At 36.3% G+C, this 67,986-nt stretch overlaps 1 long non-coding RNA gene across 1 annotated transcript; it reads right to left on the bottom strand.

Annotated features, from left to right (window-relative positions):
- Positions 1 to 18,146: 18,146 nt before the first annotated feature.
- Positions 18,147 to 25,043, bottom strand: LOC126647191 (uncharacterized). The gene is made up of 3 exons (XR_007630523.1): positions 24,954 to 25,043; positions 19,243 to 19,361; positions 18,147 to 18,597 (listed from the first exon to the last, which is right to left on the bottom strand). It is a non-coding gene; the product is annotated as an uncharacterized LOC126647191 (long non-coding RNA).
- Between the last annotated feature and the right edge of the window lie 42,943 nt (positions 25,044 to 67,986).

The following is a 67,986-nucleotide window of genomic DNA, read 5'->3' as shown; positions in this document are numbered from 1 at the left end:
CTTTTTTCTCCTTGGCTAACTTCTGAAATAGAGCTGTCAGGATGATTCCAGCATTTGGAGCCATATTCTTCCTGACAGAATATAACTCTTCTTCACAGTTTTCCTTTTTATGGCCTGAAGTCAATGGGAATATTCAATGCAACCTGAGGTCAGGTTCTTGAATTTTAACACCATTTCCCATGAGAATTAGAAGAATGAAAATTCTGTTAAGACAGGGAATAAAAAGTGGAACAGTAATGTAAAGAGTAAAGACTTGTTATGTGGCTTTAAAAAAGCAGCTTGAAGAGGTTTCAGATCTGGGGGATGAGCTTCATTTAATCTGTCCAGGAATTTAGCACTACTCACAGTGTTATCTGTCATTTTTACAAAATGGTTGAACTCTCATAGCAACTGGCCCTGCTAGCAATCCTAGAATTTCAGTTGGCCAGCTGCAAGAAGGTACAACCAATTAAGTAATTTCAAAAATGTCTTGAAATATAGTATATACAGTCATATAAACCTATATGATGTGGAAGTTTTTTAAACAGTGCCATAGTTATATGGCTATATGTATAGCCATGGGCTATACAGGAATACAAGTACTCATATCTAAAATACAGAAAAAAGAGTCAGTTATGAGCTGGACAGGTTTGCCTGGTTCCTTTATATCTGATCAGTGATATTATTTGATATCTTGGGAGGCAGAGATTGTGAACACTTTAGTCAACAAAATATTTTGTAATCCTGAAAAGAAATGGTGATGTTCATTTATTTTCTGCCTGTGCCCACCTCCACAGAGTGGAAATTCACAGGGACCTAGTTTTTTATCTAGGCAAAATTTCTCACATATAAGTGGAAATTTTAGATCTCTCTAATATCAGTTGAACTTTGAAAAATCTAAATTCTCTTGGTTTACATATTTCTGATGTCAAGAGTCTTGGGTTTTACATTTGCAAAATAGGATGAGAATGAAGATGTTGCTATTTAGAAACACTTTGAAGATGTAAGGTGCTGTATATATATAAATCATCAGTTTTATATGAGTTTGGATGTGCTAAAAATGCACACCAATGAAATCATTGGTGGGAAAGCGTCATGTTGATCAATGAAGGATCTGAATATTACATTTAGAGGAGAGCATTTTACTATATATGTTCCATTAAGAAAGACAAAATATGCTTTATTCATGTAATATTTCAAGCTCTTTCACTTCCCCAAATGTCAGCTGTCAAACTCTGTTGCCATCCTTACTAACAGCTGCAAAGTGAGACATTTTCCCATTTTTGTGTTTGGAGGCACTTAGCTTTCAATAGCAATCCTATCTTATCAATGGTTTAAAAAACAGGTTTTAAATGAAAACATTGGCTAAAAATTATATTTTAACTGTGATGTAGCATTACAGGAAGTAAGATAAATTACAGAGTAAAACATGCTATAGGTTAAAAATGTAGAAGCAGTCTGGCCCATGGCAGGATGAATTACAAAAAATCTGGCTTTATAAATGATGACCAGTCCAGTTACATTTAAGCTTTCTGTGGAAAATCTACTCTATAGGATATTTCCAGTACTGAAAATGCCTCTGTAGATTTTGCCCTCTCTCTTAATTTTTTTAGTCTTTCCATAACAATTATTTAACATTCTGTTTTCAGCCTGATTCATGTTTCCTTGTCTTACCTCTCCCTCCCTCTCCCCCTCCTCCACACCCTTTCTCTCTTTCTCATATCATCTCAGAGCTGTTAGAAAAAATGCTTCTTTTTTCTGTGTGATGTTCTTCAGCTTTAGCAATTTTCCATTTCACTTCTTTCTCGTTATACTTTTTCCATTTAATATTTGGGAAGAAAAACCATTCTATTTAAAGTTGAGCCAAATACACCGTCACAATGTTTTGACCCACATTAGTTTTTTCAGAATATAAAGTTTACTTGCAGTTTCCTGTGCTCTACATTTGACTGTTATTAAAGGAGGAGGAGGGGAAAAAAAAGGTCTTAACTTTTACCATCAGCAGTAGGTGTATTTTTACAACTGTCACTGTTACTTGTCTCTCATCTGGTTTGCAGCAGCGTGGAAGCTCTGCAGGTTTGCTTACACAACCCGGGTCTCACAGTAGCATGACTTGTTTGTGGGAAGATGCTGGTCTGGATCTAAAATGGTCAAAGTATGTTTTCGGGGGTGATACAGTCTGAATGAGTTCTAAAGAGGGAAGTAAGCTGAATTAAGTGCTACAAAAAATTCTTAGGACGGTGTGGTGTTGTGTGGGCAACTGTGGTTATAAGGACTGGTTAGGAGGTAGAATGCAAGTGATTTAGAATCCGGGATTTTTGAAATCAGAGGGGCCTTCATCAACAGAGCACCTTCTACTAGTAGAGGCTGTATTTTCAGAGTAAATGAAGACTGAAGAAAACAGTAAGGACTTTTGTTTTACTACTGATTTGTGTAAATTAGTATAAAATATTAATATACACACTAATATGTATTATATATAGAAATATATACTAATATAAAAATATCTCATTGCATTTAATCCATGACTGTTCTGTCATAGCTAAATACCTCCTTAGAGTGTGTATAAAAAGGCTATGTAAAAGTGGACAAAAATGATGATACCACTTATGATACAACAAAGCTGGCAAATACTAAGATACAACAGCATTTAGACACCATGGTGATAGATGCCTTAGAGATACATACAAGAGAGACAAACAGAATGAGTCAACGTATTGCCCAATTTGCATAAAATTTTTCATAAAATAACTTGCAGTGTTTGAGGAAGAAAATAAATATTTGGTGTTTAGGTTGCTATGGTTTTGTGGTAGTGAAAAAAGCAAAACTATGAACAAACAGTCTAGGCTACATCATGAGTTTACTAAGCAGACAGTGTCTTTTAAGTAACAAAGTGAATATGAAAAAAGGCTTTAATTATGTAGAGGTTAGATGTGATACCATGTGTCAGCCTTTCCTGTGCTTTTTTGCTTAAAAAACAGATTTTAACCACTGATTTCAAGAAACTGAACAGGGTTGTGCAGCAAGTGCTATGAATTTCTGTTTGCCTCCTTACTTTTGTCTTACTGCTTTGGACTTGGTGACAGAGCAGGTTTTGTCAGCCTCTGAGAGCATTTCCTGCTTTTCCTTTCAGTTGGGATGAACATTTACTCTCTTTTACTGTGCTTCTTTTTGAGTCAGAAGCATTTTTAAGAGATTCTTCAATCCAAGGGGGATGAGTGCTTTCCTTTGCATGCTCTTTTAGACTAACATCTGTTTTCAGCAGACCACTTAAACACATGCCTAAGTGCATCCTTAGACATTTTGTTGGTCATATGCCTAAAGGAGTACTGTAGGCATTAAAGAGCAGAATATCCTTAAGTGCTTTTTTGAATAAGGGCCTAAATGGGAACGGAAAGAGAATTATGTGCCTTTTTATAATTGGGTGTATTAATTAGCCAAGTGTATGTTTCATTTACTGACATTATCTTTTGCAGTTATGTAACTTTAAAGATTACAGTAAAATACTTCATCTAAATTTTGTTTAATATATATGTTTTAATAAGTTCAGTTTTCCTCAGTATAATTCGTCTGCAAAGGTATTGATAAAGAGTAGGTGGTTGCTTCCATTCAGCAGCCATATTTTGGTAGCAAATGAACTTGCAGTACTGAAAAAAGGTTTTAGGGGAGATAAAGAAAAAAGAAAATTTACAACTTCATGATAACTTTTTGGAAGGTGCATCAAGGTCTAAGAATTTTTTGCCTTTGCTACAGTGTAATTATTTTTGAATTGTTATCCCTGGCTGAGAAGGCAATACCCTATTTTTTTTTCTGTTAGGTGTGAGTGAATGAGCAAATTTAAGAATTAAGTACCCCAAACAGAATAAACATGCTGTTTTGCAGATTATAAAACATATGGCTCTGATAATGCAGCTCAAGGAAGTCATACTCTTTTCTAACGCATGAATGGCTTGAAATGTGTTCTACATCACAGTATGGCAAAACTAGTTACTTTATCTAATTTACAGGCCATTTACTAGGGATAAGAGTAAAAAAATTAATGATAACTTATCATATCCACCCCTCTTATGAAACTGCATGGTAGTCTTGTAAGCTTCCGTGGTAGGCAATGGTAAGACCCTGAAAACAAATTCTAGCAAAATTAAACATCAGAATTACACTAGAGTTACTCAAATCATGGCTCAATGGAATAGGCACCTGGAATATATTTTTTTAAAAAATTCTGCTTTACTTTTACTGAAAAGTCTCTTGAGAATGGTATATTTTGCCAATATTTTTCCTTGCAGATAACTTTAAATAAAAGGAAACTATTCCCCAAATGCATACTTATGCAAGCATTTGGAATGCAGTAAGTGTGTGTTCATTATGACTGAGCAATTTCAGCTGTGGGCAACTGTATAGCAAAAAGTAGAAAAAAATAAATACATCTTTGGAGGTAAATTAAATTGCACTACCCAAAGAACTGGGATCTGCCTTTTATAATTTGGACATGAGAAAGCTGAAATAAAACTAAAAGTTCATGCCAATTTCTCCACTGCTTTCAAATGCCTTTGTAAAACGAAATTAAAATGGAATATAGGGACTGACATAGCTTGCAAATATTTTTCTCTTCATTTTCAACATGTACTCATCAATGTGTACTCATCAAAATTCAACAAAAGCAATGGTCTGTCTAAGCAGAAATGATCTTATCCAGGATAGTCATTTGCATAGTGTATGTCAGTATTTGTGCACATCTATGTCTATGGAGACGATTTAGGGAAGAGAAAGAGGCAATATCAGGCAATCAAGATATTATTATTTGTATAATATCTCTACCCTGAATGATGTTGCACCAGCTAAAAACACTTATTAGGTTACATGTTTGCCTGACTCTCCAGAGTTTTACATCTCAGCAATAAAATCTGCACAGAGTTACTTATCATGTCAAAGGGTAAATGGTATTTTTTTTGGGGTATCATTTGGAGAGATGAAAAAAAAAACCACTACAGTTTGGGAATTTATAGATATATAGACATGACCTGTGAATGAGTGATCTGCAGATTACACATCAAATGTACTTCAAATGGCAACATAAAAGGCATTTCTGTGTATAAATGTTAGATGTCTCTTTTAAAGTTTGAGATACTTTTAGTTCTAGCCCTTCCTCAAAGTCTTCTGGATGCTTCCAAATGCAGTATCAAAATAAAAGTCAAAAAAACATGGAGTGGGTCCACAAAGGTATAAAGAAGTGGATTTTGCGGTTTAGAGGGGTTTGTTTTATTGACCCAAAGCACTCTGTGTTGCGGGCCAGCCAACCTGTCTTTGCTAGCGCTGTGATGTAGTCATGTTCAGCAGCATTCTTGGCTGAAGTCTAATAATGATATCTTTGGGGGCTCGTGTTTTTTTTTTTTAAATGGTATGATTTTTCCAGTGAGGACTTTGTTTTTGAGTCTGCAAAAATCAACACTTTTGATTGACTTTAGTAATACGAACAGTGCAGTCCTTTGGGAAAGGCCTTTATTTTCCAAAAACACGTCAGACTGGACTCTTGTGCTTAGACTTTTGTGCTTAGTACTGTGAGTACTTATTTTGCCTAATTTCAATATACCCCAGATCAGCTAGAGGATAAGACCAAGACCATTTGCATTCTGAGTTATCAGTGTCTGCAGTACAGAGACATGTCTGTTTTTGGATGTTGCCAGGAGAAATGCAGTCTTAACCATGCGTTAACCATGCAGAGCAGCATGGTCTTTTATATCATATTCAAGCACTACTGGCATTCACAAAGCATTCTTTTTCTCAATTAACCTATATAACCTAGCCTGGTAGCTGTTAGTGGTCTATAAAGTATATGTGTGGAAATTTTGCCCTCCAGCACTCCCACTTCAAAAAGTTTCCCAACTAATGGTTTCCTGAGTATCCATGCATAAGGGACTGCTAAGGATTTAGTAACTAGGACTTTTCTTGTGGAAAGGGAAACTTACTTGTCTTCTGGGCTCAATTAGGTATTTAATTTTGAAAAATTTACTGTGTTTTTAATCAAGTGATGAATCCTGGGTCTTTCCTGCTGCAGGATGTAATCCACCTTGCTCACCTTGCTACCATCTTGCTTTCTGTGTCTCTCCTAATGGAAATTTTTGGCAGGAGAGGAGCTGGAAAACACTTATGCATTGGGCCGTCTTTGGGAGGAAAAAGTGTGTGAGAAAAGACTCATTCCCCTTTAGTTTGTGAAAAAAGTGTTTATAAGACTGTATGTTATGACTCTTGGGTGGAAAGAGGTATCTTCCCCTATGTATGCTAACATATCATAATTGTATAGATTTATGGACTTCAAAAAGTCCCTTCCCTTTGATATTTCTAGTTTCTCCTAAGTGCATTGACTTTCCATGTGCCATTCCTAGCTCTCTCCAAGACTTGTTAAGAAATTTTGCATGTTGTTAAGAAATCGTTAAGAAACTTATAAAGAAATTTTTTGTCTATGTTTGGTGCCAGAAATTCTATTAAGTGGTAGGGTCTTCCCTCCCTACCCCCAAAAAGAAATTTTATTATGTTAAAAAGTGATTATACAGTACATTACTGGAGTGGGGAAAGACTGAAATTGCTCATTATGCTCATTTTTCAGTATGTGGGTGGACTTTGGTAAAGCAAAATGATTCAAAAGTACTGTTACCAAAAACTCAGCACTAGGGAATCCTGAGGGCAGAGGCACATTTTAAACCCTTTCTTCTTCAGAATTTAAAAGCTTTACTTATATTCAGTTGGGATTATTATTTTTTTTTTTTAACTGGATTTGTCTTTAATCTGTCTTAAAAAAAACAGATCACAAGAGAAAAGTTGGGAGTTGGAGCAAAAAACATTGGGCAGAGTGATGGGGAAACAGCCTTAATTTTTTTGAAAATACATTCAAAAGAACCTATTTTTAGTCTATAAGATCTGATGCGTCACAGGTGCCTTGGTAAGGGGCACAAAATGGGTCAGTCTAAATTTTTCCTATTGGATATGGAAAGTGATGGTCAACTCCAAATTGCTCACCCCACCTTCTTGTTTTCTTGGTCCTTCACCACTGATTGGAAGGAAGAACAAATTAGCTTGTCACTTAGGAAGTAAGCATTTTAATGAGATTAAAACACTGTCCTTAAAGATCATATTTCCTATGATATTTTAGTGCTAAAGAATGGAGAAAAAATACTGATTGGGATTTCCAGAAGATGTTTAACTTCTGCTGATTTTCATGGGACAATCTGAATATTTTGAAATCTAATGAGGTTCTTGAGTATCTTTGGAAACAAGGTCTGCAAACCTGACTTTCACTGAAAACAAATAAAATTAAATATCTTAAAAGCTAAGTCATACAAGAAAATCAAAATCTGATGCTTTAGACAGTTCAGTAGCTTTACAGATATTAATCTTTGCCCTCTGACTTCTTAGCAATGGGCTTCTTCTTGTTTAAGATAGTCTGGATGTACCATAGGATTTTATGAAGAAAAAAATTATTTGTGAACATAAATTCAGTTAAGAATTGCTGGTAGTGGGAAAAGTTAAAAATTTAACTTAATTTTTGCCCAGATGCTTATATTCACTTTTTCAGACACAAGAGATTAGGACTGGATTTTTGTTTAATGAAGTCTGCCTGCTGTTATGTTACTGCTATTTCTAAATGGGATGTCTCATTTCTCCTAATCTGGAGCTCCACAGTTTCATTTTATTGTTCAAGCACAGTGATCCTTCCTTTGCTCAGAGCTCCACTAACTTAAAGAAGGTGTGGTGCCAAGGTGTAAAGTAGGCTTCCAAGTAGAGTAATTTGCAGGATTCAGCCTGAACTTGCATATATTTGTCTTTCTTGTGGCTGAAATATGCTATTTATTGTGTAATAACAGCATGAGTAGTCTTTTAGTAGGGTATTAGCAGTATGTTCATTGTAAACAGTAAATTGTATACTATTATAGCTATTAATTAACATATGAGAACAAGTGCATGGAGCACTTACAAACTAAAATGGAGAGTGTGTTCTGATACAGTGATTTTTTTTTTTAGGTATGTTACTAACACTTGTATTATTATGCAAATAAGCAAATACTTGTACAAATCCAGGGAGGTCTTTAATAAAACTTTATTTTGTTCATTATAATAGGGAAAATTAAATAAATGCTAACTTCTGCAATGAATGAAATAATTTAATTCCAAATATGATAATTTTAAATTTTGCCTACTTAATAAATGTCTTATTTCTGTATTCAGGCATGATCAATAAATTTTTAACTAGCTTACTACTGAATTAAATAATTCCAGAAGTATCATTAGTCATGTGTTACTTGGCTAAAGCAGCCATTCCTCTGAACCTTAAAAATATTTTTGGTACATTTACAAAGATAATAACTTCATATATTGCTTCCTATTACTGCAATAAGATGTTGATAAATGTAAGTATCCTGTGTGTGGTAAGCATTTTTTGGTTTTCTTTTTTTTTTTCAGAATAAAAGAAAAAAATGTCTATTGAATGTGCAATGGAAGCAAGTGTTTTTCCAGTTCAGCAGTTTCTGCTGAATTGTAAACAATTGGGTTGTTTCAAAAGGAGAGTAGCATGGTCTGTAACTCCGACAGCTAGTAGTAGTTTAGTTTACTGCTTCTACCACCTGCCTTCTGACTTAATATTGGAAGCAAGGAGCATGCAATTAAGTATGAGGAAATGAAAATAAATGACACTGTTCATTGCACATTACAAAGTGCCTGGCAGAAAGAATGCAGCTTGCCTGGACCTGATGACCCCAGGGGAAAACATGTCTCGTGCCTGGGAAAGTGCCAATGAATCAGATACTGACCGTGGTTTTATCTATTATCAAATGCTTTCGTTTCCTTCTTAAAAATTTGAAAAAAAAATTTTTTTTTTTTTGTAATTATAATTGACTTTTGCAAAGCAGGGAGATATTAAAGTGAAACACCAAACATGCAGGGATATTTTCTTAATAATTTCTTGTGAAAAGTTATTTGGATTACATCCCGAATTGGACCAATTTGAACCGGTTATTAAATTCTGAGTCTTATTCTAGAGGTTTTTGAAAGATTAATTCCATCTAAGCAGCAATATTGCATTCAATGCAATATTACTGGGTATATTACTCAAACCCTACCCTCACCACAGAATCTGAATGACTAAAATCTATTTCACTTCAAAATGCCTGTTCTGTGAATGCCAAACCTTTTTTCCCATATATGGCTCGTACAGTTGTTAGAACATAACATTAATAATTGGCTTTTAGTCATTCATCCTAAATTGTGTAAGCACCTTTACAAAGCTAAGTAAATGCTGTCCTGATATTACGGAATAGGAAGAAACTGCACCATGGGGAAATCTGGTGGCTTGCTCAGAACCCGTAGCACATCAAAGAGTAGTTGAAAGTGAGTTAACCAATTGGGCAAGAACATAAATCATGTTATTGTGCTACGGAAGTCAAATTCATCTTTTTTTTTAGATGCATGTAGGCACATTACAGATGAATTAACACATTAGAGATTACTGTAATGCATTGATTCAGCCACTAATCTCTTGATTTAGATGGCCATGTATAAATGCTGGGGAAACTTTCATAATGAAAGCAGAAGCAAATAGAGACTTTCCTGTCTTCATGTTCTGGTACAAAACTAGAACTCAGATGAGATATACCTAAATTTGTAAACTTTCCAGTGAAGCTAAATAGCCAGAGAGTGTTAGAAAATAGATAATTTCAGGTAGAAATCCTGCCAAGACTTAGTGGATTTTAATGATTTCATCTTGAAGAAAAGAGCATCTTGGTAGCTTGATGGATCTTGTTTTGGGTGTTATTTTTTTCACCCCATAACCCAAAGTAAAACTCAAGGGTGCAAACTCAAGAGGAACTGAAACCTTATAGGGAGTCATGGACCCTCCATTCAAAAACCTCCAACTTTCACACTTCTGGCTGTATGCAAGTACATTGATCTTCTCTTTCTCTCTTTAATATTGCATGCACACTCTGTAGAGGGATTTTTCCATTTTCAACCACATTTAAGGTAAGTTCCCCACATTCTAAGAAAGGTAGTCTTCTTCACTTCTTCATAGGGCTTTTTAGACCCCAATATGAAAAAAAAAGGTATTTGGATGTCAGTCATTCAGTCTCTGCTATTTAGAAAGCATGTCTTTCAGAGATGCTTTCTATCCATAGTCCTGCACAACTTGAAATATGGTTGACAGCTATATTACCACACTGCAGATTGCAAAGCAATTCACATTCACACTTCTAAGTGCCTCTCCTTTCAAGACTTATGGATGTATGCCAAATTACTTGCATTGTGGTATATGGCCTTCTATATGTACTTTATAGAAAAGACCTCTCTTTTTTCATTAAAATCAATGAAGTAGAGACCAAAAGAGCTGTTTTGAAGGGTGTTTACTAGATGTCAGACAAGGTTAATAATAAAATACTTCATGTATAATATGCATCTTCAACATATTTCAGTGTTTATCTTTAAGAAGGTATTTTCTCAATTTAGGGTGGAAATTTCCTGGCTAAATTTAAATGGTGAGTAGTGTTGAGTTCAGCTGTCATTGTTTTCTCCCCATTACTGTCTCTGTAAAAAATGAATATATGATTTCATACCCTGTTTAGGCAGTGTTTCTAAATGTAATGGACCAGCAGCCATTTAAGGAGCCTAAGGTCCTGTGTTATCAGAACCATTATGGTTATCTCAAATGAAATGGGAAAGATACAAGATACCCTCCAATGCCATTTTTTCTAGAAAATTAGTGACTATGCCATGTCATGAAGCCTGGTTCTTTGTCACTATGTTCACATATTTCATTACAGCAGTTCCTTTTCAGACAAGTTAAAGTGAATGATCAGCAGGGGTGGTAAAATTACTATGATAAATGAGGCAAGCTGATAGATTTTAAAAATACAGACTTAGGACAAATATTTTAGTGACCAACCTAATTTTTAGGGAGAGGATAGAAGAAACAGATGCTTTAAAGACATCTGGGTAAAATATGGACTCAAACAAATTTAGTCAGTCTAATGAAAGATTGACCTGAAGGAGGAGGAAAGGCATAACAATGAGTGTATGATGGTAGAGGGTACATTCCACCTTTCTATTTATTTATTTACTTTTTCAACTGTATTATTAAAGTTTCCCCTAGGACTACAGTACCTAAGAGAAAGCAGCAATACAGTTTAAAAAAAGTCTTGATATTTACAGGAAAGAGAAGGAATACGTGGAAATCACTATCACTGGCTGTTGTCTATGATTTTTTTGTTCTTGTTAAAAGGATATGTTTTACCAGAGTGAGGCAGCTATAAAGTGGGCTAGTGAATTGTTTTTCCATATAACATTATGTTTTTGTAGCCCAGAGTTCCTGTAGGTTGTGTTCTACAAAGGATAAATGAATTGCATACAGTTGTTTTCTCTTAAACTGTATAGCATATGTGAAAACTCTAAGTCTTGTATCCCAAAGATGTTCTCTAAAATCATGTTCTGTGGTTAGAAAATGCCAGTATGTCCATTTATGAAAATAACTTGTAAGAAACTATAGGGAACAGGGACCTAGATGTAGTGAAGTAGTTGCACTAGGTGATTCTCCATGAGTTTGAAAGTGAAGGAAAATTATGCCCTTTAAAAAAATGTTGGCCTAATTAGTAGGAACAGAAAGTTTGCTGGTTAATTTCAAAGTGCAGAAAAGAAATTTTTGGATATTAAATATAATCTTTAAGAATTTCTATACCGGGACACACTTCCCCTTTGTCTCTGAAAATAACCCATGAAGTGTGCAAGTAGGTTGTAGCAAGTTATAGGTTATAGTGCAAGTATGGCACAGTCCTTCTTTTGCTATGCCCACGTGCGCTTCGCCCCAACAGCCCTGAGTTCATCTAATCTCTTTCAACATCTATCAAGTGTGTCACAGCACGAAAGTTTGTCCACTGAAGTGGTGGAATGGAAAAACAGAATCTCACAAGTGAGAACTATTTATGCTCTTTTCACCAAGCTGTAAAGAATCAGCCATGGTTACATAACCCTTTTCTGCAGGGTTTTGGCAGCTCTAAACACCTTCAAATCAGGTGACAAAAATCAGCTTAAGTACGCAAAAAGAAGCTGGAAGCAGCATGAAAACAAATAAAAGGCAGAAAAATGAAAAAAGTTGCAGTTTATGTGTAAAAAAATAGTTCAAATTTAGGAAATATTTTAAAGGGATTGTAGTTCTTTGCCCAGGCTTTCTCTTGCAGGCCAACCAGATTGTGGAGTTGAGGAAAATGTGGACAAATAAGATGCCTGAAGTGGTTTAGAATGCACACTACTGCAAAATGTGTTGTTGGGTCTGTAGGAAATTACTTGGTAATAGCAGCATGCAGTCAAGAGCGAAAAATAAATTCCAACTCAGAACTACTGATGCTAAAGTAGAATTCTTCCCAGATTGCTGGAGAAGCCCTCTGCAGAAAATAGAGAAAATTATGGCACAACAGTGACTGCCACCTGCTGCAGTCCTGATATCAAATGTGGGTGCCAGGATATTATTTCACAGCTTTTATTAGCTCATTGGTGGCTTCTGTAAATGTTCTTCAAGAAAACTACTCTGGAGACTGCTAGCCAGATCTTCAGTTTCTGACAAGAAAAGACATTATGGGTGTGAAGAAAACATCAAATTCTCACCAGAAGTCCCTGGTGTCTTGTGCAAGGACCTCTTGTCAGAATATTTTGGTCTAGGTCTTTAATTTGTCTACTTTTGTCCTCTGTTATTAGCCCCAAAGACCAAAACTATGGTGTATTGAAATCCAATGTGTCTTAAAAAATATTGAATGTGAAATTATATACTTATCCAACAGAAACATTGGAGACAGCTCTCCACATTTTTGGTTTAGCTTGAAAGCAGAGACCCAAGTCATGGCTGCTGGTCCAGTGCTGCAAAATAAAGGAAGGCCAGCCTTCAAATGTGGCAGGTAAAAGTTGGGGATGCTGGGGTTTCTTCACAGTGTGCATGTAAGTATGGTCTGGTACGATGTCAGGTCTACCTCAGAACATATCTTGCCTTTTTGGTCCCAGAATTGTGTGTAAAGTGAAGCATTTGCTATTGGCAGAATATAGAACAGTCTCAAAAAAATAATGGGAGATGGTGATTTTTTACAGTGGAAAGAAAAAATCTCTTCAGAAGACAAAAAATTGTGATCCATTAGCATAATAATGTCATCAGAGATCAAGTGTTATAATATTTTATATTTTTCCATTGGTGTTCCATAACCTTAGAACAATAGCAGGTTAATATATCAAATTGTACATAAAATCTTCCCAGTGTATGTAACTGTTCCATATATTACTGTTATATCTTCTGAGATTAAGTAAACACAGAATGTAATGTACTGTACATAAATATAACACTACTGAATCATAATAAAAATTTAAAAATAGCTTTTTAGCACGAGAACTGTGTCAGAATCTCTCAGTGAAAATGTTGGTTAGCTGAAATGAGAAGGCTTTTTTCTTTTCCCAGAAATATACCAATTTCAGCAAAACTGCAGTTTCAAGAATGATTTTCTGGTTAAATCTGAATAAAACTTAGCATACCCAACCAGCCAGTGGATGTATGTGAACAAAGGTCAGTTTGTTCTTCTGTCTGTTTTACATAAGAGGCTTGAACCTGGATTTTCCATTTAGGTGAATGCCCTCACTCTTGCTGGTAGTTTCAGTTTCCCCCACCGAATGTGCTCCCATCCATTAACAAATGTAAATGACCATTTGGAAGATGGAGCCTGAGACCTGTTCTAGCATAGCAACCTGGGAACTCAAGGGGAGGAAATAATGTTCATGTTCTCAGAAAACTTTTGTGTACTTCCAAAATCAGAGTTCTGTCAAATTTGGAAGTACCAAAAAGGACATTTGAGAGTTATTAATGTACTCTTGAGAGAGTAATTTTTCAATAGGTAAACGCTGCAACAGTAAGCAAGCTCTTTATTTACTGTAAGGAAAGTAACGGTGGGTACCAGAATTCCCACGGCAGAGAGAGAAATGTTACCCTTGTTTGTAATCTGTGGAGACAGTGACAACTTCTTTTTACGGCTAAGGGCTCGAGTTCAATTCTTCTTACAGATATCTGGAAAAGCACACCCACTAAGCCAGCTGTGGCAGATCTGCCCATGCTGTGGACTGCTGAATGCTGGAGCCAGTCGCTGATCCACCAGTGACAACAAAGAGCTCAGTGCTGCGAGGGTTGAAACCAGCATGAAACAGAAAAAAACGAAGCCAAACCCTCACTACATTCACTGCTGTGGCCTTATATGAGTTTGCCATAATACCTTCTTACCCTGCATCTCATTTCGCTATCAAGCAATCTCCTGAAACATAAATTCTTTGCTTGTCCCCTTGATATAAGATTTTACTTTGTTTAGAATGTTTGACTCTATTTGCAAAGGCAGGATAAAAAAGCATTTTATTTGTGCTACGAAATGAGAGAGTGGAGCAAGCTTCTGCAAGCAGGGTGCTTTGTTGAGTCAAATTTATACTCTCATGTTGAGTGTGGAGCTTATACCATTCGTCACAGGAAAAGGTATGCTTTACGCTAATGCACAGTAATCTCTGTACAATCCCAACTCACTTTCTCCACTTTCAGCCACACCCTAGAGGGAAATTTCTCTGAGAAATTAACATGGGAATTGGCTCTTAACTGCATTTTCAAATATATTTATCAGTTAATTTTTTTTTTCTACTGATATGACAAATTATCCTAATAATAGTAATAGATCTGTGATAACAGATAAAACCCAGACACTGACAACTCCTACATATGGACCGTTTACTTTCCTAGTATATTTTGAACATGAATTAAGTTAAATGACTGTTATTTTCAAAACACATTTTAAATTGGAAAAATGATGAGTGAAAAAAAAAAAAAAAGCATTACGTTTAAAAATCTAAAAGGTGGTGTGTTGCTTTCACCAACAAATGAAGTTGGTTATAGGGAGTCTTGCACTATTTTTATTTTCTGTGATCAGTATAGTGGAGTGGTTGTATATAATAGATAATGCCAGTTATTTCAGTGTGGGTGTCTTACAGAAGCTAAATAAATAAAAAGTGACTTAGCTTCTATTTACCTTGCAGCAGGTGAACAAATAAGGTGACAGTGAAATAAATTATTTTTTCCTGCCAGCTAAGCATGTCGTCAATCCTTCTTACTAAAGTAATGAAGCAGGGAAACAATATTTTGTTTGCTTTTCACTGCGGGGAAGAAGTTTTACATCAAAAAGGAAGATAACACTTCAGATTTAAGGATAGCTGTGGCTTGGTGTTACAGTCTGCCTACTAAGTCATGTACTGCTTTCTGTTTTAAAACAATCTGAAATGGCTCTAGACCATCCTGTCATGAATATTGGCTCCTATAAATTGCTTACATAACTTGTAAAGAACACATATGGGCAATTTATTTGGGTCTCAGAGTCACTGTATTGTGGAAATTTTATCTATGTACTGCACAGGATTTATTTAAAGGAAGTATTTGTGTCTTCTGTCAGATGCCTGGAATTCTTACCTACTTCTAAAAGTGGGACTGTCAAGTGCTACTGCAAAAGAAAAAATCCTCATTTATTTCCTTCTAATTCATTCTTTCACTTGGGAGTCCAGGCTTCAGTTTAAATTTCAGGGATGCCATTCAGAGCAAAGTATTTGTAGAATTTTAAAAATGGCTTTTTACAACAGCAGCAGTGAAAATGGGGTTCGGTTGTTTACTTTCCCTGACAAAATTGTGGAGTGGCTTTTCTCCATGGGCTCTTTGATATTAGACTATTAAATCCACTTTCACTACCAGTCCTGGACTTCTGAAAACTTCTAGACTGTGTACATATGACAGCTTTGAGAAGCAGTGGGAGGAAAGTGAAAGACAGTGTAAAACTGAATTCTGTGGCAACTGGGCAAATTGCCAGAAAATTCAATGAAGCTTTTCATGAAATTCAGTGTGTTTTACATTAAAACTGAATTTGGCCCACTGTCTACAGCTATTGAAGTTTTACAGCTTTAAAAAGTTGCATGAAATTTTACCTACTTGTAAAAATTCAATTTAACGTTGAATGTATTTTAAACCGCCTTGAAAAGTACTTTTAAATTATCTGTTAAGGACTCATACGGTGTATGGCTTCTCTCTTTATTTTCTGTCTGGATGGATCAGATGAAGCACATGGTGATCAGTTCCCATAGTTTCATGCACACACTTAGTATCATCAAATGAAAATATGTATACATAGTTCATTTGTTTTTAAGAAAATTCTTCTGTTGATGTTGGATTTTTTTAGTATTGCACTGGAGTGATAGATACTTAAGATTGTTTTCACCTTTCCCATTTAAATTTGTCCTAAATTGATGTTTTAATAATGACCAGCTTCTTTAATCAGTGAATGTTCAGGAGTTATGGACCTTGAGAGCCCTACAAAATCAGACAAACTCTTATGGCCTAGAGGATATGGAAAAATGGCATTCTTTTCCGGCCCATCCTGAGGAGGTATGAATAGGGAAGTTCAAATAAGATCTCATTTTGTTTTAAGGAAAACGTTGGGACTTGTATGTACTAACACAGCCAGTTGAATTCTGGAGACCATGATACTTGACAGAGTGTTGTCTGGCTTTAGTTTGCAGTAATTCTGTCTGTCCAGCAGGAGGCCTGGAATGGGCCCTACTGCCTGTGAAGTTCAGGAGATTTGCTGCCATTGTTTCAAAACGTGTGTGTTTTGTCTTCTTTGTGTAAAATAAAGGTACTCTCTTTGGTCCTTTATGATAAGTAGCAGCATGTTTCCTCAGTTGTGAATAACAGTATTAAATGGGAGATGAGGTTAGAGAGCTCAACAGAAGTTGTACCCACAGCTTGAAATTTATTTTGCTCTAAGAAACGAGGTAAATCAAAAACTCTGCGGTGTTGCAACCTCCTTTACAACAAGGACCACAGTGCTAAATACGGAAAGAGGAAAAAAGATAACTACTATATTTTGGTATCATCAGTTCAATTTGAGCGTAAAGGCTTTGGATGCCTTTGGAATATTTAGAGTGGATACTGGAAGCACCAAAAGTAAGCCTATTTAGGGGAGGCCTCCTTGAAGGATTGTGGCCCTATTTAGGATCCACACTTCTAGTTTTACAGCTGCTGGCTCAAACAATAGGAGGTATTTGCAGACAGGGAGTGTTATTAGTGAATTTTTTGATGGAAGTCCTTGGGAATATTCTGGACATCAAATCATGTGGTAATATGCAAGGAGATAAGGGAAGAGATCAAAGCTACATTTTCATGCAGATAGTGAGTTTTGCAGTATACATTTTGCTTTCTTGAGAAAGTTATGATCATTAGCTCCTAATTCTTCAGTCAAACCTAGAGGGGAATGTATCTGAATGCACCTTGCAATACACATGCAAGTGTAAGGAAATTTTTTGAATGAAAATGGGCTTCCATAGTGAACACTTTACATCTGCAAAACCTTAGGTCTCACATTTGAATTCCACACTATGCCATCCCTAGGTCAGAAGGCAAAATTCCTGACCAAAGACTGTGCGCTGACCCTTTTGAAATAAGCAAATGTCATCGATTTATTCCCTTGTGGCTGAGTGCCATTTGCACTACCTGGAAATTTTGAGACCAAGAGGGCACGAGAGGTCCAGTACAGAAGCCAAAGTTGTATTCACTGATATTAGACCATTGCTGTATCCTATAAATTCATTCATGTTTTAAGTGTTGGCAGGTTAACTTCTATTAAAAACATGTCTGTAAGATGGAAAGGTCTCCCATGAAGAACATTAGCAGGATTTGGCTCATAAGAAGATAGGTACTGAGTTATCCCAAAACACAGTTGTCAGTTACTTAGGGTGGAAGTCAGCAAAGGGTGCTCACAGCACTGCTCGGGGACGTTCAACTGGTTGACTTAGAACAGACCTCCCCACCTCCTACCTCACAGGCTGTCTTGTGTGTATAATAGGATGGTTAGTCCTGCATTAGGCATGAGATGGCTGTTTTTCTGGCAGCAGTCATAGTCTTCAACCCAACAGAACCCATAGTCTTCAACAATAGCAGAACCTACAATCTTTTCTGTAATTCTTTGCTCCCTTTCCCTGCCAGATGTTTTTCTCATCCTATTTTGGTCAAACTCCAAATATTTCCTTTTAAAAATGTAATTTTCAAATATATCCAGTTACTTAGATTTTCCATGAATTTTCATTCTATACATTCAAGCACCCCTTTTCATTGCTGGAACTGCTACCACTAAAACGACTTCTGTTTTATATTGGTTATGCCCCATCAAAGTGCTACTCAGGTTTAAAACTACTCTCTAGCAATTATTAGCTATTGTAATTTATTCTTGCTTATTTAACTAATAATGCAATAACCTCAAAAACACTAGAAGAGACAGGCAAGAACCAGCAATTCTTGGTGTTTGTTTACTGTTATGTTACCCCGTCATCACACACAGTATCCCTTAATTATACATTTGAATTATTGATGTTTCTCAGTAGTAGAGAAGTCTGTGTTCTCAAGGTGCCTTTTGTTCTAATTTCTATCATTTTACCGAATCCTTATAGAAAAATATGGCATTTACTTTAGTTTACTGTGTGTTGTCAGTAAACTTTCCCAAACGAAGGAAGTAAGACCGCATCTTTCGGTGGCACGAAACACTGTTGAAAGAAGAAAAAAACCATTATACAATGACAAGAACAAGTGTGAGCCAATAGGAATATAAAACGTCTTCACCTTCTTGTTATCTCGCAGCATTCAGATGCTCATAACAGTTTAGAAAGCATACCGCCCACACCACAGGATCTTGCTCCTCTTTAATTTTCTCTAATTTGTGTAGTGAATAACCAAATACTCATAATGCAATTAGAAGATAATCAGGCTTGTAATTATGTTAATTGCTGGAGACTTACATCAATCCTCCAGCAAAGTGATAGGATTTCAGGGGAACTATTAACATGGGAAGAGAGAGGAAGCACACATGAGAGAGAAAGAGATTGGGGGAGTGGGTAAATTGATGAACAGCTTAGGCTTGTATCATTGAGCAACAATGAGAATACAATGGTGCAACAAATGAAAAGGGCCTCAAGGGGAGAAGCTCAGAAAATGAGGTTTTAGGTACCAGCAACTCAACCTCCTTTGTCTGTTTTCTTCCCATAAATAATCATGTTGTGCATCTATATTTATTGTAATAAGCCCAATTCAGAGAAATCGGATCCATAGCTGAACAGAGAACAAAGGGGAACTGTTCAGCTATGCAGCAGTTTGCCATGTCTCCCACACCACTGAAAGAGCCACTGTATTACCTTCTGTCCTCGACTCCTGGGGGTATTCTTTTCTCATGGTGATGTCCGATATTACATTTAAAGCCATAATACTGCAACTGCAATGGGCCGCCTCAGAAATGTCATGGATCAGTCATAATCTGTGAAGAACATACAATACAGAGTGGACTGACAGAATTTATGAAATAATCCACAGTCGAAATGCTTTTATTTATTTTTTTTTAATTTACCTTTTTTTTTCAGTACTTCATCGAGGTTGTAATCATTGTTTAAGCCTTCTGAGTTTTGTCTGATATAAGTTGTAGACAATGACTGTAGTCTAATAGTGTGGCTGTTTCTGAGTTTACAGAACGGTTTTTTGTGTTTACACTACTTGTCAGAAATTGCCTAGCTGTCTTAAAATAAAAATGGATTTATAAAATGAGTATTATTATTAGCATTATTACTAAGTTACTTGTTCACTGTTTAAAAGATAGTTTAGACATGAAGACAAACTACTAAGGATCAAGGAAGTCAGGCTACCCTTAGCCTCATATGATCTTTTTGCCCACAGCTGTCATGATGAGATAGTGAAGAAAAAGATAATGAATAATCTCAGTTGTTTTCTCTTTTTGTCTGTATGTTTGTGCATGCAATTAAACTAAAGGGCATTTTGCAACATTTGATTAACTCTATGAAAGTACTTGGATGTAAAAATACATTAGCTCTTGCAACTCCCTGGAAAAGCACATTTTGTCATATCTTTTTAAATGGGCATTACACACTATTATTTATGAATTCTGAATAATCATCTAAAGAGCTGAGGGGTTAGGAGAAAAAATTTAAAGATATATAAGTTCCCTATTTTGAAATATTTCCTATAAATGACTTGTTTTTTCCTTTTGATTCAGGTTCAACTATCAAGTGTCATCGATCATTCCTACCATATAATGTCTTTAAATTCCAATTAAGCTTGATTTCTCACTTCTAAAAAGCCTAGGAAGAGTCAAAAGAAACTCTCTCAAGGGCTTCATCTACTAGAGATTTCTGCCCCATTGTTTCTTCGAACAGATGAGTGCTGCATACCTTGAGTCCAGCCATGACAACACAATTCTCATGAAGCGGCCCTGAAAAATCACTCTGGAGCTCACACAGCAGGAGACTGAAGAGTATAAACCCAGTGTAAGCACAGGCTTCCTTACACATAATTCCTCAGCTCTGTGGGGCTGCATGCCCCTGATTGGCCCACCCTGGTGTACTCTTGTCGTAGGAGTGTGGCAAATACAGAGGTTCTGAGTTGATCCCAGTCTATTCTGGGGCTCTACAAGTATCTGAAGGAACTGTGTCTGTCTGACAAAAAGATCAAGCATGTCATATGCACAGAGGACATCCTCAGATCCAAACAATCCAGGTGAAAAATCAACAAAAGGAGCAGCACCACTTTCTTCTTCTTTCCTTGTCCTGCCCATACAGCTGTACACAACACCCAGTGCAATGAGGAGTGGATGTGCTATTCAGCAGTCATCTCCATCAAGGACGCAGCAATACACAGCTTTACTGTATACTGACTGACACGTTTAGGCCTTCATGGAGCTACAATTTCATTTTACCTCAGTGACACTTCCGATACTCTGAAGGTAAAGTTTCAAATGCCAATTTTCATTCAGAAGCTGACTCCCCAGAAAATTTAAGTAAAACCAAACAAAACAAATAAATTCCCTATACCTTTGCATTTGCTTCTTTGAAAGGTATTTACTGACACTTCTGTCCCTTGTTGGTGAGCTTCACTGTGTGGTGTGTGCCTAATAAATTATAATCTTCACATGAATGCAGTTGTGAAGATATCATTACTTTATTTTTATTGAATTTATGATAGCTATTGTGATCATTAATAAAGTATGATTTATTTTAATTAAGTAGTGTTGTAGATGTACATAGGGTTTTAAAGCACTTTCAAACCAACATTAAGTATGATCTAATTTTACTGTCTTTTGTTGAGGTGTGCTACAGATTCCCATCTAGTTTTAGGAGAGGAAGGAGAAGAAAGGACAATACAGGCAGAGAAAGTCCTAAGCAAGGAAAATATAAGTTAAAGAAGTGTATTCAAAGTTGAAATTTGGAAGAAAGGAATGTTTGTTCAGTTATGACTTCTTTTCATCCTTCTCTTGGAATCTTCTTTGGATTGTACCTGTCAGCCACAAGCTCCTTAAAACTGGGCTTATGCATGCTTGGAATTCAGGCTTGCTTGTGCAGATAGGATAAGGGGCTGACTTATAAATCCCAGTGGTAGTATCAAGTGAAAAGGTCCCTTCAGGGCCTCTGGGCACTTTCTGTTGGTAGCACAATAACTGTATTTCATGATATTGTCCAGGATATGGAGACCAAGCAAGAGAGAAGGGATTATTATCCACAAACCTCCTATGCTGGTTCAATACCCTATTTCTTTTCACCATGAAATGTCTTTTTTCCTGGCTGTCAAATCTCAGGATTTTCTTACAGGTTAAATTCAGGATTTCAGAGATTCTTGCAGACTCCGTACCACTGTTCCTATAGCTGTCTTTTCTCAGTCATTCATTCACAGTGTGTCTGTATCGTTTCTTACTAAAGGCCTTGGAAATTGCTACCTGACCTGATCAAGGTTCCCCAGCTTATTTAACACTTCATGGAGCATCTCAAGCCTGAAATAACTAAAATGTAAGCAATGTAACAGAGTTAGACTCATTGTCCTGACACCCAACCACCCCAAATGCAGCAGGTCCCAGTCCCTTTTAAATTAATTGCATCTACCACACTTTGTAGGGTGGCATCTGAGAAGCTGCTGTGCAGGGATGAAATAGAGGCGCACCAAAGGAAAAAAGTATTCATGTCTGCCCTTGTCAAGATGAAGAACTTAGGGAGGAAATTTTCTTTCTTCTGCAGAAGAAATGACTACACCTTTGGTAGAACATTCTGTCTCAATATACAAGGTAAGGCAATACTGATCCGCACAGAAAGAAATGAAAGATTCACAAAAATATTCTGTGACTTGAATGAAGTTGAGACCACAGATCTAAGTACCAGAATCAGGAGGAGCAGAAAAAGCAGCAGAAGAAAGATTCTCTCCCTCTACTCCGCTCTTGTGAGACCTCACCTGGAGTACTGCATTTGTGTCTGGGGTTCCCAACATAAGGAGGACATGGATCTGCTGGAGCAAGTCCAGAGAAGGCCATCAAGGGACGGAGCACCTTTTCTATGAAGGCAGGCTGACAGAACTGGGGCTGTTCATCCTGGAGAAGAGAAGGATCTGGGAGACCTTAGAGCACCCTTCCAGTACCTGAAAGGGCCTACAAGAGAGCTGGAGAGCCACTTTTTACAAGGGCATGTAGAGATAGGAAGGAGGAATGGCTTTAGACTGAAAGAGGGCAGGTTTAGTTTAGATATTAAGAAGAAATGCTTTACTCTGAGGGTGGTAAGGCACTGAAACAGATTGCCCAGAGAAGTTGTGAAGGCCTCTTCCCTGGAATTTTTCAATGTCAGGTTGAGTTGGGCTTTGAGCAACCTTGTCTAGTGAAACATCTCCCTGTCCATGGCAGAGGGGTGGACCTAGATGATCTGTAAGATTCCTTCCAATCCAAACCATCCTATGATTCCATGACATCAGTGGAAACGTATAAATTTAAAAGAGCTTCTTCTCCAAATTATTGCAAGCACATAGCCTAATGATACTGTATACTGAAACAGAGCACAACATCATTTTGCCCCATCAGAATATCACACATCTCCATGCCCATGACTGGATTGTTCATTTAAGGAAATGTACTTTCTTCTTATTTCTTGCCTTGAACCTTTGATAATTTTTTCTTTTTAATTTGGAAAGAGTGAGCTAAATTCAGCATTAAAAATTAAATCACAGGAACAATTGTCTTCAAGCCTCTGTTGTCTCAATATTGACAGTTTCCTTGTCAGTGTAGAATGTGTTAGTTGCTGCCTTGTAGTGTTTTGGAAGAGTTTGCTTTCAGATGTCAGTAGTCCCTAGCTTGTGAGTAGGTGCACATGTCCTTGAGTGTTCTTGTGCCACAGGACCAGAGCCAGCTGTTCACAGAATCTCATTAAAATTGTCTCACAGCAGTTTTGGAAATGTTTATTAGTCAAAAGGATGTTGTGATATCATCACACTATTAATAGTCCTGCCTCAACTTTTCCTAGTTTATGAATAGAGAAATTGCAGAGATTGCAATATAGTCAGATTTCTCAGCGCTCAGTTTGTATGAGAGCTATGGTCCTTCTAAAGGATCTGTACTGGAATATGCTCCCGTTTGTCCCATATCTTTTTTCTACCATGTATTTAGCTGCTCCTGCACACTTTTGCCCCATGATGGGTCCATGCTTTGGCATTCTTACACTAGAACTGTTCTGATAGTGGCATACACATAGCCCCAGCGACAAGCACATTACTTTATATTTTCAGTACATATAAGTAAATATGCCACCCCATTTCCTCTGTAATAGAAGTTGATGAGGTGCACATGTGGACGCATATCTACCACATGTAGAAGCAACTGTTCCAGCTGCTGTAATTACTGCCAGTGTAAGATCAATACAGTACAACATAATTCTCTTTCTGTGATAGAGTACCTGGGAAAATTAAGTTGGGACTTTATATGATTGCTTTTGTAGAAAGGACATCAGCCTCTTCTAGAGCATAGTGTGAAAAATGATGCTAGTGAAGCTCTAATCGTCCTGATAAAGATGTTAATTACAAGTGCAAATTACCACATTGTTTTAGGAGGAAAATACATGGATACAAATCTTGCTGGTCTACAGTGTGGATGTTCAGTTGCATGTTTAGAAAACTAAACTGCTCATCACTGAGCACCTTGGCCTGGGTAAGCTTTACAATGAAGAAATGGTTACTTTTTATAAATATATCATGCTATTCTAGTAGTTATATGAAAATACCAGTAAGGCTGAGCTATGATGCAGCCATTAGTCAGTCAGGAAAAATGTAATTACTTTTCTGGGGGAGTAGGAAGTACATAAAGCAATACAAATCCTTTCCCAAAACTCTGGACATATGCAGGCACATGAAATGTATGAGGAGAGTTTGGGATAAGGAAGATGGGTGTAATTTCTTTCCCTAATTTCTGAGGGAGTTTTGTGCAGAGAGGAAACTAAAAAAAAAAAAAAGCAAGAGACATTTCAAGGAAGAAGGCAGAAAACATCCAAGGACAGACAGAAAAGAGTGATCTTCTAAAAGAGCTAAGAGAGAGTGTCTTCAGGTGAAACACTGTGCGAGATAAATCTGAAGTGTGGAAACTTGTTTTTGTTTTGAAACAAAATATTACATACATTCTTTGGGTAGACAAATAATTCTATGAAAGACCTGCCTGACGCCCTCAGCAATTCTCCAGTCTGCAAGACACTGTTTCTAGCTAAGTGCTTTATTAAAAATTAACACTATTTTCCATTGGTTTGTGAAAGCACTTACCAGATTTAGTAAGACTTTACTTTGCCGTTATTTTGTAATTCATATACCCTCAGATTTTCATACTCATGTTATTTGTATTCCATAAAAAGATGCCCGTAAAATTAGTTTTAGAAGCATGTTTTAAAACAAAGAGTTTAGAGAGAAATAAATGGAAAGTTCTTTTTGTGCTTTTCTGCAGATTGCTGTCTTGGCACACGGTAGACTAGCTTTCTTACCTTTTTGGATTTACAGCCTAGAATGAAAATGAAAGAAAGACTAGGTAGAATAGAAAACAGAAAAGAATTACCTTCAAAAAAACTGGAATGAAACTCCTGTAGATTTTGCCAGGTCTATTGTCTCAGCTGCCAGGTTTCTTCATCTTGTGCCAGGTTTTCTCTCTAGATGCTGGTTAATTTTTCCATGTATCAAATGCTTCACACCTGATTAGATTGGCTTTTACACTGCTAGAAGGACAGGGCATTGCTAACCTTCTACGACTAGAAGCCAGACTTTTGGAAACCTTGGCTCAGTTTGGAGGCTCTCTTAGGGACACCTTGTGGAGGGTAATCAATTTCCATCAGGACATGAGTTCAGCTTCTCTCTTGCGACTATCATAATATAATTAAAAATTATCCTCAAGGAATGTTACTGTGTATTTCTACCAGCTGTGCCTGACTCCTTTCATTCTGCTCTTTTGACAGCAGTAGTTTTGCCCATCTTGGACAGTTTCCAGTGAGCTCCTGCATTCTGGACAGTGTTGTCTTTTGTTTTAAGTGGCCTACCAAAGCCTTTCTGTTAACATCCTGGTCTATTCTCCATGCACTCATACATTCATTAGATCAGCTTCATCGTGAATCATTAGTCACCAAACATTTATTTGTAGCTTTTTCCCTAGCAGTTGTTTGTAACATGAAGAGGTTTCTTTTTCACTGTTCTTATAATGACATAAAATCTAAAAGTTATGTGAAAGATTTATGCTGGAAAGGAAGCATTGGGCCAGAGACACTGCACATGATAAAAGTCATTGAGCAATTCACCCACTGGACTGTGTTTTTCTGGACTTTTTTAGTAAAGACGGTACTAAGCTGGAATCCGTGATTTCCTGTGCTCAGAGGAAAATCTGTTTCTTTTGATTTCCCAACACCTGTCACTGAACCATGTCTTTTGACAAGGCAAATATGCTTATTTTTTATTTTTTCAAATTAAACTCCTGATGGCAGTGAACTGCCTTTTATATATGTTCTTTTTGGTTCCAGTCCTTGCTTAACAAAGGGACATGCCAGTGTTTATTTATCCTTGCCCCTCATTTGGAAAGTTCTGAACTCCTGTTGGAGTTCAAACCTTATACTGCTATTTCCTGGGCCATCAGGAAGGCAGTAAAGGTGAAAAAATTGTCTACTATCTCTCTTCAGTTCAAATGGAAGACCTTCAGCAGCAATGGAAGTCTTTCTGCCAAAACTATGAGGTCTAAGAATCCAGTTAGACTGCAGTCTACACTTTAAACATATGAAGAAAGAAATATAAGGATGTGTGGCAGAATTTGATATGAAATAGATTGCACCACTGCCACCATGCTATGGAGTTACATAAGTGGGTCCTTCCAGGAAAATGAGGCATGGGGCTCGTTATGAGTGCCAATTTTATACACCAGCCTTAGTTCAAAGCTTCAGAGAGATACCTACTCTGAAACATTTCATGCTCACTCATCCAGTCACTGGCATTTCCTTTTGATTAGATGAGGCATCTGGTGTAGTTATGTGAATCGCATCCCTTGTTACCAATCCATCCTTATCTACCCAGGAAGAAATCTGAGTACCCTACAAGCTCAGCAGTCTCATCTGCAGGCAGGAGTCTGGCTCCTTCATGTAAGGACAAGCTCCCACTCCTGGACACTGTGACTGGCACCAGCCTGCTGGAAAACAGCCCTCAGAAACTTCCTTGGGACCCTTCTCTGCTTTGCTCAGGAACTGCACTTTAACTGTATTTAAACTCAGGCCTTGGACCATGGTACTCAGCTGAGTGGCTGAATGTGCCTGGACACAGACCTCTGAACCCAGCCTCTACTGACTGTGACTTCCAGTGTGACTTCCTGGCTCCACCTCGGAACTGCTCCATCACTGTGGATCTGCCTGGTGATCTGCTGACTCTAGTCACCATCTGGGCCCTGCTCCACTTTTCTCATTGGGAACAGCTGTGTGTTCCCCACTATAGTCTCAATTCCTTTTCCTTTCAGTTTACGGTAAAGTTTTTGTTTTATTGTAAAAAACACACAAGGTCTTGTGTAAAATGTAGCGTATTTTTTTCTTCCTTTGAGTGCATTACTTTATTTTTTAAATTAATAAAGGCATGGAATTTTTTTAAGCTGATGGGCACTATGAAAAGAAATGGAATTATATGCTTAGAAATGAAACTCATGGACTCAAAGTCTGAAACATGGTGAGATGTTTAATTCTTCTAAAACACTGGTATGGTTCTTAATTAATTTAAATAATGTGGAAATATATCTGTCTCTCTTTGTATATCTCTACCCTTTTACCATGATTCCATGATTGTGTGGTGTGATATAAGTCCTTTTTTCAAGAAAGACCTCAAGCATGTCTTTGGTTCATTCTATTCAGGAAATCTCTTCTAATAAGTTTCAAGCTAAGGATATCCTTTAATACCTTTTCTACTTTGTTTACTTTACTGGGTCTGTTTTGAAAAGTTTGAGTACCCTGACTGTGAAAAAGAGAGTCAATCCTAAGAACTTACATCACTGACAGATTATTAAGGTCATGCAAAATGTGTGCATAGTATTGAAATAAACACAACACACAGACTGTAATATATGGGGGGTTTTTCTACAGATTGACACTTTGAAAGCATTCAGGTGTTTCAAAATAGTTCATTCAATTTTGTTTTCTTGCTACAAAAGTCAAGAGCCTGTCAATTGCTCTTTCCTGGAACACCGAACACCCACAGCTCCCTTCTGAGTCAAGCATCAGGCACGGGTAAATGGAGATTAGGAGGAAACATAGCGACATGTACCAGAATTTTTCAAGAAGTAGCTTGCAACTGTTGAAAAAAATGTTCTTAAAACTTAATTTACTTTTGAAAGTAAGGAATATACCTTCACATTGAAGGTTTGGTGTAAAGTGCTGAGTATATGGTACTCTTCTGCAACAGTTTTAGGCAGAAATCCAAGTAGGTTAAAATATATATTTCAAATTAATATTTCACTAGCAGATGATATGTGTAAGCTTCATCAGAAGCTGCATCTATTATTCCAGTGTAAATCAATGTTCTTCTTAAAACGATTTAGTACCTGCAAAATAAGGACAAGAAAGTGCCTATACTCCTTATTCCTAAACCATTTACTAACTGTGTATATGGTTTGAAATGGAGAATGAAGAAAAATCTTATTCTAATTTTATTAATTCACTTGAATGTGTTTCATTTCAATTGGGACCTGGCAATCACAAGTAGCTTCTGTGTGTTTCTCAGTATGTTTTTTGTTCATCTACGCACAGGGTCACACACATAATTCCCCACGCTCAGAGATGGTGGTGTCTTGATACATTGATTATTTTTGGAAGAGAAATAATTTCACTCTGGCCTCCAGTTTTCTGTATTATAGTAAGCACTGCTGTGCACTGTTCTGCCCTGGTGGCTACGGTTACTTTTCACAAAGTGCACGTGGCCCAGCCCCAGTGCAGTTCCCAGACTGCGACTGTGTAATATGCATATGATGCACACCTGTCTGTGTGTAGGTGCATGTGTAGCACAATTTCCCTCTGCACAGGGGAGTCTGAGCCTGATTGTGGTACTGTTGCTGTGTGGGCTTCTGACTGACAGTTCCAGAGGAGCCCTGAACTCCTTAGGGACCTGCCGTAATTGTCTTTTTATGGCAATTTGCTACATCTGGAGTTCCCCTCTTCTCTTGTCTTTTGAGATGCTTTAAACACATGATGTGCCTCTGGTATATTTGTGAGCTTTGGGAAGTGGCTAGTAGGGTCAGAAGGACTGATAATAATTGCCATGGATCAGTCCTGGCAAAAATCCATATTTTGGAGGCCTTCCACCTCTCGTACTTCTTCAGTGTCTGTAATATTTTACACAAATATTCTCTTTAGGAAAGAGAATTTGTCTCCATTTGTGTTCAGTGTGGGATACAGAGCATGACTGGAGAGAACCAAGCCCACCAGAAGCCTGGTTCTGACCATAGCCTTTAGGCCCTTTCCTGTTACAAATGCCCCTGGATTTTTGTCAGACATGTTCCAGGGAAAAGCCTTCACTCTGACAGGCAACCTGTACAACATTACACATTCAGCAGTGCACAGAAAGCACTGTAATTTTCATGTGAAGAAAAACAGCAAATCTGGCTGTAGACTAAATAGAAGGAAGAAGAGAAGCAACAGGCAGTCAGACTTAAAATACTGATGTCCTAAGTAGACAGAAAATTACTTTATAAGCCCAGCCCATGAAGCTAGTTTTCTATTGTGCATTGAGGAAAAAAGCTTGCAAATATGGGATTTCAAAATGAAAACTTATCTAATAGATAGCTTTGAGAAGTTATTTTATCTTTTATTTTATCTGCATGTTGGTGCACAGTGGCAGATTACTTTTATAAACCTCACATAATTTTATTGCAACATTGATGATGTATAGACTTTGAGGAGAAAGGTATAACCTAATATCCTGTAAGGAGGGAAGGCCAGACCAAACCTAACCCATGGCTGACTGTTTTTCTGGATTATATGATTTAATATTTTGCTGTTGTTTCTGTTGCAGGAGGGCCCTGCAAATTCTACCATCAAATTTCTTTATGTGCATATGTGGAGGCAGCACTGACCAATCAATAAAAGGAGTAAAGGGGCAGTTCTGACCAGCTGTGCTAAATTTGGGACACTTTTGATACCAAATTTGGTACTTATGTCAAAGGTGCATTATCAGAGATCTAGGAATATCATATTTCGTACTGCTTTGTAAACATTCCTGCTGAGTCAATTTCTACATAGTTCACATCAATTTCTGTCAATAAATATAGTTCTCACATGGTGTCCCAAACACTCACCCTGATATTAACTTGTCCTAAGTAAAAGCATAGCCCTGTGATCCATATGCCTCTTAGAATCAATGATCTTCATTGTCTGGTAAGAAGGATCTTCTTAAACAAAGCATGTTTTCAAGATCCAGTGACACATTTGAGAGCTATTTGGCAATTGCCTGCTCCCCAGCCTAATCCCAGTCTTATGTGGCATGATAAGTGCTCTGTCCTAGATAAGCTATTCAGCCTTACTAAGCTCAGCCCTCTTCCTAGTCCACAAGGGATGTAGAAAAACCAAGAACTTCAACATATTTGGCATCCCAATCAAATTCTACTTTGATCTAGAAAATCCTTCCTGCTGCAGGTATTGTATAAATAGATTTTCCTCAGTCCTCATAAGAAATATTTGTAGCTCTGTTGAACGAATCAATCTATAAAGTCAGTTTTTCAATCCATATTGCCAAAAACCATCACTTAATGTAACTACTTAAAAAGCTTAACACACACACCTATCAAAGCTCTAATCAATAAGCCTTTTTGTCAGATGATTCTAGTCTGTATTAAAGCTTTTGATCTTTCAACAACCTAATGATAGACTCATATCTTTCATTTCAGGTCTCCTGAAAACTAATCATGGCCCCAGTCTCAGCCACCCATCCATCAGTGTAAGGTAAAACATATGCAGGTATCTTCCCCAAGAATGCCAAAGCAGTGGAAAGGGTTCAAAAAGGGTTTATTTCGAAGGTAAAGACATTAAAACTTGCAAACTTCTCGGCACTCCAGTCACTGGGCCTCAGAGAGCAAAAGGCAAACCTGTTTGCTCCCAGGTTTTATTGTCACTGCCCCCACCCAAACTGCTCCCCAGGCTGCAATGGCCCTGTAGCTTTTTCTCTCACATATCAGGGAGAGAGGCTGAGAACTCCTCTTGCTGTGTAGGGGAGGGGGGAGGGAGGAAAGGGGGAAACTGCTTTTGAGAAAGAGTTACCTTTTAGGCAGAAAGTCTTCCTAACCCTTACACCCCCACTCCCTGCATAGCAAGAGGAGTTCTCAGCCTCTCCCTACAATCAGTCAAACAAAGTCACTGATTTCTGATACTCTGAACATGAAACTCAGCTGGTAGGACTTCTGTTCAAATGACCATCAATATGCATGGATCATTGTCTATAGCTGGCTAGACTCATCTTTCAGGAAAACAAGAGATTTAAGAGATTTATTGCCTTACACTCATGAGCCAAGAGACTAGGACAAGAGCTGGAGCAAGGTAGCTGTTAAGAGCTAGAATTTAGTTAAGGCCCATTTTTGTCACTGTGATGCAAACATTAAAAAGTAGCAGTGGAAGTTAACTAAAGTGACTGTAATCCCTACTCTCTCAAACTCTTCTCATCATTCCATCCTAGCATCACGACTGAGTCACTTGTGCCAGAGAGCTGTGATGTTTCCCATCAGGTGCTGCACCTATTCTGGCAGTGATGATTTCTTAGATTTTGTCGACACCTCACATTGTATTTGGCACTCTATTCATCATAGACAGAACTGTAGGATTTTTTAATACTCACTGATCCAAAGGAGACACAGAAATTTGAGCACTGTTTCAGTCTGCTGGCAGTTATATCTGTGACTTTGAGGATTAAAACTTCAATATTGCTTTTGAATCCCAACTCTTCTATCATCCCCTAACCCTTGGCTTAACAGTAGCTGTATGATACATATCCACAAAGAACTGACTGTAAAGAACCTGGACCTATTGATGAGAGAATGGCATGAAATCTTGTGTATTGGGTCTAGTGATGCTTTAGTATGGTCCTACACTGGATTATTTGAGTGCACGTTCTCAGATCAGGATTAGTTCTAGAATCCCTGTATGGCAGCCTGCATAGACCTGCTCCTTTTGAGCAAATCACTTAGCATTTCTGTTTCTTAAATTGTTTGGGTGGGGACAGATGGCTGTGACAGACCTTGTATATTCTCCTCTTCACAGCTTCTCCAATAGTCCGTAAACCCAATCTCCAACACCCTACAATTTCAGTTCTTGGCTTTGTATCACCAAAAATTGCTACTGTGCCAAATCTGGGAAGCAGAGTGGGTTTTGAAATATGGAAAAGTATCCAGTGGGGACCAAGTTAAAGCTATCATATTCATTGAACAGATTATAAACCATATTTAAAGCTATTTCTCCATGGGTTCAAATCTGGTTCATTAACAAAAGATTTAAGGGTATGCCACTCCTTTGCCTTGGTACAGCAGAAAAAGTTCTGAAAATGGGATAGGTCTGTGATGTATTGAACAGAATCAAATCCTTCATATAAGCCAAACTTCAGTTCTCTACTAATAAAATCCTACATGCCCCTTTATAGTGCATGTTTATTCTGTAATGGAAATGACACAAATCCTTAATACAGCATCAGTGCTGCCTATTGAGCTTTGTATTCTTATAAATGCTCCCATGGGAAATCTGAAGGTTGGCACTGGTAGACTGTATTTTTAAAATATCACAGATGGGGTGTAACCCAGCACCATGTTGCTTATTACTCTGGTGATCTATCTAATGGTATTCTTTGCTGCTGAAATCTAATAAGAAAATAACATTTTTGAACCAATAGATATGGATTAAAGCTCCTAATTGTCTCTTTCATAACCAAGGAAGGTCCATATTAATAATTCTTTCCAGAGCCATTGAAAAGAAGACATCTGTTTTGGCATACATTGTGAAACTCAAATCTGTCCAGTGCAGTTTTATTAATTTGTTACTTTCCATGAACAAATGTGACTGCACATTTATTTAAATCTTTAGAAATGTGGATGAACAAACAGAAGACAAAGTAAAGTTAAACCTGAATCGGAGACATGGTGTTATGGAAGAGACAGATCCAGTAGGTGCTAACTGCCCTTGCAATAACCCCGTGCAATAATTCTGATACCGTCAAACTGGGCCTCTCATATTCACTGCCTCAAATGGATGGACAGTTCCAAAAAGAGTGCAAAAGCCCCACTTGCTCAGTAAAAGTTCATAGGAAAGGGAGAAGAAATGCCAGACACAGAGGCTGAATTGTTCCAAATATTTAATCATACCTTTTTTAAAAAAATATATACATTACAAAGGCTAGAGATCTTACTGCATACTCCCTGCTTTTTTAATGCAGCTGCCATTTGTAAAACTTTCAGACACAAAGAGGGTGTGGCATCAAGATTTATTATTCAGCCACTGTTTCTATTTGAGTTATTAACAGTTTATGCACTAGTTATGAGGGAATTGCATTTTTGATGTACTCAGGCAGCAGTTCTCTGGGTTTGACCTATTGCTAGGATGAAATGAAAGCTATGAGGATGACAGTCACAAAAGTGCTGCCCTCTGCTTGCTATAGCTCCTACAGAGCCTGAGTATTTTCAATATTCCCAAGCACAGACTTGGCAAGATCACATCTTTATGACTGAAAAAACTAATTCTGACCCACAAACCACTCCCCCCTCCCTGTCACCCCTCCCCCCAAATTTATTTTTGAATTTAAAAAAGCCAAAACAAAAAGATTACTAACTGCAGGAGAGGAAATGGATCCATATAAGCAAAGGAGAAGGTGATAAAACTGGAAAAAAAAAGGTGAAAGAATGTACCTAAGTGACAAGTCTGGAATGCATGCTCATCTTGGCCTTGCAAGCAGAAAGCAACGGTAGGAGTGTAGGGACTCTGTTTATCTTTTATTAGGGAGCATATATTGTCTCAGCTAAGAGTACAGAAAAATTACTCACCTGTCAATTTTCTGATGTCTATGCCCCTAAGGGGCAAATTTGGGATCAAAATAAACCTTAATTTAAGTGTAAAGCTGTATGTTTTGTTGCTGTTCCAGCAAAACTGAAGTGTAAAAAACTGAAGATTTTTTTTTTTTTTTAAATATGATCTATTTATATGAGGAGAAAAGAGTAGCAGCATTGGTGGAGCAAAACCAAGCTTGATGCTTTCAGGAGCTTCTACTAGGTAGACTGCATATCAGTGATAATTCCTTATTTTCACTTAGTAAGGTTTAGAAAGAGACTAATTCTTGCAACATCAGATCTCCAGAAAAGTGAATCTTCATTGTGTAGCAAAAAACTTATGGTAATGCTGTTTTAATGAGGTAGCAATTGTCAGCAGCCACTGCCGTAAAACTAATCAGTATTTTGTACCAAAAACCTACCACTCAGAGTTGGTGTCTTCGGAACTATAATAATCCTTTACAATGTTACAGTGTTTTCCAACCCCCCAAAATTTTGCATTTTGTATGTACACAACATTACACCTGGTAGGCTGTCTGGAGGAGGCACTTAGCTGGCAGCTGACCTGAAAGACCCTGCATGCGGCGCAGAGAAGAAAAATGAAAGTCAGTGTTGCCTCTTGGGGTTCCCTAGTATATCTACGGTGTTACCAGAAGGTTCAGGAAGTTACATCTGTCAAGTGTGAAATTCTTAAGCTCAAAAAATGCCCACTTAGAGAATCAGGAAACACCTGGAAATTTTCATCCACCAGAATGCTCTCATCTCTTTATTGTATGCAATATATGCAGCCTATATACACATTTTTTCAGAAGTGTTTTATTACCCATTTGTTCAAATTCACATTTTACATTTATAACCCATCTAAGGTGTGAAAGCAATACTTGTTCTATTTTAACAATATGTTTATTTATTACCAGTGGTATGATTTTTGGCCTTTTAATGCCAATGCTCTACTCTTGAATGCTTTATGGAAGCTCATCCATTGCATCCTGTGTTTTTATAAATCCAAAAATAAGATGACGATGAGATTGAAAGTAGGCTAAAAAAATTTTAATAAATAACTTGTTTCTCTGGTGCTTTAATTTGTAGCCTTGACCATCATCAGGGGAGTAAATAAATTTATAACAGCTGTGGATGAGTATTCAGGGCTGAGACCTGAGCTTTGTATTCAGAGGGATGTGTTGAAAGTTAAACAAACTTGTCAGAGTCACTGTAAGTACATAAACATTTCTGGTGCATTTTGCAGTTTTATAGCTTTGCTCCAAAAACAACATCATGGGGTTATACAATGAGACACTGAAACAGCCAAAGGACACAAAAACACTGTAAGAATCACTAGAGTGCAGTTACAGAGCACTTTATAAAGTAATATGAGTAATTGCATGTAACAGTTGCCAATATCCACAAGCACTAACCATGTCTGTAGTGCAGTAGGTGAAGAATGCTGTGTCAGACTTTTGAAGGATGGTCATCTTTTGCAATAGTGCTTCATTCCAAACTAGCAAGCTTGGCATTTCCCTGCAGAAGTTTCTCCTTCACCTATTGCATCTGGACTGCACTATTGAAAGTGATTAAGTAGTGGCAAATTTTGCAGAATTACAGTCTTTTGAACCTGATTTTTCTAGCTAATTTTATTCTGGTTTACAAATGTCTTCATGGACTTCTTTTAGCTGACAGGTCCCAGGGGACTGTGGAGATGGGTGCTTGGTTTTATTTCATGTAAGGAACAAATCCAAGACAGTGTTGGAACCATGCAGTGGCCGATTTTCCAAGAGTGTTCATAAGAAAAAAAGGTTTGGAATATCCTCAGTATCTAGAATTGTAACAAAGGCCTCCTGTCACTTCCTCAAAGGAGTTTCTCAGAGCCACAAGCTGTAAATTACAGAGAAAATGAAAAGGATGCCTTTACTTAGTTAATTAGACTACAGCTTCTGTAAAACAACAAACGTACAGTAAGAAAGTTTTTGATGCAACAGAAAGGGTCTTAAAATATTTGCTATAACCTTCCTATAACTGGAAGCAAAATGGCTTGCTGTTTCTTTAAACATCATGCTTTATTCCCAGAGGAGCATATAAAATCATCATAGGAAGGCTTAAGCCTTTTGCTAACCAGAAATAAATCCATTTACTAATGATGTCAGATAGACAAAAAGATAAATAGTTCCTAACAGAGTAGTGGTTCTGTGCTTAGTCCCAAAAATGGAAGAGTTAGTAGTCATAGGAAACCAAACTGGGAAGTCAAACTTTAGTGCCGTAGTGGCAACTCAACTGTAATGACAATCAATTTGGTCAGTGGTCTCCAAAGCAGAGGAGAATTGTAGTAGAATTAACCTCAGAACAAGCTGATGTCTGAGGACTGGTGGATTCATCTATCAGTGACCAAGATAAGAAGTCAAGCATGTAAAGTTAAGCATTCCACTGCAGAATTTCCCAACTAAGTGTTTGGTAACTGGTTCATTTCTGCACTACCTCTTAATTTTTCATAAAATCGCATTTTCTAGCTAAATGCTATTCATTAAAAAACAAAACAAACAAAAAAAACCACACACACAAAAAAAAGAGCGGGTTTTACTTGAGAATAAAGGAGCAAACTTTAGTATGAACAAGCATATGAAAAAGAAAATATCTCTATACATACTACTGCTTGAAAAATGGTCATGTCAGTGGAGGAGACTGGAAAAAAAATTCTGTACATATTGAAGTGTAAAAGCCAAAAGAATAACTGGATGTTTTTCATAGTCCTTTTTTTTTTTTTCTTTCAGAAATAATAGATAGAACAGCAAATAATGGTACAAATGAGAATAGAATTTTATGCAGTTTGACATAAAATACACAATGGAAAACTAATATAGTTACAACAATAAATCTTTTAAATGCAGAGAATTCCGTCACTCTAGTGTTGTATTATGAATTCAGTAGCATAACACTTTATTTGACAGTTAGTAGCAAAACTTGAACTCAGATTATTAATAACCTTTCCACAGTCTATCATTAATGTCAGTGGGTGAGGTTTAGGAGTTTTATTTTGGCAAGTATAATATGTTAACATATTAACTGACTGCTTGTATTGTCAGAGCAGAAATGCTAACCAGGGAAGGCGTTTCACGCCAATTCTGAAGGCACTAAAAATAAACTGCTACTTACCAACTCAGACAACTTGGTAAATGCCTGATTTCCGTGGCCTCTGAAGTGCTACATCAGCACTTAGTCTAGAGTTTAAGACATTTCTTTCAGTAAGCATTTACATAGAAGAGGACAGTTTGGCTACAGGACATTTACAGTAGACAAAGCGTGTCAGTGATATTGTGTCAAGTTTAACATCCTGTGAAGGCACCCGGTGTCAGTATGTACTGCTGAGATCAGTCTGTGGAGCTACTGCCTATTGATCTAGACCACGTGGCACAGATTCTCTTGTTCATATCTTATGTTAGGCTAGGAGTCTGTTTCTTAGTGATACTGTTACACGTATCTTTGTTGCTGACTATAGTTGGTAGGTGCTGTGTTAAGAGGCCACTGCATTGGCATGAAATGGTATAGCAATGTAATTTTCTGCACAAAAAAACTGTGAGCTAGATGAGCCCTCCACAATTTGTTGTAGATCAAGAAGTGAGCATAAAAGTAGACACATAAAGGTCATTTAAAATTTCCCATTGTTATTTTTTTTTCTGGGAAGAATTAAGCTACTAATTGGCCCTCTTTGGTATACTGGTACCACAGGGTAGTTATTACTCAAGATTGTCCAAGACTCTCCTAATTCATAAGAGGCAGTATCAAGAGAGGGTGTATGCTCTCTCTTTTGGTATTGATAAATTTGAAGTTACAAAGAATGTAAAAAAACTGTACATGGAAGTTTCCTTGAAGAGATTTTCTAGTGCCTTCTCCTGCTACTAATCTGAGAACACAAAACCTAGACCATTGCTGACAGATGTTTACTTACACTGTTTGTAAAAAATGAGGGGCCTCTTAAAATCACTGACTGTGTGTCACTGCTAAAGGCTGGTCAATTATTTTAATACTATATTGACTCCTACCCACCCACCCCCCAGTTAGCTACCAATGTCCTGTGTTACAAATTAAGATGATTAGTTCTCCTGCTCTCACTGGATACAGAGAATGTTGATCACTGTCTTTTTATTATGTATTACAAGAAAAGTCACTTTTCAGGCTAAGCAATCTTTTTTTTCCTTTATGCTATGCTTTCTACTCTTCTAATTCTTGGTTGCTGTGTTAATATTTTATTAAGTTTCCTGTCTAACAGATGATGTGATTGCTGAACTATCCTCTATCTGTCCTCCCAATTTAAGTTGAGTGCAATTTTTTGTTACTTTTTGTCTCATAGTCTTTTCATCGGGATCATCTTTTCTCTAGTTTGTTTATTGATGTATTGTTTAGACAGGATTAAAAGCTTTACTAATGTCAAAATAATTTAGATCTATTACTTCCCACCAACCAAAAAACCATTTTTTCTGTCACAGAGAAAATTATACAGACTTGACATGATATGTCCTCAAAATCTGTGTTTCTTGTCAACTTTTCCTTTCAACACTTAAAGATGGATTGTTTAAGAATAATGACAGCAACAATGGTTGTAGTATGTTCTAATGGCTGTAGACATTAGTTTATCTCATGTGTAACACCCTAAAACTGCTTTATTCCATTTTCAGGATGAGTACTTTATTTCACTGTGCACAATTTCTCCCATGTGGAATCATTCTTCATCTCTAATAGTTAAATCTTTTTCTTGTAATTCTTTAGTATTATAAGTATAGAACTTCGGTGCATTTACTTAATTTAAACTTTTCATTTTTAGCCTTCTAATTTCCTTTTCTGTCCTGATACCTATTCTCTTGTTGAAACTAACTTTGTTAGGCAACTTTTCATATTTAACCTCTTGTTTGGCAAAGTGTTATCGTATAGTACAGTCAGCGTTGCTTCATATGGTTAATTATTTGTTAATTAGTAGACCTAATTTCCCTGTGTTTAACTTCTAATGGGCTTTAAAATCTTCTTGGGTATGCAAAAGGGATGAAAGAAGATCCTCTAGAAAACATATTTGGTGATTCCCTTCTCTTTAACATTTTGCCTGAATTCAGAGACATCGGACAACTATAAAAAACAGCATGGCACTGATGACAAATTTCACCTTTTCTCTATATAGCCATTACTTTACCTTGAACATGTAATTCAGTTTAGAAGACTTTTTTCCCAATAAAAAAATAAGGACTGATATTAAAGAATTTTTAAAATAGCTAATATGATGTCACTACACTGTTAATGTTAGCAGGCTAACTTGATGGAGTGACATTGCAACAAATAATGCCTTGTAATATATGGCGTATATTGTGACAAATTATTTTCATAATAACATGCAATTTAATGACGGGTAATTTTCCCAATTTTCATGCCACACCAAATGCTTTCCCCTGTTCCCAGGTCTTATTTCAAAACATACTTCAGTTTAGAAATTTATTTTGAAACTTAAAGCTTGAAATTCTCAAATGCTAAAGGAAATGGACAATTTTCTTACCTCGTGGGCCCATTTTCAATTACATCAAAGCCTGTTTAAATTCTTATTTTGCTGATCAAATAATTAGTGTGTGTGTGGGGGGGGTTTGGTTTGGGGGTGTTTTTGTGAATAACAAAGTGGCAGACTGAGATTTGACTTCAATTGCAAACATGTCCCATTTGCTACTTCGGAATTTCTGTACCTCTGGAACGTATGTGTATTACTTACAGTGGTACAAGTTACCAAGGCAATCAAAGGCAATGAGATAGTTGAGAGTCAAGAAACAAATATGAAATTAAGGGCATTAAATAATTTCCTCATATTTCAATGCCACTGGACATTTAATGCCAATGTTCTGATTACACGGAAATTTCATTAGCAGGGGGTTTTTATCTCTTTAGAGATATCTGTCTACTATATGATGAAGTTTCTGAGTTTTAGATGCAAAAACTACCCTTCCTTTTCACTCTCCATGGCTAGTCAGGAAACTGCCAGAAATCTCTGATTTGTTTCCTATGCCAAGACCAAACTTCCACAATACAAACAACATTAGGATTAGTTTAACCAACATTAGGATTCCTTAAGTTTTGAGTCAGTGGGACATGAAAGATGCTTTTCCTGATGTTATCCATAGAGTATAGGACATAAGAATACAAAATTATATAGTAGATGTCTCAAAGATAATGTAGATCTCTAGGAAATATATCTTGTTTCATGCTACCTCTATGCCAGGCAGGTTCCAGTGTCTGCCCAGGGCTCTCCCCTTGTAGACCCTCTAGAAATCCTGAAGAAACTATAAAAATCCTTTTGTTTGACACAGAAAAGCTGCAGGGTACAAAGTATAAGGTGCTAAATGGAAAGAGACAGGTCTGCTGCCTGGGCTTTTTTGCCTTTCATCCCTCTGAATAATATATCCATCAGTAGATGTGTAGACATGCCAAATGAAATAATAATATAGTTATTTTGGAGTTAGGGAAAACTCCAGTTCTTAGGACTGAGAACTGACAGAAAGACAGAAGCAGTGGAGGTTGTATTATTCTTGCATGTAATGTTCACTTAAAAGCACAAAGAGTTAATCTTATCATCCTACGCATGGCTGCATTTATAAAAGATAAAAATCACAAACAAGTAATGCACAGTTACTTGTTACATATTCTTCCCATTACAGTTGACAGGTTCATTAATCATACAGTGTATTTTACTATTAGAAGCTGTAAAGAAGATCAAATCTCTTGTTATTTTTCTTCTTCTTTTCCATTTGATAAGTGTGTTGTTTCAATGTGTAGATAAAATACAATGTCAGTCACAAACAGTCTCAAGGGAATTACAACTCTCAAGTTAGAAAATTCATCCTTATTTGCAATGTAAAATTCCATGGAAAATGCATCATTTCCTTTTTAACTTGACCATCAGATTGACTAAAATGCATATGCCTGAGTATTCACAAAAGAAGCAATCCAGAATGAAGTGCCTGTGGATACGAGCAATGTTTAACTAATAGAAATATTGCTTACTGCATGTTGAAAGCATTAAGTATGAATACCCCTATTCATAACATCACATTGATTCATAATTAAAGCCCTGTGAAAATTATAGAGAAAGTTGACATGTTTCACAAGCTGTTCGTGGTAAATGTAGCAAATTTTACAGTTTGTTGTGACTTGCCAATAAAGAACACTCAGGAAGAAAGATAAAAAAGTGATTCTGCAATACAGAGTCTTAGCAAGTGTGACTAACACAAATGACAACCTATGCAGAAGGCTTAGACCCATTTTTTAAAATAAAATGGTGAAAGCTTCAACTTTAGAAGAAGCAGTCTAACATGTCTAATGAGAAACATTTTGGTGGAAGTACAGTAGTAAATTCTAGCCTGTGTAAGAAGTAGGAAAGCCTCAAGAAATAAAAATAACTCAACCCTCTTAACCAGTGAAAGTGAAACCAAGCACTGTAAAACCTGTATGCAACGGTGAAGGTGCACACTGAAGTCTCATATTATTTCCTTTTTAAAGAGGACCAATAGTAATTCTTAGGCCTTCTGCTATGTGTGACATTGTTAATCTGTACATGGTCTGCTTCATGTCAAGATTTCCACAGCAGGTGTCCCACTAAATATTTAGGAAGAAATGTTTTGAGCTAGACTGTAGCAAATGAGATCATGAAGTGATTGGATATCAAGATGCTTTTCCGTAAAACTTTTCAGAAGAATCAGGGAATGTTTAAAGACCTATGGTTTAAACGTCTTCATGAAAGGAGGAAAGATATCATATGGTATGGAATATGCCTTTGATCAGTTTGGGTCTGCTGTCCTGGCTGGGTCCCCTCCCAACTCCTTGTGCACTTGCAGTCTCCTCCCAAGTGTGGAAGTAAGAGAGGCAGAAAAGGCCTTGACTCTGTGTAAGTACTGCTCAGAAGTAACAAAAACATCTCTGAATTATTAATGCTGTTTTCAACTCAAGTCCAAAACACAGCCCCACAGAAGGTACTATGAGGAAAATTGGCTCTATCACAGCTAAAACCAGCACAGGGAGACCTAAGCTTGGTAAGGTAATTTATTAGGTGAGTGAATGGTTTGAAGCAGTTTAGGAGGAATGTAGGGCTGCTGTACTTTAGAAAAGGAGATTAAATGACTGCTAGTCACTTCTACTTCATAATGAGATGTGCAAAAAGCTGTAATACCACCTCCTAACGCAGTTCTGAAACTGGAAGACGCTCAGTAAGAATGAGAAGCTGTAATTACGACATCAAGATTATTAACTAACATTATCAAGATTATTAACTAACATTAAGCATAACATTGCTGGTATCCCTGGATTTTTTTTTTCCCTTGGATTTGGAATTTTTAAAAAAATGTATCCTTAAAAGAAATTGACATTTGAAATTCTAAATTATGAATGCTTAAAAGAAAGAAGTGTTTGGGTAAAGACATGAGTACACTTGATTGGGTAACTGTTAATTTTTAATATACTACTTGAGGAGATAAGGCCAAATTCAATGTATTTTATGGGCACATATTTATATGTAAAGCTACAATCTTACCCTGATATCACAGTGGTTTTGAATTAGAACTGAAATCTTTCTAGTGTGTGTAAGAATGTATTTAATTTGCACTCAATATAAATGAGTATGCACCATGTGCTCATGACAAATCAAATCAGCAGGTTTCTCAGCTGGTAACATAGGAATTTAGCTGTTGGAGTCTTGCATGTGTGGAAGGCAAATCAGCCAGTGATGTTTGAATGAGGGAAGGTGGGGAAATGCAGCTAAGCTGAAAAAGTGGTTAAAAACTGCTTCAGGAGATGTGAGCAAACTGGTATCTACAAATCTTAAGCAGAGAAGTGAAAAGTATCCAGAGGGGACATTTCGTGAAAGTGATGTTACTTTTTTTTTTGTGTGCAGCAGCAATGATACCATTGATTTAAAACAAAAAGCAAGCTGTGACAAACATCTTGAGAGATATTCAGGTAAGTGGAAGCTGCAAGCAGTAGAATCTACAGTAGGAAAGACAAATTAAGCACAAAAAATGGTGAATGAGCTATTTTCTGGGAGAAGAATAAATGCATCATAGAAAAGTTTACAGACTTAACAGAGGCTCTTTACACTGCTAATGTTCCATTTCACGTTCTGCGCAGTCCTGCTATGAAAATCTACTGAAAGCTTCTTGGGAAAAACATACCTTGTGCCATATCTGGTTTAGATCAACAGTGGAAAAAAAAAACCTTGCCAAAGCTTCTTGAAAGTCATATGAAACTGCACCGTTTCTATTCAAAGACTACTTGACCTTTTTGGAAAAAACTCTGCATGGACAATCTATTTGTCTCAGGATGTTTGTCAAGTACAATCAAATAAAAATTAAGTTAAATTTAGAATGCTACTTCTTGCTTTACATACTTTGTTTTCATGTGGTTATGTGTACAGAAAAAATATAAGTGCATTTTCTAGGTTTATTGCCCTAGTCATTTTGAGGAACATCTGCCGATACTTGTGTTGTAAATGAGTTGAAAGAACTATGGAGGGACTGACATGTTTTTATGTATTGTAAACTGATGCACAAGTGCTGATACCTCTGTGTTAATCAACACCTTTCATAGCAGCACCATCTTAGTCCCATGGGACAAAAAGAATTACAGCTTTGGCAATGGACTCTAGCTTTTAAAGCTCTTTAGTAGGTTTTGCTTTTTCAGAAAATACCATCTTGGGGGGCAAAGGGGGATGGGTACATAGCTATGAGAAACTTCTGAAATTTGAGACCTTTGGGCATTTTGGCTGCATGTTTTGTTATTCCAGTGGTATCTTACTGAGGCTGAGTACTTTGAACACAGCCAAACCAAATATGTTTTGTATCAATTAGGTTTTGGTATATAATTCCCATTTTAAAGACAATTTATTCAGAAGGATGAAGTCCAATGCAGTTTCTGATGAGAAACCCAAACACAGATTATTTTCCAGTGCTGACTGTTATTGCCTTAAGAGTCTACTGGTGCCTATTAGGACTGTAATAATTCTTTTTCTAACAAGTATGTCTTTAAGAATGACAGAGCAAAGAATCAGGAAAGGCAAATCCAGCAGAATTTCATTTCAGACCAAAGTGCCAGTACAAACTAATTTTCTTTCCCCTAATTTTGTAGCTGTTCTTTTCCACAGCTATTTTAACAGTATTTGTTGGTATTGATGCCATTACTAATGGTTTTCCTACTAAGATATCCTCTGTTGGCTGAAGTCAAAGTTACATGAACTGGCAGCCTTGGATGTTAACCATGAAGAATTATGACACCTACCATGAAATTCTTTACAAGTATTCTCTCAAAATAATGCCTGTAATTATGACCTAAGTTTAAAGGCCAGTGGTGAGAAAAGCAGTTAATTCTCTATGTATGCTGTTCCAGCTTGTAGTTGGATTTGTAGTTTTCTTTTTGGGGGAGCTATTAATGTTGAGAATTTACTAGAAATTTTTAATTTCTTCTTTGAGAAAATGTGTTGAAAAAAAATCTACTGGATAATTCTGTTTCTCTTGGTTATGATAACTTTCTAGGAAAAATAATACTACTGTCTTTGTGAAATTCAGAGAAATCTAACAAATGTTAAACTGTAGCTGATTTCTCAATACATGAAATAAACTATATACTGAATGTATACCTATATATGTATATAGGTACATATCCAGAGGACATGTTTAGTAAATCCTCAAATACTTCATACAAATATAAGGAACTCCCATTTCCTTTAATAAGCTTATAGATATTTGAAACCACTACTGTGTCATGAAATATTTTGACAACATGATTAAATAAAATAATCAGTACTCTTTGTATTGACAGAGTGCACCACTCTGTTATATTTTTCTTGTGTTCAGTTAGCCTCTTGGATTGTAGGGTGCCACCTCAGGACAAAATATTTATTGTGAAGAATACACTCTACAAGTTATGCCATTAAGAAGTAGTATACTGCAATGTTAGCCAGAAAAAAGACCTGGTGGTGACAGACTTCTGAGTGTCTTCAGGGATTCTAGCTGTCCAGGAACAATTCTGCTTGTGTTTCTCTTCTCTGAGCTATTTACTGTTTCCTCCACAAAAAAAAGATATCTTATGAAACCTGACTTACCCCTGCTGAGTTCTGCAGTCTCCTCGGGGCTGACCACATTGTGTGTTCTCCAGCTCATTATTTATGAAACAGATAATAGAGGAACTAGAATATTATGCTCAAATGTGTTTTGGGCACTTTTCTGTCCAGATAGATTATCTCTCGAGTAATTACCCTTGCAACTCCACAGCCACCATGGTTCCCCACGTTTTTCTTATAAAGGAAATCAAGTTTCCACCTAATACTTCATATCTGATCACCCTGATAACTCTTAATCAAGTGCAACTGCTTCTTAAAAAAACCCAAAACCACTTCAAATACATCACTTCAATGAAAAGGGGGAATGCTTTGTAAATACTACCAGGTACCAAAGTACTGTTTAATATCTAGCCCCAAAGAACCTAAATATCAATGTCACTCATAAAATGTTACCTTTCAGATTAAAGGAACTCAAGTTATTTGCTCCAAATGTCATAATATCACTAGTTTAGGAAAAAGAAAAAAAAGGCCTTGTATAGGTTCTGCAGTGACATGTGCATGTCCAATTCAAAGTAATGGATTTTCATAGATATAATTCAGAGCACAACTTGATGGTTATGTTTCATCTCCTGGCAAGGGAAGAGAAACTTGGACAACTTAGCTGAGTAGAAGTAGATATATACCCTAAGCATATAGAAACATGTACTCTATTAATTTTAAACACTATGATATATGTCACGCCAGAGCTAATGTATTCTTTATTATTATAAATTAACAACATGCTACATTATATATACAGGCTACTCAGTATTAAAGGTAAAAAACACTTATAGTGGTAAAAGAAAAACAATCTATAATGCAAGATAGTTTCTAGAAAATGTGTATTGTAGAAGCTAGGGGATCTTTAACTCAGCTACAACTGCATCAACAACTTAAACACAATCCTAGTCTATGTGCTGTTCTAGCAGAAACTTAAATTCCAATGTCATATTAGGAAATTTCTCTGAAAAGAATCCAAAAGAGAAATCCAACAGTAATTGTTCAGAGATGCATGAAGTGTTAATTTTAATTTTTAATTTTAGCTTTATGATGCTCTACAGAAAATAAAGGGTTTTTCAATATGGGGAGAAGTATTTTAACTAAGGGATAGCTCAAACATGAGAATAAACTCAAAATTAATAATTCATACAGGTTCAAAATCTATTGAAAATCTATTGGAGGAATTAGTTTGGGGACCAAGTAACTACATTTTAAGGCAAAATTATATGGCTGGGTATAATTTCTGAGCATATGACTGAATGATCCTCATCTTTCTTTGTCGTAGTCCTGTGTTCCTACACACTGGGAAAATGACCCAATTCTTATACTGTTATAATCATAGAATTAACTGGGTTGGAAGATACCTCCGAGATCATCAAGTCCAACCCTTGATCCAACCCCACTGTGACTACTAGATCATGGTACTCAGTGCCACATCCAGCCACATAAGCTCAATATCAAGAATAGCTTGTGGTTCAGTAATCCTGTGAGAGAAAACAGGAACAGAAAAAGCAAGAATGTAGAGTAACCATGAAAGAAATGGTTGATATTTGTGAATTGAAATAATTTGCTTCTAACAAATGGATGATGGAGAACTACTTTGTAATATTACCCTTCCACTTTGTTTGGAAATTTTCTTTGTTCAAAACTTATACATCTGTAATGAAATTGCAGATGTTAAGTCAATACTACATTTTTTAGAGGATTCAGAAGTTTATCGACACACCTTCCTCTACTTTTAAAAGTAAAATCTTTCCTGAACCATTGTGATTCTTCTCGAATTAGAATTACACCATCAGCAAAACTATTTTAGTTAGTGTTATTTTAGCTGAACAGACAGGCACTTTACTCTGGCATCCCAATGACTGATGGGTAAATTTCCAATCATTAGTCTCTGTCCTCTATCACTATTGAAAAGGAGACTCTTAAGAAGAAAAACAGTAATAGAGAGAAAACAAAAAGAGACAACTCTTTTGTGCTTCTCTGCTTTACATCTTTAGTACCCTGCCTTCAGAGGCCACTTTTCCTCTGGCTGACTTTTGTGAGACTCGGTCAGGAAGCACAGTAGCTATCAACAATGCTTTTATTAATCAGGCATCAGCCATTTGAAGTTACTGTACTTCCCTGATAACCATTTGTTCCCAACAACTCGCAAAAAAATCTATGTCTGATGACAATGTGCAACTGAACACCTGCTTCACTTGTCCTGGAATAGAGTATATGGAAATGATCCTGAATTAGAACTGTTTGGACCTATTTCATTGTGTAAAAATTCTTCTTGAAATTAGATAACATAAAACAGCTAGCATTTACAGGTTACCTGTTAACTTACACAGTCAGCTGTTGTCTCCTCCCTTGTCATACTGCGAATTTTATTCTTTTTAAAGGTCTGGTTTTAGTGTCATTTTCTGATTTACCTGTGTGACTTGTGAAATTTAACATTATAATAATATACATGCAGAATATTTTTCAGAATAGACATGTAATTCCGAGTCAATGTATTCAGCAAGACATGGTCTCATCCTATTTTAAATTCCACAGTTGAAATTGTCCTAAGTCAACAGATTGAATTGCCCAAATCCTATTTCTCCTATTTGAAGTAAAATAGCTCCAAAATTTTTACCCAGTGATATATAAGGTTCCTATAACTGCTGAGAGGATATTCTAAAATGATTGCAAGTTGAAAATAATGTGTTGCATTATAATATTTATGAAGTTCAACCTGCTTAGACTATCAGAAAGAAGATCAAGAAGTGATTTGATTATGGTGTGCAAGTATCTACATGAGGAAGAATAACTGTACTAAAGGCTCTTCAATCTGGGGCAGAAAAGACCCAGCATACTAAGAGCCAATTTGTTGTTCTTAAGGATTTTCAAATTCTGATCAAAAAATTGGTACTCATTTTTAATAGCAAAGATAACTAAATACTGGAGCAAACTACCAAGTAAAATTTTAAGTTCTTCCACTTCTGAAGCCTTTATAAATCAAAACTAAATGTTTTTCTGAATGGAATGCTTTCACAAACACAAGCTTTTGAGTTCACTTTGATGTAAGTATGAAATTTGATTGCTCATGTTACATGTGAGGTCAAGATACTGGTACAATTGACCTTCTGGACTTAAACTCTGTGTATCTGTGAATAATTTAGCAATACATCTTTGTTTTGTACCTTTGCCAACATTTTGTGTCATAATGATTTCCTCTCAAAAATGCCAGTTGATTTATGTCCAACTGTTTTCCCATTCTTCTGTTTCCACTAATATGAGAAAATGTTTTTCTGTATTTTCCTGCTTGAATTTGTATACAGACAAAAATTTAGCCCTATTAAGGCAAACAGTGACTTGTGAATAATACTGAAAAAATTACTTCATGCCATATATTCCTTCACTTAAAATCCTCTTGTTTACTGCAACGTTCTCAAGGTTAGATAGTATTACTGTTAACCAATCAGTCCTGATATTTCCTTGATTTATCTGATCTAAACATCACTCAGTTCCATTTAATTTCTGTTGTTTGTTTGTTGGGTTTTTTTTTTCTTCTTTCTGTATCATGTTGCCTAATGGGTATACAAAAAGTACTGCTCCCTGTGGTACTGTACCCCTATAACCAGTTTGCCTATGGTGTAGCCATCCCTTGCTTTGCACTCTGTTCAATCAATTATGCCACACCAAGCCCATGCAGACATCACTGTCTATAATAGAGAATAAGCACGACTTGGTAACATTTTGTACCTTTGACTAGATTTACGAAGATGGACTTTCTGAATATCAAGATTAAGGTAAATTCTCTGCTTTGCTTTCAGACCTTAAAATAAACTTGTCAAAATTTGAATCTTACAGACTATTAAAGTGCCTGGCTCTTGTTAAAACGTGGTCTCTAAAATCCACCTGTAAAACACTCTGTTACACAGAATAAATACAAGAGAGAGATTAATTAGCTTTAACAAATGTTAGTCACAATGCAAAATGCACCGGGAATGTATGGATACTATTATGGAGATCGATATAAGAGACATGTACTGTCCAGAGCCTAAGACAGGTGAATCTTTAGCATGCAGATCAAGGGTCTATCTTAAAAGAGTTCAAAGGAACAAAAGGAGCTCCATGGCTTAAAGGAACATTTAATTTTTAAAATTTTTTACATTTTTTCCTTTGAAATTAAAATATTATTTTATTATAAATTGTATTCTCTACTGCATAATAGCACTCAAAAATTAGCATTTATTAGTCTTCTCCATAATAATACTGAGTCAGTAGTGATAACTGATAATGTGAATTGTAACTGTAGTCCCTTTCTGGTTTTGACAACTAATGTTATAGTTGTCTTCAGTATAGACCAAGAAATATATACATTCAAAGACTTGCATTGTACCTTTTTCTTTTAGAAAACAGTCTTCTTTCATAGACCAGATTTGATGAAACCCTGAGAGAACCAATTTAACTGTGATTGTTTTGTTTTAAGGATAGAGCATGAATTCTCTCTGAGAAGGCCAGGCAGTTTTTGACTGCAGAATCCAAATAGGATGACATAATTACCACCTAAAAATGACACATCTAGAACGAGTCATTTGTATTATTTTTCATTTTTGTTATAGCTCCTGTGATGAGAACGGACTCATGTTGTGGCAGTTTATGTTCTCCTTGCAGATGCTGTCACAAGAGCAAAACATAAAAGTTTGAATAGCTAGCATTGCCCATGAAGATATTTGAATGCTGTTCTTCTTTAACCTTTATAGACTTAGTATTGTCACTGATGAGGCATTCCAGTAGGCATTCCTCTCCTTCCCCAAAGTTGCTGGACCTGTACAGGGGAGTCAAAGAATGCCAGATAATCAAATGGCAAAGCACAGTAAAGGGCAAAGGTAGTGAAATTTATTGCAGTCTTTTGCTGCAAGTATGGGACTTTTCACATTTCCAGCCTACTGAGGCAAAGGTTGCAGAGCTAAAACCGTACCAGGACATGAGGATATTAGATCAATTATGACTATAACAATAATGGTGAAAATCATAAGGAGCCTCAGGCACCTCTTTAAATTGTCTACCTTTAATAGAATAAGCTTAGTGATGCTTCTTTCATGCCATATTTCAGGGTAGAACCTGTCCAGCAAAGCTATCCAAATATTGTTTCTACATATTCACAATTTTTTTTCTTTTTTTCTATCAACAGCTTCATGACTGTCTTGTTCTCTGTGCTCTCAAATACTTATGCCTTTGTAACATTTTTGAAAATCATTCCCTTCAGGGATAGGTCAGTTTTGATACCAAAAAGATTTCTAAGCAAATTTCATTTCCATACATCCATGACACTGGTCCAGAATTAACAGTTTTGAACTCTGTTCCTCCTGACTTACCTGACTTGCTCGAATTTTGCCTGTTGAATTCAGCTCAAGGTGATTGAGTAGCTTGGCCACTGTCTTGAGGGAGGGGTGTTTGCTTTATAATCCATGGCATTACATACTTAATTGCATAATTCTAATATATACTCCAAGCAGAAAGCTATGCAGGAGCAATTATCTCAGTTACTTACCGCATATTGCAGTAGAAACTACTTCCAAACACCACTTTACTCAGAAGAAGTACACAGTTCAGGCTCGTGGGAAGCCCCAGGTAGGTCAGATATCTTAGACCATTGTCAAACAATGTGCTAGAAATTCTAAAAATATTAAAATGTGACCATATTTGAAATTTAATTTCCAAATTACGCAAGTACAGAAATAATTATTTACTTGTCCCTTCAAGAGGTGGAACTGTCTGGAGGCTCTGTCAGACTGGAGTAATTTAAGAATTTGCCTTTTTTTTCCATCCTAATGTAGAGTGGTAGTGGAGGAAAGCCTTATTTGTCGAGTTCTCAGGGAATAAAACCCTGTGGCTCCTTGGAAAAAAAATAAGTTTCTAGTCTAATTAACTAGAAGCACTTTTTAAGACAATAAAATGGCATTTGCTAGCAATTCAGTAACTTATCACTAAGCTCTGATGCTGTAAATACTTATGACTGTTCATTACTGCAACCTTGCAAGTAAACCTTCTAAGTTCAGACTCTACAAGGACAAAGTTATACACGAGATGTATATACTAGATGACCTTTAAAGGTCCCTTCCTACCCAAACCATTCTATGATTCTACATGAATAACCATTTCAAGCATAAAAAGTGTCATTCCAAGACTATGTGAAAGATCAAACACTCACTGTTCCTGTTCTTTATAATTGTGTTTATTCTTCAATGGAGAGTTATTGATTTCTTTTTGCCTTATTAATCCCTAGAAATGAGAAAGTTTGATACCTTTTAAAATACTGCAAATATACAAAACTTCCTAAGAAACAGAACGGTAGCACAGATTAGATTCAGAAGACACTGCAAAACATCAAGAGCACCACAACAGGACTGGGGAAAAGTCTGAAATACATTGCTATACAATCTACTAAATCAAAACACCCATCCAAAAAGTAAGAGACTGAACAAATTGTACTTGAAAGACATTTTTGCTTTAGCAAAGAGGTTATCTGTTTGTTTTTCCTGTCTAATTTAATGTATATATATCATGAATGACCTTTCTTTCTTTCCTTTTTTTTTTTTTCTCCCTGAAATGCTTTCTCTGAAATGTAATATCAAAACATCTGGTTTATGCTATCGCCTTTTTTATGTTGACTTCCTGCTCTAGGGAGATATTTGTTTTGTAATACAATCTTAATGAATCAACCACGTCTTTTCATACTAGCACACCACCAATGTACCATTGGTGACATTCAACAGATTTGCCTGGGTAGTGATGGGAGTGAGATGAAGCAATAAGAAACTCAAAATGCAGTTGTAAATTTACTATTTTAACTACTGTTCCTTTCTTTTTGCAATTACATTGAAATAACTAAGCGTAATCTTCACTCAGAAAAAAATCTTCTCAGCTGGTCTACATGCCAATCTAGATATTTAGAATAATATTCTCTTTTCTGCATATAGGTAGGTTTTTGGAAAACATTGGCTAAATATTTTGCAATTCTTGAAATGTGGAAATGTGATTTTGTAGGAAGATACCAGAAAAAAAATTTCAGAGTTAAATATTCATATTTAAAGATGTTATCTTTTGTGATTTTGAACATCTTCCCTTAGTACTGTCTAAATGCTGGAAATCAAACTTTAATTGCTTCTAACTCTAAAAAAAAAAAAAAAAAAAAAAAAAAGAGCTATATTTGAGATTGTGGCTTTTACTTCAAAGACCTTACAAATCTGAAAAAAAGTTACTTGGAGGCAGGGAGGAATTCAGTGTCTGACACCTTATAACTGTCTTGGGATCTGACTCTTGACACTGGGGTTTCAGTCCACAACGCTGAGTATTATCATCAGTCTCGATGAGTGCCAGGAACTTGTGTTAGATCTTACTTTTTTTAATATGAACAGATAGCAGTAAGTACATGTTGAAAACAAAGAAATAAGAAAGAATCTTACCGAACCAAAGTATCACACTGAATGCATAATTTTGTTATGGCAAGGGGACAACAGGGAGAGTGACTCTCATAGACAGTACGGAGCTCGCTGCCCTGGAATGCACCTCCTGCAAAGTGATGAAGTACTACAATCACAGAATATTCTGAGCTGGAAGGAACTCACAAGAATTATCGAGTCCCAGTCTTAAGTGAAGGCCATAGGGATATTGAACCGTGCACTGTGCTCTAACCAACTAAGCTAGTCACAGGGTCATAAAACTAATTATATATTAATAATAATATTTATCATAATATTAAAACACACATGGAATAAAGTGGTTTCACTGATATTTTCATTGTAGCAATCATTTGGTTGATCACTACTTTAGGTAGTACAGCTGAAACAAGCTAGTAGACTTTACTGATCATTGTGCTTATTCAAAAGAAGATCTTTTGCTCCCGAAAAAATATTCTGGTGTCTTCTGCTTTTAGCAGTGAAGCCTGTACTGACAAACACTTTGTAGTAACAAATTTTGCACAAAATCTATCATGTTTTTGCAAACCATCTAGATCAGTTATGCATACTATATCATGCTAGTAATCACAAACATACCCTCTATTGTCTGCAGTAGGACTGTAAGCATTGATAAATGTTTATTGGCTACTACATACTCTGAAGAAAATGTTGTAAGAAATTGCATGCATTAACTTACTTATTTTCCTTCTTTTGCCTAACAAAAAGAAACTTAAACTCTGTATATTAGGTGTTACTAATATTTTGCTTTTTGCCCCTCCCCCTTCCTTCCTTCCTTCCTTCCTTCCTTCTTCCTTCCTTCCTTCTTTGCTCTTTTTTTCAGAGAAGTTATCATGTTTTTTAATGAAAGTACCAAAATAGTACCATAACAAAACAAAAAAACCCTCTTTTAAAATAGAAATTTGATTCTCTAACAACTTCTGCTATGAAACCTATAAAATTATTTAAACCCATGAGCAGTTCCCAGTTCTTTAGAAAGAATTGACCTTATTGAACTTGATAAGTCTCTGCATTTGAGTTCCAGGAGGTTCTAGTAAATGTGTTGAAGTCTGAGGGTCGGACTCTGTATTCTTTCCTATTAAAGTGTAGGAGAATATCATGTTTGGCTCTGCTTATTTTGGGAGGTAACAGCAATATGCAACTGACTTGTAAATGATATCAAGAAAGAAGGTAAAGAAGAAATTTCACTAGTGTTTTGAAAGAAGGAGTTGAGTAGCTGGAAGAAAAGATTTAGAACAGAAAAATAAAATTATTTTGAAGAAAAGTTCCTTCTTATGGAATAAAAAATTTACAACAGTTCAATTAGGAATCAATAAAATGTGTATTTCTCATGTTGAATTATTTTACTTTAGTAAGGTCAAAGAATAAGATAATGAAGTGAGAAAACTTAAATTATTTAGTTCAGCAGTTTCCCACTGACATTTTTCCATTCCAGCACTTGGATTTCAATAAAACTACATTTTTTCATAGAAAATGTACTGTTCCTCTCACCTTACTTTGTTCTAAAATAGCTCAGATTTTGTAGCCTTTCAGGTAATGATATGTGGTCCTTTTTTCTCTTAGGTGTTTGAAAATGAGCTGGAACTGAAAGGATAAGAAGTTATTGGAAGAAGAAGGAATTTGATCTATTAAATTGCCTGTGTTATCAGCAGTGGTGGTTATACTTAAATTGCCTTTCTATACTTAGGGCTTTATTTGTGATATGTTTTTAACTGAAATCTGATGTGCACAGTCACAGGAATTATGAATCCTTTCCATTATTTGTATAAATATAATGTGTAAACAAACAGATAACACTTGTTGGTTGCCATCCCTCCCCATCTTCTGGACCTCTCTTACACCTTCTCAAAAAACAGGGCTGAAGTGCTTAATTTCTGCAGCTTTATGTAACCCTGAAGCCTTGGATAAGGGGCCTAGCAATTGGGCTGGTGGAAATGCAATTATTTTACCATGAGACACAATTTCCTGTGATATTCCTTAACTCATTAAGACAGCTTGTCATTAATTGTCAGAAAAGGCCTGCAGTACTTTGTAGTGGCAATAATGCCAGTCCAGATGCAAGACCAGAGCTTGCTCTCACTAGTAGTAGCATGTGTTTCAAAGGTATAGGCTACATGAAACGTATTCTTCACTAGGAAACTGTTTGATACAGCTAAGTATGATGAAATAAAAGTAGAAAAGCTGTGCATGTGGTGGCAGAATGTTTCGCACACTAAGAGTTGCTGTGCCTGTGGAGTGCCAGCTGCTGCCGAGCCAGGACACATCTCTGTCCTCTGATATCATGGCCTGTGAGTCACAAACCACAAGGAAGCCTCATGCTCTTTACATGACAAGCCAGAACTGTGAAACAATCTATATTTCTGCCAAAATATGCTCTGTTAAGCATACTGACCAAGCTTAAAAAATTAAGAAGAACTGTAAGTAATATCTGTTAGGTAGCACCAGAATCTGAAGCTTTGCTAGAGCTTTCCAAAGGCTAAGAGCATCATTATTAATAAATCACTGGAAGTACTTATAGTGAAAATCAAAAAGATGAAAGCTCATTATAGAAAATGAACAGCCATTTTCCACTGTTTCTGCAGCAGAATCTTGTTATCTATTTACATACCATTTCTAATATTAATATCACTATGGTAAAATAAATCCCTCCCCACACTTTTACATTTTTAATTACATTTTACTGCACTTGTTCTTTTGTTTACAGTTAGCCAATAAAATATTTATTTTATCTTACGTATAGAATGGGTTTTCTGTATTTTAATCAGATTTTCCACATAATCTTTCCCCCCCACCTTCCTTTACTGTCTTTTTTATGATCCTAAACACCACAGGATGTTGTTTCGTAGAAAATCTCATTATTTTTTAATGCATGGCTATTTATTAATATATTGTGTATATAACACACTATGCATTTCTTTGCATTGATGAATACATTTACATCCACTTGAGAATAAGAATTCTCTTAAGGGCCAATCTCACATTTCTCTGGCTACTATGCATCAGATGTTTTCCTGGGCTTTTTGTTATTTCCTTGTGGTTTTTTTTAAGAGGCACAATGAGATCTGTTCTGATTTGATGAGAAGATCTTTCTACCAGTGGAGTTAGATTATTATTCATTTTCTGAATATAGACCTGCATGTGCTGTGACAGAGATTACCAAACAAGGTAGTCATATCTCAGCTGTGTTCTAATAGGAATGCTCTGAACTGTTCTTTCTTACTGTGAAATAGGTAAACTGCTCTAACATGAATGTGATGCCAACACTTGTATTTGGCAGCATAAGCACATTTTTCATGATAACAGCTAGCAAAATATTAAAGAAAATGTTTATCTGAACATCATGCCTTAAGAGAATAAGGTTTTAAAAAAATCCCACCAAAGCCAGCGTGAGGTCGTCGTATGAATTCATCATATGGGAATCAAGTGGAAGACATCAGTTTGTCAGAATACAAGGCACTAAGTAATTTTCTGCGTTTAAGATAACATGCATTGGGTACAGTTACAGATGAGCTTTTTTTGTACCTCAGTGACTTTAATCAGAACTGAGAAAATTGATCTTGATGGTTTATTTTTGTATTAGGACTTTTTTTCTCCCACATTTCATTCTTCCTCTGACAAAAAATGAACCAAGTGTAATTTTTCTGTCACTTAACTGTAGATTATTTACGAAACTTTGCAGACAAGTGCTACTTCTTTTAATTTTCTGAGAGTAGTTTGGTGTGAATATTTAATAGCTGATATATATTAAGTCAGCTCTCTTAACAGTGATCTGCAGGAACTTTTCACCACAAGAGAGTCAGGCACAGATAGCCCTGCATCTCATGGAACTCTTTGAACAGTACCTAATGAATCATCAAGTCCTCAACACACACTGCATACTGTGCAGAAATTCATACTTAAGGCTAGTGAGCAATAACAGGGGTCAAAAGAAAGATAGTGGTTCTAGAAGCTTTTTTGCTATGTAACTCAAAATAGTCTTTAAATTTTGGAGTATAAATCTACAGTGTAAATGAAGAATAACATTTTTCCCTTGCTACATGCAGAACTCCCATAAACATGTGGTGGGATAATATAGCACAGTCTGTTCTCTTGTTTTGAGGTATGAAGAGTTAGGAAAGGTTAGGAAAATGGTTCCCCTATTGCTGTTTATAAACCAAACCAATGCGCATATGTAAATACTTTTTTAATCATCTAATGCACTCAGATGACTCCAAACTAGATTTATCCAAGATAAGACGTTATTATTTTCTGGATCTCTGTAACTGCTCTGCATGGAGCCTTTATGGTCTATTGGGTAAATAACACACATTTTTAAAATGATGCAAATACTTCTATACAGGAGAAATCCTAATGTTTTCAGTGGAGTAGTTGTGCTGCGTAAATAACACACAAACTTTATATTGTCCTCTTACAAATTTATGCATAGTGTATCATATGTTTGTGTTTGTGGGAGAGATTAAAAAAAAAGCTGATATGTTCCTGATGCATTCCTATATTTTTCAGATGCTTTTAATCCAGTTTAGCTACTGAACACATCCTCATTTCTTCTAAATATATTTATGTATTCCAGAGAAGTTAATATTGTGAACAAAAGTAGTACATAGAAAGTTAGTTTATGATGTAAACCTATACTTATTTCAATTTTTTCAACCCTTGCAAATTAAGAAATACATAACATCACCTTCTCCTGCAAAGCTATAAGAATGATTCCAATATTTTATTGTGGTTCTCTTATCAATTTATGCATCCCAGAGAATTTTTGTGTGGGTAGACTTAATTTATATTGGCTCACACTGAAAAGTCCTGGAAACAAAAGTAGATGGAGTAGCATTTACACTATTTTTACATTCCTTTTCCTGTAAAATAGTAGAGAATTATTGTCATGAGCTTAAAGAGGTAAAAACCCAGATTCTTTGCGTATATGTGACTTTGATTCCTCCTCTGCATTTTGCAGGACTGTCTTACTATGATTAGTACACTAATGACTTACCTACAAGGTTGCAATGCTTCAGCACATGTGCTCCATTCCTTCCTTTGTCATCAGAACATTTTCTCAGCTCCTATTCAATATTTTTCTTTCCTACTGTCAGTCTGTTGGCTCTTACCTGAGTAATCTGTTTCCTTTGTTTGTAGTGTTATCTCATTGTCATTTGAGGCCTATTATGCTTCCTTGAATTTTGACTTTTCTAAGGAAGGCTCATTGAATTCCTCCAGCCCTGGCAGCAGCAAACTCTTCAATATCTTCTGTGTTTGAAGAGAAACAGGTTTGGTGAAGATGTGGATTGAGTGAAACCAAAACCTTTTATATGAAAATATAGGCTGTAATCCACCAACAGAGGTATGGTATCATCCCCCCAGTCTGAAGTGGTTTGGCAAGACTGTTTAATTTCCCCCTTGCAGGGTCTCCTCTCTTGAAACCTGTAACAGGAAAATCATATGATGCAACACACATATGAGGCATCAGAGATTCACGAGGCTGCTCCTGTTTTTCCTTTCCATTTTTGTAAAATTAGAATAATTTGGGGTTTTTAGAGTTTATTAGCGTGGTGGGTTTTTTCCATTTGTTATCAGGATGTTTCCTTCTAAACCGGTATTTACTGTGGCTAATAACTGATTTATTAGAGCTGCTATGGGCTAGACATTTTATCAGGATGAGTAACTATCAAATGAGAAATTACACACTGGTAACATTCAACTTGTTAAGGATTTGTAAAGATTATTGTTGAGTAAATAAACATTACAGCAACCATGTCGATGTCTCTGAACTACCTGGGGAAAGTTTATCTGAGATAGAAATGCATTGTGACATAAACTACCTTCTTAGGAAGAAAAGTATTGTTTAGACTATGATCTGAAAATTATTTTTATATTCAGGGCTCTAAGCAGCAACAGACAGAAGAACAGAACTGAGGAAGATGGGCACCTATTGGAATTTTCAAAATGAATAACCTGGAACCAACATTCCTGTTCCTGTCAACAGCACAGATATTTCAGGAAATATAAATTGTGCATGTGTTTCTGTAGTTAAGTTTCTAATTTTTACAGATTATTTTTTAATTATGTGCTTAGTCTGATTTCACAATTATTCTGCATGAACATTTCCTATTGAGTTCAATCAGAGTGTATATGATGGGTCAATAACAGGATAGGGATTATTAGTCACTATTACACATACACACAGACATATTTGCCCATGCAAATAATTGGATATATCCAAATAACTAGTGAGGTTGAAAATTATTGCCATTTGCTTAGTCTGAATGTCATGGCATTAGTGTGCATTGTTCCAAACAATATGTGAATTGTGCAAAGTGAATAACAAAACCTTGCTCCCAGACAAATTGAAAGGCACAAGCAGGTAACTATAAAGTACACTACAGAACAAAATAGTATCTCATCTTCACTGTGGCAGTGCCTCAAGTATGAGTAGATTTTAGAAATTTTTCAAGAAGAGAAAGATAACTTTGCATACCTTAATGAAAAACCTGGTACATATTTTAATGCCTGTAGTATTAATAATGAAGTAAGAGATCTTCAAGAAAAGTATCTTGACTGTGGATACAAATTGGACAGAATAGAACTATTTCCTGCATGATGCAAGATCACCCCTCTTCCAAGGCAATCTCACAGAATTATAATGATATTATAACCATTATAACCATGGTTATAGCGTCAGTCTTTAAACTGGAAGATGGATGGGCATAACTAAGTAGACACAGCAAAAATATTGGAATTTCATACATTGCGTGATATTTAAATTTCTGTCTCTTGATGTGCCTGGAGCACAGTAAAACTTGACCTGTGCTTAGACATGGAATCCAGGTATGTTTACCATAAAAATTCACAATCTAATGAAGGCAGACTTTAGACAGATATAGTAAATGCAATTAATTACATGAGGTCCCATAATCCAGAGGTCACCACTGAGTTTGACCAGGCTTTCATCTCTGCAACCCACTAGTTAGTGCCACATGGAAACTCATGAACCCGAATATCTTCTCAGGTGAGAAAGAGACAGGTTAGTTTAGGGGATAAATACTTTCACTTATGTGGAACACTGAGTTGAAGATGATATAAATTACTCCGTAGAGGAGCCTTTTCTTCTGCACTGTAGATAAAAGAGGTCTAGAAGACTAAATGGTCTGGACGTATTTATATGTCTGTGGTTATGTCTGGGGTTTTATCAGCTAAATCCAGTTCTGATTATCTTTTCTCATGGTCCAGTTGACTTGTTCAGCCACTATTATTTCATCTAATTTACCCAATCTTGTCCAATATTTCCTTTTACAGAGCAGCTTACTCCCATTTGTTAGTGAAAAAACAGGCACATCTGCGGCAGAAGGAGTTGCTATGTGATCCTTGAAAACTAGAATGTCTTACAACTTCTTACAGATTCCTATCATAATTTCGTTCTATTCATCTAATATTGTTGATATGCTAAAAGGACCCCAAATTCTGTATGAACTTGCCCTATTTGCTGGCCCAGTCTCACTTGTGGAGGCTGCTCTGGTGGGCATACTCAAAACAGTTTTTCCTAGAGATGAAATTATGCTTTCCCTTGTCAAAATGAAGATCTGGAACCTGATTTCTACTTCTATTAATTGCTGTCTCTTTGTTATTCTTTACTCTTAAGCACAGAAAGTTGAATACAAAGGTGGGAAAAACTGGGCTGTAGCATCACTTTTCACACTCGGCTCAGTAACAATTATTCTACACAAAATAGAATCTTCAGTAGAACATATGGAGAAATCTCACCTTTGATTACTTTTTACTAGTATTTAGTAGTTTAACAATCTCTGGCTGAAACATTTCAGTGGGATATGTGGGTTCAAATTGCCTGAGACAGAGGAGGAAACTTAATGCAAATCTCTCACATTCTGTATGAGAAATCTAAGCATGGGCTGAAAGGGAATTTTGGCTATTCTGTTTCTATACCTGGAGGGGCAGAGGTAGGTGGTGGATGTCAGAAAAAACAACATGTTAGGACAGAGCATGTGATGTACCTGAGTAGCCAAGAACTTCCTATCATTGTTTTAGGTAGGATACTTCTTTTTTAGGATATAAGGGGATCCAGTGTACAAGTTACAGGACTTTAGATTTTGCTGTGGACCAAAATTCAGCAAACTGGAGATATAATAACTACCGTCCTGTAGCTTTGAAATCTCAAAAGCATTCTTTTCTGTGCCTTTTAATTCTGAAATTTGGTAATGGTGGGTCCTACACCCATAGTCTCCAGGCTTACCACAAGTTCTTTGAACCTGGGAATGAAAATATCACTATTCACAAGCTTCAGTTAGTCCAAAAGCTACCTTCCTGCCATCTACCCTTATTGCTCTTTTGCTTTCATCAATAGCCTATTTGAGGTACTATCACAAATCCATATAAAAGTTACTATGTCCTTTTTCTCAACTCAAATTGCATGTGGTATCACTGGTTAATGAAGACTGTGGCCCCACTGAAGTTAAGACAAGAATTCTGATCTCTTGAAGTGCACTTACTTGAATTTGACCCTCTCCTCACCAAAAGAAAGAATTTGATTAAAACAAACAAGCAAACAAACAGAAGCAATAAAACCCCTCCCCAACTAATGATCTTCTTAAATAGTTTTATGCTACAATGAAATAAACAGGCCTTGTAAAATAAACAGTTCTATATGTTAAATACATATAGAATTTGCACAAACCCAAGAACACACACCTCTACTATCAAAGAAGACAGAGCAGCTGCCTGTTCTATCAGTTTTTATTTCTTTACATTCAGGATATTCATATATTGGATGTATGACTGGTCTGGAATATTTAGGTTTTGTTTTAGAAAGAGCAGTACTTTCTAGATTTTAGCCATATTTATTTTTGAAGTAATTATAACCTTTGCAGTGAAAGTGTATTTAAGGAAAAAAACAAACATCCTTCTGTTATTTTCAATCATAATAAATTTTATAGGAATTTAATCTCAAACTTTTCATGCTTTCTTTCCATCTCTCAGTGGAACCATTTAAAATGTGATCCAAAGTTCTTCTGAAGTTTATTTTTCCAAAGAGTTCAATGCAAAAAGAGTTTTATTTTTGCATATCTCATTTCCTTTAAAATGTGTAGCAATTTTAATTCACCAGTAGTACGCATGGGTAACTCTAGTCTTATGACTAAAAATTAGAAAAGGTTATGGACTGTTCTTTAAGTATCTTAATTCCATTTGTAAATGGATAATTAGAGACAAATTTATTTCTGGTTATCAGTTCTCATCTCCACAGCTGAAATTTCAACTTTCAATTTTGGAATGTGAAGTAATTTTTTTAAAATCAAGCTTTTCATATGTGGATGTGAGAAGAACTCTGAATTCCTTTCACAGACTGAGAATAAAGTAGTTAGCCTACTTCTCCAGCTAGTGAAAGGACCATAATTTCTCTCTCAGAAGGGGAGGATTTTATGTTAACTACTCAAGCTATGGTAAAATACTGGATTATACCAAACACAAATAAAATACTAAGCATTACTAAATAAGCAGCGAAAGTGTATGACCCACTGAATAAGGCATGATGTGAAGATACTTTGAAATGATCTGTGTACAAAGCTGAAAGGAGAGAAGGTTCAGCTTTCAGGCAAATGCACATATGCCCATGATTAACCTTTTTGGGGGGCATTATCCACCTAAAGAGGTATCATGGGCTATGTCACCTGACAGAAAAGTAGTATCGCTTGCAGCACAATATCCATATTTCACAGAACCTGCAACAATGTTGCAAAAAGACTTTAAGAGTGGTTTGTAAATACTTTCACTTCTGCTAAACGCTCAGATCTTAAAATGATGTTATATGCACTGGTTCTGAGATGTTGCTGCCTGTGGTTGAAAGTGTTTATTCTCCCATATGATAACTTTCAAGCATGCCTTAGAGATTTTTCTCCAGTTCCCAAACACTGAGGTCTAACTAACACACTAACTCTATTTGACACACACTCTACAATTACTTTTTGTGTCCCTAATGATGCGGAAGGACTTACAAATATATTGGTTTTTGAACCTAGTGCATGGACAAACTCCTGTGATCTACTGCATTTTGGCTTTATTGCCTTGCTCCGTGTATTATTTCATGTCCTGAAATCGGGAATCTCTCCCTACTCTAAGTTTAAAGGAAGAAATGAAAAGTGCTTTGTTATCAGTGATATATGCTAAAATAACAGATGGAGAGATATGAGGAAATTTTATTCTCATTATCTTTATGATGTAAATGATTCTCTTGACAAAACCTTTTCATTTGATGCAAAATTAAAAATGCATAACCCATGAAAACTATAAGGAATTTTCAGGGGAAAAAAAAACCCACAAAACACTGAAAAGTATTTTATGTTATTCTTGTTTGTGCAATTCTAGACAAACAGTAAAAAAACTCCTTTATAAAAATTCTTTGACCCTGCTTTTTGCCATCTGAATGGTCATGGTTGATTGGAAAATCAATGAAGTGCTGTGAGAATTGCACCTCACTATTGCAGAAAAGCCACACAAAAATCCAACTTTTCACATGAGATGAAGATTGCCTTTGGTTCATTTACTCTCTTAAGACACATTAAAATCAAATCTATCACCCCATTTGGCCATCTGTCAATTCTCACTACACAGTAAATGAGCGGACTTTGTTCCTTGATCACCAGAATTGGAGGATGTTTTGTTGTTGTAATAAATGGTTGTAGGCCTCAGAGGCAGAAATAAATCAATGCAATTTATAAAGTTGGGGTGAAAATGTTAGATGCAGTTTTCTAAACTACAGAGAATTATATATGGATGACTTGCAACAAATAAAGCACAGCTTTAGCAGCTTACAAAAATAAATAATAAGGATGAAAGAAATTAATGTGTAGTCCTTTATTTTGGGACCTTTTAAAACTCAGAATAACTACAAGAGTAAGTCATACATCAAAGGTGCAACTATCTGTACATTTCATTTTATCTGGTCAGGAAACAAATAAGAGAGTTCATTTCCTTCTCTTAACCAAAACCTGGTTTTCTAATTAAAATTTACACTAATAACTAAAAGCACATTTCCTACTTCTTGCACCATAACTGTCCTGCTGTTTATATCCAGAATTATTATTTTCTAGAACAGAGTATAAATTTCACTGGAAACTTAACTTTTGAGAAGCAATTTATGTTGAATTGGAGTGCTTCTGGAATCGAGCAGTTGTGTTGGGCTGGTGCTCCAAGAGTTCAGGTGCTCCAGTCATTAAAAGCCTGGTCTTGGGCTCCAGTCATCATATCATCTTTTACCACACCATCATTTGCACTCCATTGTTTGTTGGTTGTCAGCAGTCTTGTAAAACTCAACTATCTTGTAGGTAATTAGCTAAAAAAAAAAAAAAAAAAAAAAGTATGAAAATACAGAGACTAAACATCTGGTAACAGCCATTAAAGAAACCATCAACTCAATTTCCCAGCAGACTACATTAGTACAACAAAGTTATTCAGGAGAATAAACCATCAGTTCCCAAATGGTGGTCTGAGGCAACAAATGGTCTTCAGTGGGTTGCAGAACAATGCCACCTTTGTATTGTTTTGGATTAACAGTATGATGGCAAGCGTGCATAGTGAAAAGAGTTGGAGAATCATTGAAATAAACTATCAAAGTCACAGGTCCAAAACAAACTGCTGCAATAGTGGATGCTGATTATTTTTCTTTAGCTCATGAATTTGCAGAAAAAAATTTAAAGTCTAATTGTTTGGTAATACATGTGAGTAAGTACTCCCATATCATTTCTTTCTTCTTTTTTTTTTTTTCTTTTTATGTAAATGGAAATGTAAGAATTGCATTGTATGGAGCAATCAGTTTGCAAATATAATTCTGCATGAACTAATTGCCACAGTACAGATTTTTGAATGTTGCAGTTTGTACAAATACTGATGAGTCCAGTGACTTCTTATGCTAGAATCTAATTATCTTATATTGCTTATATAGACTTCTCTTATAAAATGATACCAGTGCAAGTACTGACTCAAGATGCTTTCTGCAGAAGTCACAGTGGTTGAAGTGTAATATAGAAGTTTATTAGTTCCAGCTTTAGAGATAATTAACATGCTTGATCCAGTTTATTAAGACAGTCAGTGTTCAGCAGAGGCAGCTTTTCAAAGTATTTAAATCTTCTTGGAAAGATTCTGCATATGATACCAAGTTCCAGGTGATCAGATTGTGGCTGGCCTGCCACCCATATGCAAGATAGCAAGTTAAATCAAGACTGTGACATAAGTGTAAGTCTAGACTACGCAGTTAATCCAAATTGAATGGGATTTTCAGTCCAGTCCTATATTACACACACTGCTATAGGTGTTTAGAGGTTTTTTAAGTGTGGTTTTATTCTCACATTGCTGAACTACATTCTAATCATGACTGTGAAGGACCTCATATTTAAAAAAGTAATTAGGTGCTGGTAGTCTCCCAGAAATTTTTCTGTGGTTTTCATAGTAGGGGAACAGTTTTGCAGAGTGAATTTATTGTTAGGAATTCTTGAGCATCTCTGTGTAAGGAGCCAAGAAACGTGTCCCCAGACATACACAAGTAAATGTAAAAAGGAGTGCACAACAATGTAGTTTGAACTCCTTTGGAGACAATGTTCCTTAGAAAAGATGCTGATTACTTGGGCTAGGCAGGTGGTCTGTAACTAGCTTTCAGTGTGAGATTTAAAAGTGAAAGGCAGCGCTAGCCCTTGGTGAAAACCATTTTGAAAATCTTTATACCACCCTACTGTTCAGTACATCCACATGTGATAGAAAAGAGTCCTTGTAATGAAGAAGCAGAAATGTGACATCAAAGCTAAAGAGCAACAGCGCAGAGCTTGTTTGAGAAAGATGAACTTTACACTGTTTGGCAGCCTGCTATGGTATTACTTAAATTGTTGCTTTTATTCTTTGGAAGTATCATATATATAAAAAAAAGTTTGACCAACAGTCTTCAAGAAACAGCTTTTGTTCAGAGTGCTCACAGCATTTTATTGACAGGAGTTCAGTCAAAAGGAAGACCGATGAAAAAAATAATAAAGTACTGACTTTATTTTATAAAACTATCAGCTATTTTTCTTCTCTCACTTGGGCCCAGATTTTTAACATGATCAGCCTTCCTACTAGTCTAGCACAGAGGTGGCTGTTTTTTCTATTGCTTCTCTGTCGGCTAGAACAGAGCAGGGCAGAAGCTGTGACCCTATCAATGGGCATATTTTACTGTCTATACTGAACTTGGGAAAGCTTTCATTCTTTATTGTTTTTTGGTGCACCAAGGATAGCTGGGAGTGGTAAAAGGCATTATGCTACAGAGGACTCCACTCCATTAAATTATGGAATTGGATATTTTGGTTTGTAATGCAGTCTCATTGCAACACCAGAATGGTTGCAAATAAGAGTCTCCATTTGTTCCCAGTATTTCCCTTAAATTTTTATTTACTTGCTGATTACTTTTTCTGTTGATTCTAATTTTGATATAGAGTCTGAAGATCCATATTGTGACACTACTTACTTGACTGCCTGGGAGAAAGCAATGAGCTGCTCATGAGAACTTAGTTTCAATGGTGTTAATGTCACGAAGGAACCAGGCATTACATTTATCACTGCCATCCTGCAATGGTATTCCAGAAAAAAGAGGAAAGAAGCAGAAAATCATAGTAGTCAGTAAAAGCAACACAGAAAGACACAATGGAATCCTTTCTACTAAAAACTGTTGTCTAGCTGAAAATGGTGGGGTGTTTTTTAGAGTAGCAATAAAAAACTTACACTGAAAGCTTAGCAAAATGAAAACCATTATGTGCAATAAGAAACTCAAATGTGAAGCCAAAACTTCCAGTTTTGTATTTCATGGCGGGCAACTGCACTTGTCTCAGTACTTGTATTAACTCATTCCTACAGTTGCAGCCCCGCAGATGTGAAGGGGTACAATCTCCTGTGAAGAGCTAGCAGAGTACCAATGGATTAAAACCATCAGAAGGACTAAAGAGCTGCTGTCCTGTGTGTGTTAAATAACACTTGTGTGAAACCAGCATGCAACTTGTATACAGGAGCACATGGACCTTTAAAATGGGACTTCATGGACAAACAATTTGATTGTCTTGGAAGAAGACAAACATTCAGAGCCAAGTGAGGTGGTGAGGTAGAAGCAGAACAGTAAAGCTTTGATGGTTAATGCCAACCAACAGCATCAAACATGAAGAGATACAGTCACTTGTACATGCTTATATGCCCTGACATTCCCAGAGGTTTCCAGTGACTCATTCATACAGAAAGACTAAAGCCACACAGAGACTTTATAAATTCTTAGACCTAATTTAAATTGTTATTCTTATTCATGAGAATGGCAATTGCAGGAGACTGTAAAGGAAGTGTGTTGTAGTTTTTCCTTTGTCAGACTACCTGGAAACTGTTCTTTGTCTATGCTGTGAACAGACCAATATAAACACGCACAGGCCCATTGCAGTGATCAAAGAAGCAGGAGTCAGGATAAACATAACAGTGCCTCTGCTACAATTCTACTTGCTCAGATTACCTTGACAATGTTTTCAAAATATTTTGTTTTCTTTTTACATATTGGAGAGTTAAGGGACCATTTTTACATCACCAGCATATTTCACATGAAATATGTGGAGCCCAGTTGAATACTAACACATCATTAGATTTACTTTTCTCTTCGGCGTGTTGTGGATATGCTATTTCAGACTTATGTTTCTGTGCCATTTCCTCAGTTGGTGTCAAAATCTTCACAAATTAACTATTGTGATGCAGGTATACAACACAGACAATCCTCATTTATGTATTGGGTTCATGTTACAGTGGTAGATTTCTTACTTGAAATCTGTTTGGAAAAGAATTGCTTAAACTTGGGCAGAAAATTTCAGTTAGGGTAATGGCTAAGGCCACTGAGTTACTAACAGGAGAAAAGGCAGCTTTAGAGGGATTATTTGTGATAATAATTTTTGGTTTTCAACTTAAATGAGTCAGTCATTCTAATTGTGTCACAGAACAGCATCAAATTGGTACTTGCTTGTGGAATTTCCCATAATACTCTGAAAGCAATGACGCTGGCAAGGGACATCTTCAGTAAATAATAAATGGGCTTCATCCCAAACCCAAGCATTACAATTCTTGTTCTTCCTAGTGGAATTTGGCAAATAACAACTATTGCAGTTTGAAAAAATTTCTTTTTAAAGAAACCTAAAAATAAGATGAAACAACAACATTACATCTTAACTGTGATTATGGTAATAGAATTAGCTAAGGTTGCTTAATCTGGAAGTCACTAAGGCAGGATGTGTTAAATTGACATAGTAAAAAAAAAAAGTTGTGTGTTACAATTTTTCATTTTTAAAATCAAAACCAAATGATGGAAATTGAAAGTAAAAAAAGGAATTGTAATGACTACTAAGAGGAAGTTTGGTATTTCAATATTATGTCATTGTATATCAAAACGTTTGAAGCAGTATGAGAGAATGGTACAAAAAAGTTGTCATAAAGGTTTTTTCCACTGGACACAACCACTTGGTTACGTAATGAGTGAGTAATGCATGGATGGCTTTCCAGAAAAAATACTTTTTCCTCATCTAGCCAAAAGTGTTGGGATTACCAGATGATTGGAGTGATAAACAAAAAGAAGTAAAATGTTCACAGTGTTCATTTCTGTGTTTGTGAAGTCATTCTATTATACCTTAGTTTTCTTCCATGTGTAATGAAGTAATATAGTGACATCTGCCCTTTTCCAAGCATATTAAACCAATTCTCATATTTTTAAGCATTGGTGTCCAGCCTTTCACATGCTAAGATCCACCAGGAATTTCCTTTCAAGCAGAAAATACAAAATACATTCTTCTTACTGGCCAATGTCTAGGCAGCATGGTGATTTGTTCCTTTGCAGATATTAGTATTCATAGGAAGAGGAGAATGGAATTTTTTAAAAAGTGCCATTGAGCTCCAGCTCTTGGAAAACTGCACAAACAGAGCATCAAATCAAACACCAAGCATGGAACAACCCAACACAATCGGAAATCACAAA

Source organism: Myiozetetes cayanensis, unplaced genomic scaffold, assembly GCF_022539395.1.
Source record: "Myiozetetes cayanensis isolate MyiCay16 unplaced genomic scaffold, myiCay2020 scf1, whole genome shotgun sequence".
Taxonomy (NCBI): domain Eukaryota; kingdom Metazoa; phylum Chordata; class Aves; order Passeriformes; family Tyrannidae; genus Myiozetetes; species Myiozetetes cayanensis.
Note: the sequence above shows the minus strand (reverse complement) of the source record. Positions and strands in the feature narration are given on the sequence as shown.